Genomic DNA, 65,073 nt, shown 5'->3' with positions numbered 1-65,073 from the left:
TTAATACAAGTTATCTGTAAAAACTGTTCTTTTTGTTCATCAATGTGTGCTTTTTTTTGTTTATTAATTTAATTTTAGATTTAGTGAGGTTGATATCAAATATTTATGGCTAGTACTTTATAATTCATGTTTTTCAAGGTAGAATTGTAGGAATTAGCTAGGGAAAATAAGAAATTGGAGTTTGGGAACAATGCTTTTAATATATAAAAAAATTGAACTTTGGAGATTACTGTTTGAATTTTGAAATTGAAGTGTTATTGTATATTTCAATTTTGTACTTTCAATAATTCGATTTATAAGATAATTAGAAAGTTTATATTCACTGGAAAGTTGATAATTTTGTAGTTGTATTGTCATATTACTTACTATTTAAAAAAATAGTTTTAGTTTTTTGGTGATTCACTCGGTAAAAATATAATTGTTATATTATTAAAATTATGCTAAAGATCAGAATATTGGGCTAAAGATCAAGCTGCTATAGGAGAAAGAATTTGCATTTCATAGCTCGAAAATTCGGTAACTTAGGATCACATAGCTCATTAGTTCGGCAACTTAGGATCATGACATCAGGACAACATCATTAGACCATTACGAGTCATTCTTTATTACAAGTATATCTTTACTCACAAAGCTTCACAAAAACACGCATCAACACTCTAATTAACATATTTAAAGGAGGACAACAAGCATAATACTCAACTAATTTCCAAAAATTTATCCCAAAGCCACGAATAAAACATTTATGCATGAAAAATTCAACATGATTACCTTGATCACACAATTGAGATATGCTTGACAAATTAATTTTCAAACCACTTACCAACATCACATTCTCTATGGAGTGTGTTAGGGACTTGCCAACGTTTCAAATACCAATTACTTATCCCTTTTTGTTATCGCCAAATGTAAAACACCCTCCATGGTAGGCTACTAGTGAGAGGAATTGAGATTTATCACTAGTCATATGTCTTCAGCAGCCGCTATAGAGATACCATAGGTTGCTTCCTCTCACGTTTGCCTGCAAAAAGATCACTTGTTAGTTTTAGGAACCTTGATCTGCTTGGTTCCCTTTATCTTTCGTTGAGCTTCTAATAAGTCTTTTCTAACCCATCTTTGATTTACTTTCTTTACATTTTTTGCAATACTCCTTTTCTTGATATTACAGTTACCCATAAGGTGTCCATTTTTCCCTCAGAAGTTACAAATAAAATATTCAGGTATATCAACATGTTTTCTTTTATGAAAGTCTCTTTCAAAATGATTGGCATTGTGCCTTACATTTTTCGATTGGTAGTTGTACTAGACATATAGTCTAGGGATTTTTGGATAGATGATCATTTTTCATACATTTTTCGAGCAATAGTACAGTTAATTGTGATTCCAAGAAATCAACATAAGTGTTTAAATTGCTGTTCTTTTTCTCGAAATTTCCAATTCTCTTTTTACTTTTTCAAGTTCATCACTTACCTTAGCGTCATGAGGTAGCATTAGTGGAATTGAACAATTCTGGATCTTTGTCTTGATTCCTTTAACTCAGTTAGCTCATCAATTTTGAAAGTTTCAATATGTTTTTGAAGACCCGAATTTATAGCTTTCAGCACATTGTACGGCACAGTGTTGTTCACAAATTCGCTTGCGAGGGAATTTTCGTACCTTAATGCATTTAACTCAACATTTTTCTCTTCAATAGTTTTTTCATTTTCATCGTTCTTTTTCATCAGTTCTTTATGGTCCTTTAACAGATCCTTATATTCAAGTTCCAACCCAATCTTTTGCTTAGTTAAGCTTTTCACTTCTTTTTTCATGATTGAAAAATCATCATTCATTTATTGACAATCATCACATTTTCAAGCAAAGTAACAAGTTGTTTTTTGATATATAGAAGATGTATTGAAGGTTTTAGAGAAAGAAGACTTACCTCACTGTCTTCATTTTCATCTTGGGAGTTCGATTTTTTCGCCACTAGATACAAGTGAAAGTCGTCCGGCCTGGCACTGTGCTCTTCTCTGTGATGTCTGTACAACATTCATACATAATTTTGCTTCATGGCACTGTGCCTCTGACCATTCTTCATCAGAATTTGAATCTCCCCAAACGACAGTTATCATAGCCTTTTTAAATTCTTTATTTCTTGGATTGCTCCCTTCTTTCTTTAGGCTTCCCATCATCCCATAAGGGACATTCCTTTATCCTGTGATCGTACTCACCACAATTGAAACAACCGAAATTAGTAGCACTTTTCTTAAAGTTAGAGGTACTGCTCTTACCTTTGAAATTTTCATCTTCGGTTTTTTCACCATATACCCCTGACAATTTTTTTTTTGCACCGTATACCCTTTCAACTTTCAAAATTCATCATATACCCCTCACATTTCGAAAAATACATCAACTTACCCTTTTGACTAACAGTGTTAGACTTCCGTTAGTCATTAACCCCTAATCCCTCTAACTCTAATTAACTAACCTAAATTAAACCCTAATCCCCACCCCTTACCCCACTGCCACATCACCCACACCCCTTCCCCCCACTGCCACATCACCCCACCCCTTACCCACTGCCACATCACCCCCTCCACCCCCACCCCCACCCCTTACCCCACTGCCACACTGCCACAACCTCTGAAACCGACGCACCACCCTAGCACAACCTCTGAGAAACCGGCACACCACCCTCGCACACTCGCACCACCTCGGAAACCCTTTGCACCACCTCGAAAACCCTTCGCACCACCATCGCAACACCCCTTAAACCTCGCACCACCTCGGAAACCCTCGCACCACCCAACAAAACCCTTCGCACCACCCTAGAAACCCTTCGCACCACCTCAGAACCCTTCGCACCACCCCAGAAACCCTTCGCACCACCATCGCAACACCCCTTAAACCTCGCACCACCTCGGAAACCCTTCGCACCACCTAACAAAACCCTTTGCACCACCCCAGAAACCCTTCGCACCACCCAACAAAACCCTTCGCACCACCCAACAAAACCCTTCGCACCACCCTCGCAGCACCCCTACAACCTCTTACCTCCCCGATTACAATTATTTTCGCACCTCCCAGCCCGATTTCATCCCATAGCCATCAATTGACATAATACAACTTGACAGGGGGAGGGGGTTGTGCGATTTTACAGGGGGAGGGTGCGCGAGTTTGCGAGGGAGGTGATGGAGACGGCGGCGGAAGGGGGATGGGGTTGCGTTGTTGCAGGCGGCGGAAGGGGGAGGGGGTTGCGGCGCTACGGGTGGCGGAGAGGGAGGGTTCGGCGGTGGTGGGGAGGGGGACTGCAGTGGTGGAGTTGGGGGTGGGGTTGAGGGTGGGGGTAGGGTAGGGGATGGGGTTAGGGTTAGGGTTAGGGTATTAGGGTTAGGGTTAGAGTTAGATTTAGGTTAGTTAATTAGGATTAGAGGGTGATTAGGGGTTAATGACTAAGGAGTTTAACGCCGTTAGTCATTAAGGGTAACTGGATGTATTTTTTCAAAAGTGAGGGGTATATGGTGAATTTCAAAAGTCGAGAGGGTATATGGTGCAAAAAAAAATTTGTCAGGGGTATATGGTGAAAAAACCGTATAATCTTTTCTAAGATTGTTGTTTTTGTTCTTTTTGAGAAAATTTTTAAATCTCCTTTTAAAAACATCAATATCATCATTGCTATTACTATCTTCAATTTCCAATTCAATTCTCAAGGCTAGACCTTTATTTTTTTGGTTCATTAGTTTTAATATCTAAAACAAGTTCATGACTCATTAATGATCCAATAAATTGTTCTCAAAGTTTAGTCAAATCTTTAGCTTCTTGAATAGCGATTATTTTTTGGAACCATCGATTTGTTAAACTTCTTAACACCTTTCTCACTAAATCTTCAGAAGTATATGTTTTTCCTAGAGAACGCAATTCATTAGTGATTAATATAAATCGGGTGACCATTTCTGTAATAGATTCTTCCTTATTCATAGTAAACAATTCATATTGTTGCACATGAAGTAAATCTATTCGAGATTGTGTTACCTCATTCGTACCTTCGTGGGCCAATTCCAGCGTGTCCCATATTTCTTTTGTTGTAGTACAAGCCGAGATCTTTGAGTATTCCTCAGGTCCAATTCCATTTTGGAGAATACTCATAGCTTTGTAGTTATTTTCGGCCTTTGCATAGTCGAATGAATTGTAGTCATTTTCATCTTTGTCGACCATCTCTCCTTCAGCATCTTTCGTTTGAATAGGGATCTGTCCTTTCCTTATGATTTTCCAGTATTAATAGTCCGATCCTTGGATGTGAATTATCATCCTCGCCTTCCACCATCCATAGTCTTTTTCCGTTAAAAACCAAACACTTTATGTGTCTATCTCGAAAGTCATCTTGCATATTCATGATTTCATATTAACTCGGGGTATTTGGTTAGCATCAATAATCACACGAAGATCATCACAAGTCAAAAAGGAGGAGTGTCTGCTATTTGTCATTATATGGTGAATGATACTAATCCTGATTTATTTACTGTTGGATATCTTCAATGGGTGCGGTATTAAATTTTTGAGTTGCAAAACAATAATTGCCTTTCTTGTTTTTTATGCCAATCAACCTTAATTCCTTTAATTTGAATATAACAAAATTGTTAACATAATTATAATTTGAATGAATTAAGTGCAATTTTTACAACTAAGATGAGTAAACCACAACTTATTCAAAAATTTAGTACCACAAGTATACTCAACTCCATCTAGAGAGACTTGGAAGGATGAGGAGCTAGCTCATGTGGTAGAGCACTCTCCTCTGATCTCTGAGGTTAGGAGTTCGATCCTTACCCCCAGCATTATGATGAGGTATTTCCTTAGCATGTTTGCATGTGTTACCAGCCAATGTGCTGGTAGTTCCTACAAGGCTAGTAGCCTTTGTAGGGGTTAGCTCTTGGGCTGCCTTAATTTCCCAATCAAAAAAAAATCTAGAGAGACTTGGGTTCAGGACTTTAGGTTGTGTTTTTTTCTTTATTTTATTTTTTGAGAAAAAGGACTTCAGTTTCTTATGTACCTTAAAAATGTACACTTTTTATTACGCTGTTAAACAAGTTTAATAAGATTCTCGTAGCGTTAGGTTAATTTTAGCGGTGCAAATATCTAAACGTGAACTGCACTTTCATTGTATTTGTGTTTCGTCTCTTGACACTTAATTAAACTTCCAATGCGATGATCGAGCGCCAGCACTGAATTACCTGGAACTCTGGAACCGGAGCGTTAGGTTACCTGATCCCCTTTATTGTTTTTTTTTTTTTTTGCTCTACTTTCTTTCTCACTTTTTTTTTTCATTATCTTTTATTGCGAGAAGGATCTGACTTTTGCTGTGTGATGACATTTTTTTAAAAAAAAAAACTGGTACATCGGGTACTAGTGGAATCCATATCTCAGGAACGCCCACTAGGAACCTAAACTAGTGGAATCCCTATCTCAGGGAGAAACCACTAGGAACTAAAGTACAAAAAAAGAAAATAAAATAAAAAAGAGAAAACCTAGAACTAGCTTCACAAGAAAGCAGACAACAAGCTTCACAAAAAAGCTAATTACAAGATGTAAGTAGAACACAAATTCTACCGTAGCATCTGGATCTAGTTCCTTATAGGAACAAATAAGGCTTCGTGAAGAAGCAAGCAGCCACCGCTTAAGAGGTGATTCGAGGACGTCGGCCTAGGCAAGCCGTTGTCCGGGCGAAAATGAGAAGATCCGATGACGTACCACGAAACCACCAACCCGATTTGAGGCTATAGAAACCAAATTTTCTAGACGTACCACCGACGAACGGAAATAACCCATGGATCAGAGCTGGGGGAGAAAGATGGTGACGGATCGAGAGAAAAATCAAGATTTTGGGCCAGAGAGAACTGGGCAGCTAGAGGCGGTGGAGAGTCTAAGATAGAGGCGGTGGAGAGGCGGTGAAAAGGCAGGAGAATTATAGAGAGAAGGGAGTGCCCCTCTCTCTAGAATTAGTAGCTACTTGCTGAGTGATGACATGTTCTGATGCAAATACAGCATAATCGAGCTTCCATATATCAGCTGCGTGCTTTGTAATGAAAATACATTATATTTGCACAAAATATCTTATTTATTAGGCAAAATTGATCTCAACCCTACAAATTATGCGCGTGTGCATTCAACACCATAAATTTTGACTAGTAGTCAAAACATCCCAAGTAATTGGTATGGGTGCAGCGAGTGTCAGAAATGACGTTAGAGCTAACTTTTCTTGTTGACGAGGGGAATCCATGTTAATTCTTTATCCTATTTTTCTTTCATTTATCCTATTTTTTCATTGATTAGATGTCTAAGTTACGTGAACATGTGTAAGAAAAAGTTAGCTTCGGTGTCATATATGACACTCACTCCACCCATACCAATAGTTTGTAGTGTTTTGGCTACTAGTCAAAGTTGGTGGCGTTGGGTATACCCTCGTAGAGCTGGCAATGATTCGAGTCGAACTCGAGTTTGACTATACTCCAACTCGAAAACTCATACCCAAACTCGACTCGGCTTGAAAACTCGCGAGCTCCAAATTTTCAAGCTCGAACTCGGTTCCAACTACATATTTGCATTATTGGAATATTTTTATAAACAAGAAATATATAAATTTTTTTTGGCTCAAATTTTTTTTTTTGGCTCAAATTTTTTTAGGGAGGTATAACTCTAATAAATAAGTGTTGTAACTCTAATCCAATCGTGTGGTTGAGATTCATTTTCATTTCTTATGTAAGCAGCATTCTCATGTGATCTTGCTGCCCCAATATATATATACATCTATGCGTATATATGTATATATGTATACATGTATATACATATATATGTATACATATTTACATATATACATATATATATACATATATATATATATACATATATATATATACATATATATACACATATATATACATATATACACATATATATACATTTATACACATATATACATATATATACATATATACACATATATCTACATAAATATATATATATATATATATATATATATATATATATATATATATATATATATTATATATATATATATATATATATATATATATATATAATATATATATATATATATATATAATAATATATACACTAGAGGTGATCATTTTGGCCCGTCCCGCTTTAGGGTCGGGTTTTGGGCATAATTTTTCGTCCCGCGGGCCGGGGCCGGCCCGGTCGTTTTTTTGGCTTTAGGCAAGCTAAAAACGACTTTTTAGTCTATTTTTTGGCCCGCAAAAGCCCGCTAATTTAGGCCCGAATTAGCGGGCTTTGGATATAAAAATTCAGCCCGAATTTAGGCCCGGACCGGCCCGACCCTGCCCATGATCACCTCTAATTATATACATACACACACACACACAAATATATATATATACATACATATATATACATACATATATATACATATACATATATGTATATATATATATATATATATATATATATATATTTGTCGAGTATATCTCACATTCGAGTCGAGTATTGGGTTGCTCAACTCGACTCTTTACACGTCGAGTCGAGTTGAAGTTCGATCTCGAGGTGAGCTTTGACCGAGTCAAGTTCGAGTAGCTCGCGAGCTGTCTCGACTCATTGTTAGCATATAACCCGCGTCATAGTTTGTGGTGTTTAGACCAATTTCGCTTATTTATTACCATAGTAAATAAATTTCATTACCAAATCTGTGATATTTTTCACAAATTTTCACTCTCACTCGATCAATAGCACCTCATAAACTAGGTGCTAGCATTTAGTGAAGAAGTCGAATTGTATGCATTAACAGTTCGTACTCTTAACTGAACTTATCTTCTAGACATTTTTGAATCAATTGGACCTTAATTTACATAATGCTTACATCTGATTGAACTTGATGAAACCTTAAATACGCCTTACTTTCCTTCAAACATAAATTTAATAACGGAAAAATAAGACTTCGTGAATAAGAACAAATGATTGATTTCTAGCAAAACTAACGGAGGTCACTTGAAGATTAAATTAAGTAAATATCTGAACAATGAAAAATTAAAATCAATGTTACATCTATTTTCATTATATTGTAAAAAGATTTTGTATTTTATGCACTTACACTTGGAGAGAATGTCGTTCTTTCTATCACCAAGAGAAAAAATAACCCCTTCCCCCCTGGTTATTGTAAGGATTTTCTAATCTCTGATTGTAAGACTATATTACTTGATATTGGTATTTAAATTGACTGCATGTAACAACACAAAATATAAAAAAAATTAAGATAAGATATTTTTATGATTTTGATTAGGATCTCATTTCTTCTAGATAATCATTGATATTGATCCCAAAAACATCATTTCAAGGTATCTAACAAGACTACAAGAGTAACAACCTGAGCACAACTCTTGTCTCAGATGTTAAACAATTATACTTATTAAATTGTCCTTTCAACCTCCTATCTACATTATATGAGAAACCAAAGGAAGTGAAATCACGTCTTGATATCTTCCCCAATTAAATAGGCTAATGATATGAGAATCTAATAAAGTATAAGCTCGCAATCCATTAGAAAATAGTTAAAGCATCTAACAACCTGGCCTGAGCACAACTCTCAGATGTTCAACATTATATTTTTAATTGGGTCTTAATTTACTCCTATATAAATGCTCGATATATCCTGTAATTCTCATCATCATAACAATTGTATTCATCATTATATTAGCAATACTGCAATAGTAGAAACAAATTAAACCATATAATTTTCAACTAGCTAGCTACTTATAACCAAAAATGGCTAATCAGCTCAAAAAGTCTCTAGTATTCATGGCCATGGCAATGCTTGTGATGGCTTACTCAGTCTCAGCAGCTCGTCTCCTCGCCGACGTGCCTGCGAAGGTTGAGGGGACCGCACAAGTAGGTACTGTTAAAGTTGAGGGACATGAAGACTTGAGTGGTTGTGTGACTGCTGGTGATCCTCTTAACGTCAAAGCCTGTGGTAGCTTAACTAAACCCACTGAGACCACCCTCCAAACTCCTGATGGTAATTGGTGATCTTTCTGGTCAGACAACAAACGTATGAGTTATGATACTATACATATACTCCTCCTCTTGCTATTGCATCATTCTGCTTCTTTTTCTTTATTCTTTTGAAAATAATTCTTGTATTAACTAGGTGGGGGGGAGTATGTGTCTATTTACTTCAATTTGATTATTCATTCAGTTTAATTTGCTTTGTGTCTACATGTTCAACCTATTATATTTGGAGATCCCTTTATTTTTTATTGTTTTGTTTGGTTTTTGTTTTTCTTTATGTTGAGAGTACACATAATGGGGATTTTGGCCCATACAACATAACACGAGCTAGAAAAAGCACGTAAGAGCATTGTTGGTGCGCCATACAAGAGGCTAATTGTGCGCGCGTTTGAAGTGTGCATCTCTATAGATTTCCAATAACGATTTATAGGGCAGTCTTATATAATTCAGGGTTCCTGGGTGCTAAATAAAATAATGAGGCTTCAAAGAGTTAAAAATTTATGCGCGCATGAATCACTATAAAAAATTAACGAATAAAATTTTAATCATGAATAACTACCTAAACTAGTCCAATTATTAAATAACATTCGAAATTGATAATTGAATAATTCACAATGCCAAATCAGAAAATAGTAATATAATTAACATATATTCTAGATTATATAAAAAAAACAATAACAAAATTTCTAGAATGTAATTAGAAATTACCTTTAATTACTAAGAGAAGGAATAATGGGATTACCACATCCTTTTCTTGAAATATGAGATGAGAAGGAATAATTGAACCCTAACCATGGTTGGATCAAAGTCTCAAGGAAGAAGAATCGACCACCTCAAAACTTTCCTATGGCCTCCTAAACCTGCTACAAATTATCTTTCCCAAAATCTTCTCCAGTATACTTTAGCCACGATAGTAATCTTGATTTTTTTTTATCAACAATCAAACTCAATTAATCAACAAATTGAATATAAGATGAGAGTGCGATTGAACATGGATGATGGGGTTGGGTAATTCGAAAAAGAAAAAGAGATTTCGATTTCTTTTAGGTGAAAAAATCTAAGGTTTAATTTTGAGACTTGTATGGAGAAGGAGTAAAAATTTTTAGAAATAGGAAATGACAGAGTCAGAGGTATCATTAATAGGGTTTCGGAATTTGGAAGGGAAAAGCGTGGAATGTAGCATGCAATAAACGTGTGAAGTTGGATTTAGTTTTTTTTTTTTACTTTGGGCAGACAAAGAAAATAATTGGGCCCTTGTATGTTGGGGATTCTGTACAGTTCCTCACCCCTATCGTCCTGATTTTCTACACAGTAAGAGTTGTTTCTAAAAAGTGAAATATGTTAAACAGTGTCCAACAAATAATACATGTAGATTATATATAGTCTTGATACTTGATAGATGAGAGGTAATAAATAGGAAGAGTAAATGTTAGGAAATATTATGTAAAAAGGGAAAGTTTCCCATGCATAGAGGTCTTGGTTTATTTGGTTTCCTCTTTTGTAACTCATATATATACCACATATTGGCATCAATGACAAACTGAACTTTGACCTAATATCATTCTTCACATGGTACCAGAGCCGTGATATCAAGATCCAATTTTTTTTTTTTTTCACCAACATCCATGGCTGGTGATAATCCCGTAAAACCACCAGAGACATCTCCTCTCAAACATGACATAACCAACCCCTACTTCCTTGGCACTGGCGACAGGCCTGGGGATTTTATAACTCCCACGAGACTCCGCGCCGACAACTACGATGATTGGGCAGGCGATGTGCAGTTAGCTCTTGAGGCTCGTCGGAAATTTAGCTTTGTCGATGGCACCATCACTTCCGCTTCCGCGCCATACACCGACTCCGATTGGATTACCGTCAACGCTATGATTGTTTCATGGCTTCTCAACACCATAGATCCCGAAGTTAAAGGTACGTTGAGTAAATTCCGTGACGCACATAAATTATGGGCTCATTTAAAAACCCGGTTTGCCACCGTCAATGGTCCGCGCATTCATCAATTAAAATCAGCCATAGCAAAATGTGAACAAACAAACAACATGTCTATCTCTACATACTATGGCAAACTAAATGTTTTGTGGGAGGAGTTATTTAAACATGAGCCTTTAATCTCATGTCAATGTTGTAGTACCTGTACGGCAGGTCTTTTGCATGAACATCGTCGCGAAAATCAAAAGCTCCATGATTTCTTAATGGGGCTAAACTCAGAATATTACAGTAGATTAAGAACACAAATTTTGTCTACTGAACCATTGCCTACCTTGGATCGGGTGTATCAATTGGCTGTGCAAGACGAACGTGTTCGTCTCGCTAAAACACCTACTGTCGAGTCTTCATCTGATGTGCTTGGATTCTCGGTTAAGGTTGCTGCTGGCCGTGGCCGTGGTATGGCCGAGAAACCCACCTGCAGCCACTGCCATAAAGTTGGGCATGAAGCGGCTCGCTGTAGGTCCTTGTTGTTTTGTTCTCATTGCCAGAAGAATGGCCATGAGGTTGGCCAATGTTTTAAGCTCGTGGGTTATCCAGAAGGTTGGGAGGCAAATCGTGGCTCGGGTCGTGGCTCGGGTCGTGGTCGGGGCTCCGTTAAAGCTCATGCCACTACTGCCGTGGGTGCTCCTGTAATGAGCACTTCTTTATCCTCCACTCCTTCTACTGCATCCTCACTCTTCACTCCTGAACAATGGAAAGCCTTGGCTGGGCTTATTGGTACTACTAAGTTGTCTGATGATCGCTTGAGTGGTAAGTTTGATTCTAGTTCCTGGATTATTGATACCGGTGCTACTCACCATGTTACTGGTGAGAAATCTTGGATGTATGATTTAATTTCCATTGCTCCTTGTCCTGTTGGTCTTCCTAATGGGGCCTCTGTTCTGGCAACTCAAAAGGGGTCGGTCCGTTTGTCTTCCACTATTACTCTCACTGATGTTCTCTTCGTTCCTCAGTTCGGTTGTAGTTTACTTTATGTTACTCAGCTGACACATGATTTAAACTGCATTGTACAATTTAACTCTTCTATGTGTGCTATACAGGACCACACGAGGGAGCTGATTGGAACGGGTCGTAGACGAGATGGACTTTACTATTTCAACGGAGGTGACAAAGTGCATCTGGTTTCTGTTCATGGGGCTTCTTCTGATTTTGATCTCTGGCATCGCAGAATGGGTCATCCTTCGGAGAAAGTTGTAAAGTTACTTCCCCCTCTTTGTGGTCATAAGGGTAGTTTGAATAAAGCATGTGAAATATGTTTTCGTGCGAAACATTCTAGAGACAAGTTTCCTTTGAGTGATAGTAGGGCTACTAGAATATTTGAGAAAATTCATTGTAATTTGTGGGGTCCTTACAGACATGTATCTTCTTGTGGGGCTCGTTATTTTTTGACTATAGTTGATGATTTTTCTCGTGCTGTTTGGATTTATTTAATGGAGGATAAAACTGAGGTGTTTCGTATGTTTATGATGTTTGTGGCTATGGTTGATCGCCAATTTTCTCAAACAATTAAGGTGGTTCAAAGTGACAACGGCACTGAATTCAATTGTTTGCTTGATTTTTTTTCTGCTACTGGCATCTTTTTCCACACTTCTTGTACTGCTACTCCTCAACAAAATGGGCGTGTTGAGCGCAAGCATCAACACATTCTGAATGTTGGGCGTGCTTTAAGATTTCAAGCCAATCTTCCTATATATTTTTGGGGTGAAAGTGTGCTTGCTGCTGCTCATTTAATAAATAGAACTCCTTCCCCTCTCTTAGGTAACAAATCTCCTTATGACATTCTCTTTGGTTCCCCTCCTGCTTATGATGCTCTTCGAACCTTTGGTTGTCTTTGTTTTGCTCATAATCACAAAACTAAGGGTGATAAGTTTGCGAGTCGAAGTCGAAAATGTGTATTTGTGGGGTATCCTTTTGGCAAAAAGGGGTGGCGGTTGTTTGATCTTGATTCTAAGGAATTTTTTGTCTCTCGTGATGTTAAATTCTTTGAAGATGTGTATCCCTTTTTGACTCCGGATGATGTTAATATCGTTCCTGAAAATTTGGTGCCTATTGATGGATTGATTCATGATGACTTTTTGGATGATTATTCTCTTCAGCCTCCTTCCTCTACTATACACACGCCTGACAGCCCACCTCAACACACGTCTGACAGCCCACCTCAAATTCGCCCACCTCCTTCTCCTTCGCAAATGGCCCAAAGCCCAGAAATTGACCCCAGCTCACAAGCTGCACCTCGCCCAATTAACTCCCGCACCCTAGTGGACCCCAGTCCGCCTTTTTCTTCATTGGGCGCTGACCAGCCTTCCACCCAACAGGCCCAGTCCGGCTCTAATGGAACTAATCTTATTTCTGCTCCGCCTAGTCCTCACTCTCCCACCGCGCAGGGCCCAAGTCCAGCTCCAGACACTACTACTGCTCCTCCTATGAATTTGGGCCGTGGATTCAGGGATAAAATTCCCTCTGTTCGCTTGAAAGATTTTGTCACTCACTCTGTTGTTTCGAAAAGTCCATCTTCATCTGCATCCGCTCCGTCTGCTTCTTCAGGTACTCCTTATCCTATAGCTCACTATGTTAATTGTACAAATTTTTCACCCCGTTATCGCCAGTTTCTTGCTGCTGTTGTCACTAACACAGATCCCAAATCCTTCAAAGAGGCTATGAAGAGTGATGGATGGAAAGCATCTATGCAGGATGAGATTCGTGCTTTAGAAGAAAATGGCACATGGATTTTGACAGAATTACCCCCAGGGAAACGGGCTTTAGGGAGTCAATGGGTCTTTCGCACTAAATACTTGTCTAATGGTGCTATTGAACGACTCAAATCTCGCTTGGTTGTGTTGGGAAATCATCAGGAAGCTGGAATTGATTACACAGAAACTTTTGCTCCTGTGGCCAAAATGACAACTGTTCGTACTTTTCTAGCCATTGCTGCTTCCAAAAATTGGGAGCTTCATCAGATGGATGTTCACAATGCCTTTCTCCATGGTGATTTGGATGAAGAGGTCTATATGAAGCTTCCTCCTGGGTTTGAGAGTTCCAATCCCAATCTTGTGTGTAGATTGAAGAAATCCTTATATGGTTTGAAACAGGCTCCCCGTTGTTGGTTTGCCAAATTGGTTGCCGCTTTGCAACAGTATGGTTTTCTGCAGTCCTATTCTGACTACTCTCTGTTTACTTATACTAATCGCTCTGTCCAAATCAATGTACTGGTGTATGTTGATGATCTTATCATTTCAGGCAATGATTCTGCTGCTCTTGCTTCTTTCAAAGCATATTTGTGTGATTGCTTTAAAATGAAAGATTTGGGCTCTCTAAAATATTTTCTTGGCATAGAGGTCGCTCGTAGTGCTTCAGGTCTCTTTCTTTGCCAACGAAAATACACCTTGGATATTATTTCTGAAGCAGGCTTGCTGGGGGCTAAGCCCTGTGGATTTCCTATTGAGCAGCATCATCGTCTTGCTCAGGCTACCGGACCTCTTTTCTCTGATGCACCTGCTTATCGACGACTTGTGGGTCGTCTTATCTATTTGGCTGTCACTAGGCCTGATTTGGCATACTCAGTTCATGTTCTCTCTCAGTTTCTGCAGGAGCCTCGTGTTGAGCATTGGGAGGCCGCCTTGCGTGTGGTCCGATATTTGAAGGGTACTCCCGGCCAGGGTATCCTCCTTCGAGCTGATAGTGATCTCTCTCTGCAGGGTTGGTGTGATTCCGATTGGGCCGCTTGTCCTATCACTCGTCGTTCTCTATCAGGTTGGCTTGTTTTCTTAGGCAATTCTCCTATTTCTTGGAAGACTAAGAAACAGCATACTGTCTCTCGTTCATCTGCGGAAGCTGAGTATCGCTCTATGGCTTCCATTACTTGTGAACTCAAGTGGTTAAAGGCTTTGTTGTTGAGTTTGGGGGTAAATCATCCCAAGGCTATTCCTTTGTTCTGTGACAGTCAGTCTGCTCTTCACATAGCTCAGAACCCTGTATTTCATGAACGCACCAAGCATATTGAGGTTGATTGTCATTTCGTGCGTGATGCCATCAAAGAGGGTCTCATTTCTCCCTCTTATGTGCCTACTAAGGATCAACTTGCCGATATTTTCACTAAGGCTCTCGGCAAGTCTCAGTTTGATTTATTATTGTCCAAGTTGGGCATTCTCGATCCTACCCATGCTCCAACTTGAGGGGGGGTGTTAGGAAATATTATGTAAAAAGGGAAAGTTTCCCATGCATAGAGGTCTTGGTTTATTTGGTTTCCTCTTTTGTAACTCATATATATACCACATATTGGCATCAATGACAAACTGAACTTTGACCTAATATCATTCTTCACAGTAAAAAAAAAAAGCAGGAAAGAAAACCATTCAATTTTACAAATATATAGAACTTCTGAGTTCCAACCACAGGTGGTACCGTGGTAGTTATTGTTGCGTGTAATAATTAACCTACTTTTTGTTTTTATGGCATCAATGATATTAATCACCACATTTGTTTGTAATGTATTTGCTTGTCGATCTCCTGCAAACTTTAGCCTCCATGTAAACTCGACCATTCTCACAAGTATATCCACGGCCGCAATCTTTATTAGTGGAACATATACACAAGCCTTCACGAGCACATCCTACTTGCTTGTTAATAGTGCTTAATCCTTCTTTCAATCCTAAGATGTACTTAGTCCAATCGGATGAAAACAATTCCAAAGGATCATATCGCTCCTTAACCCTTAAAAATTTCCCTCCATCCTTATACTTGTTAATGACACCTTCAAATGCTACATTGCGATTTTTTCCCCAATGAGGCATCCCACCATACTTGAAGGCCGTAATTTGCTCGATTTCGTCGTATATATCAGAATGAAGCCGATGACCCGAGGCTTCTCTTGCTCTGTAATGGACTATATCGAATTGTATTCCGTCCTCGTCTTTTCCAAGATAAGCAGAGGAAGCTTTGACATACCTCATTAAGATACCAAAGTACGGCTCTACACCACATAATGATGTAGGCTCCATACTAACCAATTTTTTTATGTCTTGAATGAAATTGTTCACCTTATTCATAGGAAGACTCGACGCATCGTCGTCAACGAATATACCCTTTATTCTTGGATCCCATGCACAATAACCAGTACTAGCATTATTTGGGTGGCTAACAAGGCAAGTTCCTGAGCACTGCATTTTATTTTGATATCCAATAACTGGGTAGCCATTGAATTGGACACCTGCAAGTAAGTAAGCGTGTATTCAATTCACCTATAACACTAATATTCTCAATCAAATTGAATGGTGTGACTATCTTTTTTTTTTTTTTTGCTATCCATATGAGCCACGAAGGCAGTAGAAAGTACAAAGAAGAGGAGGGGGGATTCGAACCTGTAACCTATCGTTCACAGCACCTCAATCTTAATCACTAGGCCAAGACATCCTTGGTTGAATGGTGTGACTATCTAATTTTCGTTTAGAAAGAATATGGTACAACATTGCGACTACTCCATTATCTATGTATGCGTGTGTAGCAAAATAAATTTAACAAAAGTAAGGATCAATATCATAATGCCTTCATTTTAACTTGCAACACTTTTTATTTATAGGTATTCCAATGTAGTTGCAATATTACCGATTTTGGATAAACTTTCTAGGTATTTCTCTCCTCATCATATAGGTCTCTTTTTATTTCTCTATATCTCTCTCCTCACTTTGATTCATGTGGCTCTCCCTTATATATCCCATATTGCGACTTGGGAGTAAAACACTTAAGAGGAAGTACAAGTTAAACAATTACAAAAGTAAAAAGGGAGTTGAATAAAGAAAAAGGTATTATTTGTGAGATATAAAATATTCATTTGTTGCATTTAAAACGAAACACAGGAAGTATTACATTGATGTTATACCAAATTAGGCAATAATTGAGCAATTAAGAGTCAAATACGAGACAAGGTGCATTACCGTCATTTGTAAGTCCAAATGCCATTTCGTTGTAATTTGCCGTGATAGCCTTTGTACGGGTGCATTTTAAACCGGCACAACCATTTGATTCTTCAAAATCATCTGAATGGAGTAATATCAATGAGTAATAAGTGTAGTTCCTCACACTATATATATTTGTTATGTTGTCGAAGATTTCTTACTAAAAGAAGAAGAAAATGAGGCAAATCTCACAAAAGGACTAAACTAATCAACTATACGGAGAAAGTACTAAAACTTCAATAAGATTAGATATAAGGAAAAAGAAACTTCATATAACCCAAACATTCGTTCAGTTGCATATCTGTTGCAATGAAAGCGATTAAGCAAGCAACAAACACAAGAAAACAAATAAAGAACACACAAGATTTAACGAGGTTCGCTATCAATAATGCGATAGCTACGTGCTCAAGGCAGGGGAAAATGATTGTTTCACTATGAACGAGACGATTGCAATTATAATAGGCAAGATTCAATTGAATGAACTTCCAATTGAATCTCACTCTCTCTAATCTTCTCTATTAGCCCTAAATATGAATTAACATATTTATATGAAGTCTAGAATACAAGTCTTAAGTCGTCGAATAAACCGAGCGAAGTAAATCACCCTCGAGCTTCGCGAAAACAGAGTCGAGCTCGCGACTCGCGACTCCCTCGTGACCTGCGTCGCGCCTCGCGACGATGAGTCTGCCAAGACGTGATATGAAGGTTGCATCGCGCCCCGTGATGATGGTCGCGACTCGCGACCACTCTTCTCCTCCACAAGTCACATTCTCACAATATCCCTAACCCAACTAAAAACCTTCTTGTACTTACAAAATAACTAAAACAAAAGCTAAGAAATGACAATATATGATACCTATAAAAAAACACACAAAAAACCCTACCTATTTACAAATATATTGTGAGAATTATAGCCGACGATAAAGCAATACAAGATCACAGGATAAAAGATGGGATTGGTTAAATATATGCTAAAGATGTGTTACTTAATTTTAATTTGATGATTGAAATCAATATGATATCGATATAAGTATTTCCTTTGTTTCAAAATATTTGCAGCTGACATAGTACTTCTCTTAAGACGCTTTCCATTGCATATATGTAACCATTAATAACTTTAATTTATATAAGTAAAAATAATAAAAATTGGTATTTCGAAATATATGTCGAGACGAGCTATTATAACAAGATTTCATATGACTTTATTTTCCCTCACACAGAAATCACAAAGCACGATCAAAGAGAGCACACGAGAATAGTGAAAAGTCAAATCGTGTCAATTCAAGTATTTCGAAACGAAGGTTGTAGTAACTATATATATGTGGATCTCAAGTAATGAAGATTTTACCTATTTTCCGTGTAGATTCTAACAACTCTTGTGGCGCGGAACGGAAAAGGATATAATCATAAACGCCATCACCAAGTGTTGTAGCGGGCACCCGATCATCAACTCGGTATATTGCTTTGTGTGTTGGCTTGGTAACCACGTTATATCTGCAAACTCATGTTGGAGACCAAATTTCAGGGCTTGCACCTCAAGATCACCATCATCTCTCGTGATATAAGTTATGCTTCGCTTGAAGAGTGGCTCTAGTTTGAATGTTACCTTCAAGAAACAAAATAAGATTCATGAATGCATGTAGTCATAAGTTAATCGAACTTAGTTCCTAGCTACTTAAACAAAAAAAATTATAACATAATCACCAATAATTTTAACTTCTGATAGTTTACGATAATCCTTTGTTTGAAATAAGAAGAGAACATGTTTACTGCATCGGCAACATACACTACTAACTAATACTTCCCCCTGTATGTGAACACATAAATGCATGTGTACATACATATTATAAACGTTAGTTGGTCTTTAAGAGACCGTCGGTCTAAGGCTATGTTCAGTTCACCTTATTTTTGCTTATTTCAGATCTAATCAGATCAGATCAGAAAAAATAAGTTCAGATAAGTTCAGATCAGATCATGCTTATATTTAAAAATCATTATTACTATTAAATATTTTTCATTACATATTAGTAAAAATTATAATAGTTGAATATTAATAAAGTACTCATTGAGACGAATCAAACAAAATCCCACATGACTATATTTTTTCTTATATATTGAGAAAAATCTAAAAGATAAGATCTTGTAAATCATATCAGATCAGATCAGATCAGATCAGAAAAAATAAGTTCATATCAGATCAAAAATTTTCAGGTGAACTAAACATAGCCTAATTTTAACTTTAAAATAGGCATAACCCAACCCCAATATTAAAAGGAGAACATGTATGTTACCTTTTTTAATATAATGACTAGTTTAATCTATCTAGGGATCAGGTGAATCTATTTCGTGATTAGTTTAATCTATTCAGTAATGCGATTCTTTAATACATTTAGTGACTAATTTAATCCATTTAATTACTAGTTTAATCCGTTCGGTAAAACTACCGAGTTATTTTAAAAAAAAAAAAATCTGTTGTAGTTCGATAATCAAGAAAAAAAGGAAGGAAAAGAGAAGGGATGACTAGGATAGTGTTGAGTTAAAGTGAAATGGAATAGGTTTGTTAGAAAAATTCAATCTTGAATTCGTCTAATTTAATTTCATGTTAAAATTAAACCATCTATTCTAATAATTTAGCAACTGGATTGACACAGAGACTCGCACATTAACAACCGGAACTCAAAGCAAGTTCGTGGGGGCTAAAACTACTGGTAATATAAATTTCTATACTAAAGGTTGTCTGGACTCTGGTAGCATATAGTTCTATTTTTGGAATCTATGGAGCTTAAAAAAACAATTATTTTACTCATAGTAGTCATTGCATTATTGCATACCTGTGAAATGACTCCAAGTACACCAAGTGAAACCTTTGCTGCATCAAGATCTTCATCTCCTACAGTAAGTGTACGAACCTTAACATAATCGTCCTCTGGATTGCCTGGACTAACAATCTTAAGGCCGACGACGAAGTCATGAACTGCGCTCCCACGACCCCAAAGCGAGCTTCCATGAGCACCTGTGCCTAGCATCCCACCAACTGTTACCCCAGCCCAATAGGGTGAACTGGTAAGTGCTAGGTTCACTTTGGCAGCCTCGTCGATAAGTTGTTGAAGTGTCACCCCACTTTCCACTGTCATTGTTTCTTCTGTCATGTTGACATTTATGATCTTATTGAGATTCTTTGTGCTTATTAGCAATCCGTCTTCTCCATCTGGACACACTAATTTTGGGTAGCTATGACCATGTTTTGTTGCGACCTGCACATTATGAGTTGAGTTTTCTAAGGTCAACCAAAATGAACTATAGAATAATGCAATTGGAAATAGGAAGAGCCTATATCATTTCAAGACTTTTTTCACTACAACAGATATAGGCAATCGGGAATAGGTTCGAATGGAATATTGATGGTAGATAGGATCCTCCTTTTCCATAATGAATACTCCCTGCTTACATTGTTACTGACATTGAGTTTTCGTGGTCCGAAATTTACATTTTTGACGCTTTATATTTCTAACTAGTTGTTGGCACGGTTGATACCCACGAGTCCTCATATATAATCCGGTTTTTATATTATTATGAAATTACTTGAATTACATGTATCCATATCAGTGTATACATTCATATGACACGTAACAATCTCCAATGCTTCCATACATGTCTTGATAATATACTTAATTCCTCTGTTTCTTTTTTAAGTGTAACACTTTAACTTTTGCACTATTCACACATTTCACTTTAACCGTATTTTTTACTGATATATATAAAAAAAATCATATAAAATATTGTTGGATTTATTTCAATGCATAATATCATAATATAAATTTTTTATAACTTTTACAAAATATATACTCCCTCTGTTTCAAAATATAAGACACGCACGATTTTCGAGATCAAACTTTGACCCATTAATTACTCTCAATTTATGTGGATAAAAAATTTAAAAAATTAATCTTATTATAGTATTTTTCATTACAAATCCAACGATATAATTTTTATAATTTTTATTTATCATATTATGAGAAATACTTGTGGTCAAAGTAAATTTTTGTAAAGCGTGAATGCCTTATATTTTGAAACGGATGGAGTATATAATTAGAGATCGATATTAATAGTCAAAGTTGTATATTGACAAGTGTAAAAGCCAAATTATTGCAATTATATAGAAATGGAGATTTGTATATAGAAACATAGATGAACAATGATTTGTTTTGCTGTTTAATAAAAGAACAATAAAGTTGCTTAGTTGGAGGTTGAATGCACCTCTTTTTCGGAGATCTAAGATGTTAATACACTCATTTGATTTGTACCCTAAATCATATATTTTTAATTTTTTAATAAAAAAATATTATATTATCTTTGAACTTCTTTTTCCCTTATAAATTTACTGAATTACCCAGTAAATTAACTATTACAAAAAAAAAATCAAAATCAAACTCAAATATAGCATTAAAAAAAATTAACTTATATGTTAAAGGCAATCAAGTTATAATTGAACCACCAAAATAAGAAACATTAACTATAAGATTACATCAATCAAATATCTTATAATTAATTCACAAACACAATAAAGTGTTATATCAACACAAAATTAATCAATTAACAAAGTGAAATGATTTATCTAACACAAAAGACTATGTTAATACAGCGTATGAAATTCCAAAAATATATAATTCACTTATCGTTCATCAAATTTAATTTTTAAAACCTAAAAGAAAGATTAAGTAAAAAAAAGAAGAGTTAAGTGATAGAGGCTTAACCACAAAATTTAACCAAAAGAAATGTCTAATGTTTAAACTTTTACCCCTGATTATGCTCAAAAGGATAGAATTTATGTTCGAAAAAAAAAATCAGGCACGCATCGCGTGCATAAATTGCTAGTAAAAAAATATAGATGAGCAGTTATGCAGTTTTTGTAATTAAAGAACGATGAAGTTTCTCATTTAGAGGTCGAATGCACCTGTATACCGGGGATCTAAGGTGTTAATGTACACATTTAATATGAATATTAAATCATAAACTTCTTAATTCATGTTTTTTAAATAGAAATATTATCTTGTCTTTAAATATATTTTTTCCACAAAAAACAAATATGGGATTGTTAATTTTTTCGTGTTTAAAATTAGAAGATGCGGATTCAAATCTTATTAACACACATATTTTATTATTTAACTAGTTATTATGCCCGGGCTATGCTCCGGGTAAGAAATTAAAAATTTCATCTATTAATATAATATTTTATGATAATAACACTAAATATAACTTAGTCCAGTGGTTAAGACTTTAGTATATGTATTAAGGTCTTGGGATCGAACCCTATACTATGCAATTTCTAAAAAAAATTTATTGTACATGAATTACATTAACTAAAACCCCCTAAGGAGAACACCACTTGACACAGTTTCTTGTTTATGCACGTCTTTTAATATATATTTGTTTCTTTTGATTGGGGGAGTATATCTGACAGCATGCAGGTCAATTATATGCCTTGGGTTTTAGAATATATAGATATTGTTTATATATAATGAAATAATCCTTTTAAAATAGATATAGATCTCTATTATATAAGGGAAGGGGGGAGTTATGGTGTCTCCCAGCAAATTTACTTAATTACCCTTTGGTAAATCAACTACTCATACCAAAATAAAAATGAAAGAAAATCAAACTGAAATATAGCATAAAAATTAACAACATTATATCAATCAAATATTTGATCAATCAATACACAATCAAGTAGTAAACCAAAAAGGAAAATACAATCAATCAACAAAGTGAAATGATTTAATTAAAATAGAATACTTTGTTGATAAAAATATAAGAAATACTTAATAAATCTGAATAATATTCTTTTATCGCTCATCAGTTTTAATTTTAAAAATCTTAAAGAAAGTAGAAATAAAGTAGATAATAAAAGACGGGTTTGGTTAAGTGATATAGGCTTAATCAACAAAATTAGCTAGCCTAAACAACATGTCTTATGTTCAAATTTTACCTTTTTTTATGCCCCAAAAAAATTATAAATTATGTTCAAAAAAGTGAGGCACCCATCACGTACATAAATTGCTAGTTAGATCATAAGGAAAGAATTTGCAAAATATAACTCTAAAATTATGGTGTATGTGTATGAGTGTATCGCTTAATTTGTTGGTCTACACTTTTAGCTATTTGATTTTATCAATTTAACATTCTAGACCTCTGAATATAATGATAGAAATGTGTTATGGAACACAACTAAATAAGAAAGCCTCGAAAATACCTTAATCTTCCTCTTGTTCGTTGTTGCATCTTTGACGTATGAAATGAGTTGATCCTCGTTTTCCGGGTATACGACGTTAGCTGCCCGGCAAATGCTTCTATCCGGGAATGAGCCATAGCCATTTGTAATGGTGCAGTCAGAGTTTCCAGAAGAGCATTTGATGGGTTCTTCTGGAGGATTACAAGTAACAACATCACTCCAATATAGGATAAAATAGCTTACAAGAATTAGCCAAAACGGCCTTAAGAGGGTATAACTTTTGTCATAAGTAGCAAAATTCAGTATCATTTTTGAGAAAGCTAAAGGAAAGGATGATCGTTTAATAAGTTTTACGCAATAAAGTACAGGAAGGTCTGTGAAGACATTGTTGAGATGAACGTTTGCTTTATAAGCAATCTAGCAATTATTAATCTATACTATACAAATACATTAAAAAGAGTGTGAAAGAAAGCCTATGTGTCACGTGGCACTCTTCTAAAATTTCTAACGGAAACGTTTTATGTCTATGTGTAATTGTGTACTCCTCACTTTAAAAAATGCGTAAGTGCAAGGTATCAAAAACATGACCTTTGAAATAAAAAGTAAGAGTTTAACCATCAATACACTATGACTTTATTGTCTAATAAAATATGATGAAGTTTTGTAATAATTATAATTAACTAAAAAAGACTTAAACAAGTATATACATTTCTAACATTCTTATTACGCTTACAAGAAAATATTGATGGTTTCAATTTCTTAATGAACAAAAAATACGAAAAGCAGCAAAATAAATTATGAAATTTAAAAATAATAACATATTTGTTTATTATAACTAACTCGAGGCATCGTCCGAAAAAAAAAAAAAAAAAATAATTTGCTACTATAATTTTACTTGAAGCACATATGTACGTAAGTGATAAGCCGTAACCTCCGAGGAAATAATGGAGTGCGGACGTAATGCACAGTTAGTAGAGGGTATGACTTTTCTTAACCTATTTAAGCAATCTTTATCATTAGTGCAATACCGGTTTACTTAAAGTTGTACGTCTAATTATATAGTTCAAAGTCAATTATGTATCAAAAAAATATAGCTACTTAAAGTCAACAAGAACAACTCAATAATGTACATAATATCAAAATTGATACCAAACACATCTGCCAGGTACACATTCTTGCATTTGTTACCAAAAAACGTTTTTAAATTATAAAAGAATTCTCTCGTTATCCAAATCTATGTTAGATGGTATCAATCAATTTAGCACCCTCTGTCATTTGGAATATGTTCAAGGACCATTGAATTTTTTATTTTAATATTTTTTCTTGGTACCAGAGGCCTTCTTGCATTTTATTTCAAAGTCAAAGAAAAAACTCCACGTTTATCTGTTATTATATGTCGGTATACAGAACATTTGCTTGGTAACGAGTTTTGGAATTGATACCAAATAGAAGGTTTTAAAACTGGGAAAAAAAGAACTTAAATTTTTTTTTGAGGGGAAAATAAGCTTATATTGTTACTTAAACATGTTGTAGATGGTAACATGTTAGGTGCAAGTATATATGAGTAGTATTTTTCCCGTATTGAAAAAAATAAGCAAAAAGCTTTCAGCTTATAACCCAAGCGCGCTACTCCTCCTATTACCAATTGATTTTAGAATGGAACCTTATTGTGGGCTTTGGTTTATGGGCTTATGGGTTTCTCTCCCTTGTGTTCTCCCCAATCCATTATAACAAGTGGTATCAGCACCAGGTTCGATCTTATCGCACGATCTGATAGAGGCACGGTCTGTGTTAGGTCTTATGGCATTAAGGCCGGTCTGTGAGTGTCGGCGCCTTGCCTTAGAGCTGAGCTCTGTAGGTTCTAGGTGTGAATCTGTTTAAGGGGGTGTGTATAGACTCACACTTGGGGGAGATTCTTAGGTGCAAGTGTGAATCGTATTTGTCCCACATTGAAAAAAGTAAGCAAAGAGCTTTCAGCTTATAACCCAAGCGCGCTACTCCTATTGCCACTTGGTTTTAGGATGGAACCTCGTTGTGGGCTCTGGTTTATGGGCTTCTGGGTTTTTCTCCCTTGTGTTCTCCCCAATCCATTATAACAAGTGGTATTAGCAACAAGTTCGAACATTGAAAAAAGTAAGCAAAGAGCTTTCAGCTTATAATTCAAGCGCGATACTCCTATTGCTAATTGATTTTAGAATGGAACCTCGTTGTGGGCTTTGGTTTATGGGTTTCTTGGGTACTATTGAATTTTTTTAAAAAAATAAAGTAGAATAAAATATTATATTCCTGCATAGTTGCATTTGGTACACCAATTTGAAAAGTACTAGAAAGTGGAAACAAACAATGTGTTCGACATATATCTAACCCTGAGAAAGTATTTGCGCATACCCGGTATGGGCCAACAGTGTCCATACCGAGGTATGTTAGTAATTTTGCCAGAAAAAGACAAAAAAAGTTGGCCCTGATCATGTAGGAGAGAAATCAGATCAACTAGTATATGAATCAGATCAACTACAATGTGAATCAGATCAACTACAATGTGAATCAGATCATGGATATATGTAAGTAAAAAGCAAAAAAAAAAAAAAAAAAAAAAAAGGAAAAACAAAAGAAAAAAAGAAAAGTTGTATTTATTTACAACTTTGCCCCGGTATTTACAAATACCGGGTATGCGCTTATCAACGCTCATCTAACCCTCCCCCGAATTGTATGAAATATCTAGAGCAAGACTTATACTATCGTAATATGATGGCGACAGGCTGGTCGTGAACTATCTGATCATACTAAGACCTTTAAAGTAATTTCAGTTCATCTGCTACCCAAAAAAAAAAAAATTAGGAACGTAAACTGGTATAGATTATAATTAACTTATCTGATATCCGTGACGTGAAAAGATCACTGTCCTAAAGTTGAATTTCCCCCGTAACAATACACGGACTAACATCAATCAACCTCCAAGGATACACGGTTTATGCGTTTTCGGTGTTGGCAGAAAAGCACATTGAGAAAATTCTTGAATATTGCCCAGAATATTAGAGGAGAAAGGGAACATAGAAGAAGAAGAAGAGATTGTGTGTTTTTTCTGTATTTTGAATGAAACCAAAACGCTAGCATTTCTAGAGAGGGGAAACCATAAGGAGAACAGAAAAAGGTTGAAATCGTGGGAAAAACGGTCACTTAGTGGGGAGAATCATGGCAGCGGTTATGGCCAAAAATTAGGAAAACCCGAAAACATTAAGGGAGATATTAGGGGGGGAAAAGGTAACTTAAGACGGAATAAAATGATCATTAATTCTGAGAAAATATTGACCCAAATAAATAGTTAAGTTTATTCCCCATGACTCATGGCCCGGACCGGGCGGCGTGCGGTAACTCTAATTACCACATACCCATTAAAAAATCCCATTACTACACAACTCAAAAGGTAGAGGAAGAGTAATGGTTATAAACATTACACTTCCCTTCTGTAAAATATGCCTTGAATTGATTACGCTTAGAAGATGTTCGTCGAAATGCGCAAGAGACGCAAACCTGTGTCTCGCCCGGGCAGGTCGGGCGCGGGAGCAAATCTGGGAGAACATTGTTTCGCCCGGTCGGGCGCGCATATACGTCTGGGAGAACTGGGGACCGCCCGGTCGGGCGGATTTCGCCCGGGCGGGTCGGAGAATTATGCGGAAATCGCGTTTTGAGCCGTTTTGTATAAATAGGTTATTTTTACCTATCTTTTACACTACGAAAAACACTTTGTTCTCTCTGTAATCTGGTTTCTTCTCATAGTAAAATATTCTCTCTCTCTCTGCCGTGGATGTAGCCAAATTGGTGAACCACGTAAATCTATTGTCTGATTTTATTGCTTTTGCATTCAATATTTGTTTCTCTCTTACGTCCGTTATAACACCTTCATTCTTTTAATATGGAACAAATGACTTTTTATATTCTTTTGAAGGAAACTTTGAGTTTCTAAGAAATACTTTTATAAACTCCAACATGTGTTCGACGTTTACTGTGGAATTTGTTTACGCCTATCCAAGCTCAAAGTCAACTAAGCAACGTATTGCACAATGGATGGCTTTAAATAAATTAAAGTATTATATAATAACATTAAAGACTTGTATTTATGTATGTCAATGATTACAACACTTAATTATTGATAGGTAAGTGACTTACTTCAAAAGAAAATTGTGGTTGTGTACGGGCATCCCCTTCCCTTCCCCCCGGTAGTTGGGCTTCCCTTTCCCTTCCCCCCATAGCTATGTTAGTGTTGGTTTTTGTTTTTGAGATGTTTTTCTCTGTCTCTATAATTAGTTGTCTAGTTGGTGGTAGTCGGGTAGTCCGAATTGCTCAAGTTCTAGGTAGTTGTTGGTTTTGGCTTAAAAAAAATAATTGCCAGTTGATTAAGGGATGGTGGTATAAGGTTGTAGTAGTTATATTTGTAGTTTTCTTGAAATGTTTGAAGGAACGGGTACATCACATGGATGAGAATTGTGAGTTTGGTCGAGGCGATGTTCGTTATTCATGGTTGGACGTTCAGTTTTCCGGTTTCTCAAACCGGTGGTGTGTTCGGGAGCGCGCTCATCATGTTTAGCTCTCCTTTTCGCTCGGCAATGATCTTAACGATATTTGCCTTGAAAAAACAAAATCTGCAGGAGAAACACGAGGTACTCTCGTGAGAGAGTCCTGAGTCACCTAGGAATGTGACTCTTTCACAGTTCATGAGCCCAGAATCCCACGCGTCAGACGTTCGTTGGGATTGCTCATGCGGCGAGGTGCAAATCTTGCCTTTGGTTCGTTGTCCAGATCGTGATCGATATTTGCTTCTCCTATCACATCCATTAGTCATCCGAGTTTTGCTTCCACCAGTGCATTCATCGACTAGCGGCGCAATCTTTCTTTGGCGACTCTTAATCAGCTTTGCTTCTTTATGTTTCTTAGGATATGTAAGAGCTCATAAAGCTCTTTTAGATTTCCTTTTGTTTTCGTGTGATTGTACTAGTTATATGTTGTACTTTGTTATCTAATCAATGCACGTTTTCTTGATGTCAAAAAAAAAAAAAAAAAAAAATTGTAACGAATAAAGATTTTCCTACAAAATACTCCCTCCGTCTCTTTTTATTTGCTACATTTTGCCATTTAGAGCTGTCTCAATTTATTTGCTACATTTGCCAACATTACTACAAATGATAATAAAACAAAAGATCCAAAAGTTCAGCCCAAAAAATTAGCCCACTTAATCAATTCCCTAAACCTACCCAACCCACCTAACTCTATTTATTACCCCACTCCTCCATTTAACCCTACCCCAACCCCCTATAACTACTCCCTCCAAAACCCTAATCTCAAACTTCCGTCATTTTCTTCTCTCTCCTTCTGACTCTCTCTCTCCTTCTGACTGTCACTTTCCTCTCTCTTCTTCTTCTTCAAACCCTCAGATCTAGGGTTTTTTACTCCAAAATTGTTGAAAAAAACAGTAGATTAATTATCTACTCTTTTCTGCGATCATTATAAACCTAGATTTTGTCATTTTGGAGTGATTTCAGAAACGAGTCCCCTGTTTCTTCGGTATTTTTGAGTGATTTTGGGTATTTCATGGATGAGTTAACTCCGAAATCAAAGAAACGGCTCTTTGATTTGATGGACGAGTTAGATGCGGAGGCTAAAAATTCTAGGGTTGCAAAAAAATCGTTGGATTTTGGTTCGTTTTGTTGGTCTTGTGGCGCGCCTTCAAGAAAACCACCAGATCTTGAATTTGGTGGTGTATTTGAGGGCAAAAAACCTGAAAAATTGGAAGAACCACCTCCGGAAGGCTTTAAATCATGGCGAGCTTACCTCTCTTGGTATAAAAACCATCTCGAAATGGTTTCGGAGAGTCCCCTTTCAAATTTTGACTCAGATCGGTCCACTCCTTAACTTAAATCTTTGTTTTTAAAATTTTAGGAAGTTTTTTTAACTTGCTTTGCCTGTGGGGTTGCGTTTGATTAGATTGCATGTTTAGGTTTTTGTGTTTTTTTCATGTTTTAGCCTCGATTTGTTTATACGCATGTTGTTTATGCCTCGATCTGTTTATAAACTTGTTTATTTTGCCTTGATTTGTTTAATTTCTGTTTATTTTGCCTTGATTTGTTTAATTTCTGTTTATTTTGCCTTGAGTTGTTCTGTTTATATGATATTTTGCCTTCATCTGTATATTATTTGATTTACCTTCATTAGTGCTGTTTATATGATATTTTCATTGATCTGTTAAAACAGTTAATTTAAGCCTTGAGTTGTTCTGTTTATATGATATTTTCACTTGATCTGTTAATTTAAGCCTTGATTTGTTCTGTTTATATGATATTTTCACTTGATCTGTTAAAACATGTTCATTTAAGCCTTGAGTTGTTCTGTTTATATGATATTTTGCCTTGATCTTATATATATATGTTGATTTTAGCCTTCATTAGTGCTGTTTATATGATATTTTCACTTGATCTGTTAAAACATGTTCATTTAAGCCTTGAGTTGTTCTGTTTATATGATATTTTGCCTTGATCTGTATATATATGTTCATTTTAGCCTTCATTAGGTCTGTTTATATGATATTTTCACTTGATCTGTTAGAACATGTTCATTTTAGCCTTGAGTTGTTCTGTTTATATGATATTTTGCCTTGATTTGTTAAAACATGTTGATTTTAGCCTTGAATTGTTCTGTTTATATGATATTTGCCTTGATTTGTTAAAACATGTTGATTTTAGCCTTGAATTGTTCTGTTTATATGATATTTTGCCTTGATTTGTTAAAACATGTTGATTTTAGCCTTCATTACTCTGTTTAGTTGATATTTTGCCTTGATTTGTTAAAACATGTTGATTTAAGCCTTCATTAGGTCTGTTTAGTTGATATTTTGCCTTGATTTGTTAAAACATGTTGATTTTAAGCCTTCATTAGGTCTGTTTAGTTGATATTTTGCCTTGATTTGTTAAACATGTTGATTAAGCTTTAGTTGATATTTGCCTTGATTTGTTAACAGTCTGTTTAGTTGATATTTTGCCTTGATTTGTTAAAACATGTTCTTTTAGCCTTCATTAGGTCTGTTTAGTTGATATTTTGCCTTGATTTGTTAAAACATGTTCATTTATAGCCTTAATTGTTCTCTTTATATGATATTTGCCTTGATTTGTTAACATTTACCCTTGATTGTTTATATGATATTTAGCCTTGATTTGTTAAAACATGTTCATTTAATCCTTGATTGTTCTGTTTTATGATATTTGCCTTGATTGTTAAAACATGTTATTTTTCCTTGATTGTTCTGTTTTATGATATTTGCCTTGATTTGTTAAAACATGTTCATTTATCCTTGATTGTTCTGTTTTATGATATTTAGCCTTGTTTGTTAAAACATGTTCATTTTTCCTTGATTGTTCTGTTTTATGATATTAGCCTTGATTTGTTAAAACATGTTCATTTAATCCTTGATTGTTCTGTTTTATGATATTTAGCCTTGCTTGTTTTTAAAACATGTTCTTTAATCCTTGTATTGTTCTGTTTTATTGATATTTGCCTTGATTTGTTAAAACATGTTCATTTTCCTTGAATTGTTCTGTTTTATGATATTTAGCCTTGATTTGTTAAAACATGTTCATTTAATCCTTGAATTGTTCTGTTTTTATGATATTTAGCCTTGATTTGTTAAAACATGTTCATTGAAGCCATAACTTGTTCTGTTTATATGATAGTTTGCCTTGATTTGTTAAAACTTGTGCATTTGACCCTTGATTAGTTCTGTTTATATGATATTTTGTTATATATATGTTCTGTTGCCTTTATTTGTGTGTGTGTTGGTGTGATCCTCTATGATGAAATAGGATGTTACATCCAAATAGTTACTCCATTTTGCATTTAATCAGTGGTAAAATGAATAGAATTGTAGTATAAAGAATTGATGAGGCATTTGTGTTATATTTTGGTTTTTGTTTGGCTGTCCAATTTAGTTTTAATGACATATACAAAGTTTACATGAGAGGTGCACTATGTTCCTCAATGATGAATGAGGTCAGATGATTTATCAAGGACATTATGCCTTTTAAGACCAGTATACTCATGTTGCCACCAATTTTTTGTGCTCTTCTTTTCAACTTTTCCTCTGTTTTAATAGCATGTGTTGAGTAATATGGATGAGTGGGGACTCCCTGAGAGGAACTTAAATCATGCCTTGATCTGTGTTTTATTGAAATTGGCCTTCATTATCATTTTGTCTTAAATATGATCGAGAAAAAAATGAAATCTAATTGAAGTTTTTGTGAAACAATGTTCAATTTGATTTTCTTTTTTTCTCGATCATTTGTTTGATACAATGATACCCTGTTTTTTGTTGTTAACCTCACATGAACTTTTATTTTTACTAACTGTTTTTTGCACTACAGTTTTTGTAAACCTAACTAAACTTGAACTTTTATTTTTACTAACTGTTTTTTTATGGATGATATATCAAGTGTTTTATTTTTTTAACTTAACATAACCCAACATGTTTACATATTATAAATGTAAGATTTAGTACAAAATGTTTTTAACTACATATACAAAATGTTTAACAACCTATATATGTTGTATTTTACTTACAAAATGTTCTTGCACTCTAATGCCCAAAAAATTGGCCTTCAAATGCCCATTGCTTGCTGTTTTTGCTTTAATTATCCCAAACCATCATCTGAATCTTCATCCCCATAGTTTGCTTCTTCTTGATCATCTTCAAGATGACCTTCTTCTGCCCATTTTCTGCTCTCTTCTACTAATTGTGGGCTAATGACAATACTTGTTGGTAACTCACCCCTCCTCTCAAGTGATTTCTTCCCCATATGTGGTATGTGGTAATTGTTGTTACCCTTAACTATTAGAGTCTCCTTCATCACTTGTTGTAGAGTTAACCAAATGTGATTGCATAGCTTAGGATCATAGTTGTCAAATGCCTTGTTCACTGCCTTCACCAACTGTTTCACACTCCTAGGTGCTATTTGATCTTTTAAGGTTTGAATTGCATTAAAAAAACCAAGATCTAACACATTCATATCTGGTGACTGTGCTGGCTGATTGATTAATCTGATATCAAAACCATCTTTTTGTGCTTCCAACATGAACTGCTCATCAGTACTTGCTATGTGTGGCCTTGCATTGTCTTGGACAATCCATATTTGCTTGCATCATTATCTGGCCACTTGTTTCTTATAGATGGCAGTATGTGATTTATGAGTTTCTCCCTTATGACATCTTTTGTGATGCTTAATTGAGCTTTGGTTTCAATCACCCCGCATCTCTGTTACAACTTGACCTCTTTGCTGCCACCTCTTCTATGAATGGGAAGATTCCTATCTTCCCATCAAAAGACCTCTCCACTTAGTGCTATGTGTGGCCTTGCTAGTGCAGCTATGAACATCACTTTGACAATGAACCTCTTGCTTTTGCATCTTCTGTATGGCTCTGTTTCACCAGGAGCTAGGTAGTACCTTTGAGAAATTTTGCTCATGCAAAACCATTTTCATCCACATGCACCAAATTATACATGTTGCTGAATTTTGGTATTGTTTGGATAGTGTTTGGTATGATAGAACCCAAACACCACAAAACCCTTGCAATTTTATGTGCTGGAGTCAGGTGTGGTTTTATGGCATTAGTGTGTTTTTTGATTGCTCCCCTTTTCACCAATCTGTGCAATGTAGACCTGTGTATCCTAGGGATGCTGCTGTTGCTCTTATAGTAGTCCTCTTTCTTAGAGGAATTGCCATTAACCTTTGAGGATCTAATTGAATTTTTTTTCTTCCTACCCTCCCTGTTTTTCTGTGATTCACATCTATTCTTGCATCTTCTTGAAGTTGTTGTCTTAACTTCTTCCATATTCTTCCAATTGTCCACCTTGAAGTATTCAATTCAATGGCAATTTTTTTGATAGCCCCTTAGGTATAGTGAATATGCCATTAAATTTTGTGTAAGCTACTTGTTGTAGCCTGTTTGCAACATGACATCTTGAGTTGTTGTGCAAAAAATGTGTGCTGTTGACCACTATTTTGGCTGTTGCTGTTCTTCATGTTCTTCATGTTCTTCATGTTCTTCAGTCTTCCTCTGATCCACTATCTGTCCATTCATATTCTGAGATGTGTACATCTGAATCATCATCTAACCATTCAGCCACCCTCTTCTTCATCATTCCTGTTCCATTGCTGAGAAGTTATTTTCTTCTTCTTCACTTGATGTTGCTGGTGCTCTGTTAAGATCAAAGGCCTCTTGTTGTGGTTGAACTTGTAAGTCTGGTAATGGTTGTGGTTCTGGTTGTTCTGGTTCTGGTTCTGGTTCGTTCTGGCAGTGGGTCATTCAGATCAAAAGTTGGGTAAGTTGGTGGTGAATTAAGAGCTGATGGGGATGGTGTTGAAGTGTTATCAGTAGAACTGTCTAGGGGGGCCATAGCTAAGCTATGGATGCCAGACATGTTCAAGCTGAGAAAGCTTCCACACTTTCCTCAAGTGAAGCTATGAAATCAGAAATGGCTTCTAAAAACTCTATGATGATTTTGCTCTGAGAGTTAATCTACCCAAACCCCCCCCCCAAGGAAATGGCTACTGTGGGTGTTTTTATGGTGGTTTAAGCTGCTGGTTGGTGTCTTTGATGGTGGTGGTGGCTGCTGCTGCTTGGTCTGTTTGGTTATGTTGATGGAAGTGGTGAAAATAATAAAGCAAGTGTAAAAGTGGTTGTGTATATATAGTCCAAGTTTGTTAGGATTTTTTTCATGTTTTTAGGGGGAAAATTCAATTCCCCCTTAAGTTCGAATTTTTTGGTATAATTTCAATACCTCTTATGTAATCTACCTTTAAAATTTTGGAGGGAAAATTTTTGTTCCCTTTGGTTGTATAATTGTAACAGAATATTTTAGTTGTATTGGTTGTATAAAAATTTTGGAGGGAAATGAATTCCCTCTTTCTATGTAATTGGCGCCTTCCTTAAAAAAAATGTGGGCCAACTCTTTTTTTTGCCTTCTAATCTGATTTTTCACAACTTAATTAACCACAATTATTTTTCTTCAAAACAACCACTGCACACCACTGTACACCCACTGTACAGTGGTCCCCCCCCTTTTCCTTGGTCTTTGTGATAAAGTGTTTGTAGCAAATAAAAAGAGACAGAGGGAGTATCCTTTTAAGTTTTAAATGATTTGTTTATTCTATATCACATTTCACAAAGGATAGAATAATAAGAAGCATTCATGATCAAGAAATGTAACAATTGTTAGTGGGCTTATTTAATACTTCCTCTGTTTCAAAATACAAGTCATTTACGTTTTACGAAAATTTGTTTTGACCAAAAATATATCTTAAATACGTTAAATAAAAATTATAAAAATTATACCGTTGGATTCGTCTTGAAAAATACTATAATAATATTATTTTTTAAATTTTTTTATCAATATAAATTGAGAGTAATTAACGGTCAAAGTTCGACCTCGAATATCGTGCGTGCCTAATATTGTGAAACGGAGGGAGTACTTCTTAAAGTCAAGACATAAAATAGACAAATATTTTTTTGGATTTTTTAACTGAAATAATACAAACTTTGGCCCGTTCTCTCGCAATAATACAAACTTTTGATTATTATTTAATAATACAAACCTTAGGCCAAAATACCTCCAGTAGGTTATGTCCGGTTCCTAACTTGTTGGTGCAGGTAAAATCATACGTGGCACTCCCTAGGACACGTGTTACTTGCTTATTGGTTGATTTCTTAAATTTGAAAAACAAAAAAAAAAGTTCTTTTTCTTTCTCCCTCACCCACCCCTGACCCTGTCCAGCCTTCTCTCTTTGTCCCCCCAGCACCACCACAGAATCCCCTCCCCCATCTCGAAACGGATCCCCTTACACCACATACGTCACCCTGTTTTCTCAAACCCTAATATTTGTTTCTCCCCCCAACACCCATTTCGTTATTTTCGGATAATTTCGCACCTTTCGCAACCCTCCGAAACGCCGGGTGAGTGGAATTACTCAATTTAGGTGGAGGTCGTCTTGAATTTGTTATTGAGTTCGGTGATTTCGCTCACTGGTTTGCGGTCCTTATGGGGTGGGTTTGCGGTGGCTGCAAGTTGGGTGGAGCGGGTTTTGGGTGGTTATGGTGGGGTTTGGGATCTTGGCTGGTGGTGGTGAGAGGGTGGTTTTGGGGTGGGTTTGCGATGGATGCGAGTTGGTCAGAGCGGTTTGTGGTTGTGGGTTGGGTTCTGGGGTTCTAGGGAGATTTTTTGGTGGTGGGATGGTGGCAGGATGTTGGTTGGTGCGTGGTGGCAGCGACTTTGGTTCTGTTCGGGGGGAGGTTCAAGGCTGGGAGGGTGGTTTTCTGGTGGGGGAGGGGGTGGGATTGGAGGTGGGGCAAAGCAGTGGTGGTTTCAGTTGGTGGGGGAGGGGTGGTGAGGGTGGTTTCATCCGTGGGGGTGGGGGTAGAGGTGAGGGTGGAGGGAGGGGGTGGGTTTCAGATTTTCAGTTAGTTGGCTAGAGGGGAAGAGGAAGAAATTTTGGAGTTAAAAAATAATAATTACATGTTTTACATGTTAACGATCAACTTATTTTTTAAAAATAATCAAAAGTTTGTATTATTGATAGAGAATGGCTAAAATTTTGTATTATTCTTATTAAAAATCCATATTTTTGTACGTTCGCTAGAAAAGTGAAAACAAGCATTTAGCAGTTGAAATATCAAACAAGCCAAATTTATTAATCACATCCTCGGCCTAAAGAAAACTGAAGTTTTTTAGTTTGGAAATCAAGATGAACTATAGATATTGAAGAACAAATTAAAAGAGAGGAACGAGAGGGAGTGAAAATAGTAAATGGTAAAAGCATAGCAAGGAAAAGAAAACCAACAATGGAATTTACTAGTCAAAGGTCTAATCCAATGAAGGTTTTATCTTTAAAAAAAACACAGATATAACATTGTTTCTTGCCAAGTTTGATAAGGTTATTTTTCATGAAAGAAAAAATTGGTAATTAAAGACAACTTTTCCTTCTCTGAATGAAAGAGTAGAAAAGCAAAACAATAACAAAAGAGAAATGAAAAACGAGAGGATGATGCAAAAATCCACACATTTGGTGATAAGTAGACCTAGCAAAATTGATTCGACCTGAATGATCCTATTCAGACCAAATGTGGCAACTTGCAATTAACCCTGAAACATGAATGACTGGAACCTTCAGTCATATCCGAACTTTATCCTACCCGAATGGTCAGACCAAGCCAACCTAAACTATACCGCCGACTATGATTCTCCACTATAAAGTTGAACCAAACTATAAAGTTTTGTTATTTTATAACTGCGTTATTTACCTCGGCTCGATATTATCTTTACTTTGTATATTTGTAAGTATTGATTTAAAATATCAATTTTTTTTGCAATTAGTTAATTTGTTAATTATTTATTTGATTTAAATATTTCCTCGACCAGAAACATACCCGGACCGTACCGAACTTGATACGACAAGAACCCGACATAAAAATAATAAGACCCAAAAACAGACACGACTTGAATTGGCTCGACTCCACACCCATGTCGTACCCGACCTGAATGCTCCTTTTCCACCTATGGTAATAATCAATCGGTCTAACTATCTACTAATAAAATGACATCTAGCGTAAGGTTTTTATTGTTTTAATATGGGTGTCGAGTTATTATAATTATTGATAGCAACAGGTCAAACTTGGATCGAGTTATGCATAACTTGGCTCCAACTCTACAAGACATTGAGTTTTAAATTCATCTCCGAATCCGACTTCGAAAATTGAATCCTGATCTGACTTAAAATCATATCATATCATCCGACTACGACTTTGATTCGATCCTCCCCCCCCCCCCTTTTTTTAATAGAAAACCTTATATAATACAACAATCTAGCCATTACTACTTTTTTAACAATCATAGAAAAACTTATAAAATAATGTAATCATTACTATTTTTTATCAATCATTTTTTTGATATAAAAAATATTATATAATACAATTGCCTCAAAATCGAAATCCAACTATACATACATGAGATATCAATAAATATTATAAAATAAGACTAATTACCTCAAAGTCAGAGTCAGATTAAGATGTTGACTTTTATTGAGGGATCCTACCCAACCCTTCTCCAACTTGAAGTCGTACTTTTTAGACGGAGTGAAATTCGGGTTTTTTTCATAGTCAAATGATTTATTTTTTTGGATCGGATCGGACTATGGTCAGATTCGAACTAGGTTATCGTCCTTGGTATCATATAGTATTTGTTTCTCTAAGAAGAACTTTTATGTAATGTACACTATGTTTTTTTGCCTGTACCATATAGTATTTGTTTCTCTAAAAAGAACCTTTATGTAATGTACACTATGTTTTTTTGCCTATAAATAAAAGGTACAAATTAAGGAGTTTGCTGGTAGCTTGATGGTGTTGTAATTCTCTTAGACTACTTTTTTTTTTTTTGATGGCCTCTTAGACTCTAATCTTCTTGCGCTCTTGGGCCGTCAAACTGGGCTTCTTAGCTCGCCTGCTAAATTCCAGCCCAATATCAGTTGCAGCCTTGCAGGTATAAAAAGCATCAGGCTGACCTCGAAATTGTTCTTTAACCGTATGTTTCCACGTTTAAAAGCACGGGGGTAGGAGAACCAAGTCCAAATATTGGTTTTAGCCCAAATTTTCAGGGCGGACAAGCCCAATTTTAGGTGGGCCAGGCTAAGTTATTTTGCTTCAGCCATAGTTTTTGTAGCTGAAAGTAACTTTTAGTCTGATTTAGGAACTCGAAAAAATCAAATGTGTAGGACCTGATTGTTACTTACTAGTATTTTTTCCCCGCTATGCTTGCGTATCATATAACGTTTCTCAATTAGGCTCCGTTTGGTAGGGCGTAAAACATTTTCAGTGTAAAATGATTTTCATGGAAAACAATTTACAATGAAAAACACAATTCCAAAATTAGTTTTCCGTTGTTTGGTTCGATGTAAGAAAAATGATGAAATGAAGGAAAATGAAAGGGAAAGTAAGGAGGTAGTGAGAGGAGTGTACAAGAGAGATAAGGAAAATAGTTTTCCCTTCATTTTGAAAGGAAAATGGTTTTCCATCATTGTGAGAGTAATTTTACCCCAAGGGAAAATGATTTTACACTCTTTTGCCAACCAAACAATGTAAAACTGAAAATAGAGGAAAACAGTTTTCCGGGAAAACGTTTTACGCCCTACCAAACGGAGCCTTAGTTATTTACTATTGTTATAAAATTTTGATTCGATCAAACATTTAAAATTATTTTTAATTTTTTTTACTATATTTTTTCTTAAATCAATGTTTCTTTGATTATTTCTTTGGTTATTTGTTCATCATTTATCAAATATAGTATTGAGAGAAGGAATTATAAAGCAGAATAAAGCTTGTGTAAATAAAGTGGAAAATTTTTGTATCAGGTTCAATCATTGAATTTTAATAAAGTGGAGGAGTTTGATTTATTTAATAGAGATTACCAAATAATAATCAATATTTAGGTTTTAAAATATTATCAGTATAATTATTATAATGAAATTGAAATTTTTATTTTTTATTTTAATTGTGTCAATGAAGTTATCGATCTTGTCAATTAAGAGTATATCAGACTTTCTAATAAAGTGGAATAATTGTAAAGGGGACACAATCTTAATAAATAAAGTGATTTTTGTAGTCGTTGGCTTTTGTGTTAGAATAAGTTCCTTATCCAACATCTTGAGGCACCAATTAGTAAGATCCTTCAAAAAATGTACCAATAGTATTTGGGCTATTACAAGTCACATTTAATATATTTTTGTGCGATTTAATCCACTTCCAATGTATATCTTTGTATCAGGTTTCAAACCTTTTTTACTAGGTATTATAAAGTAATTGTCTTTTAAATTTGATTAAGTGTTTGCTTTATTCGCCTTATTTTTACTTATTTTCGGAAAAAAATAAGTAAAAGTTCAATAAGGAAAGTTAGGAGAAAATAAGAAAAGTTTAGTAAAAAGAAGAGAAGTTCATAAAAATATGAAAAGTTAGGTGAAGAGAATAGACCCTAAATATATGTCATATTGTAAGCGTATCTAACTTATGAACTAGTTTATACCTTCAACTCCAAAATCTAGTCTCCTTATTAGGATAATTGGGGTGAAATCTTAAATTTGCATAAGATTCTTTTAATAACATTTTTTTCTTATCTCAACATGCAATCAATATATGAATATTCCGTTCAATTTCGTTGTATTATTGAACATTGAATATCAAATTGTACAATTCGATTTGTGTGGACTTGGTTCATAGTAAAATTAGTGTACACCAGGCTCACACACATGAAGCGGGTTAGATTAATATAATACACAGAAACGCATTATATCACAAACATGTACACTGTACAAGAGAAAAAAAAAACACTATATATCACAAGAAAATACACTATAAAACAAAGAAGCATTATGCAGGGCTCTTGCAAAAAAAAAAAAAAAACTATAGCACAGAGAAAGACTCTATACCACATACAAACACACTATATCGAAACTGACAATATTATTCTAATCTTCTATAATAGATTGAATTGTACAATCAACTATATTACACAGAAACACATTATATCACAAACAAATACACTAGAAAGAAATACACTATATCACGAATTTAACACACTATGGCACAAAGAAATGTTATCACAGATAAACATACCATAACACATAGAAACACACTATACCACACACAAACAAACTATATCGAAACTGACAATATGATCCTGATCTTCTATAACAGGTTCAATTGTACAATCAAATATATCACAAAAACTATATAAAAAAAAAAGAGTAAGACCTTGAAGCGAGAGAAAATGAAGCAGTTATGAGAGAGAAACTAAAAAGGACAAGGAAAGCTGAGTAGAGAGAAAGAAAAAATAGTAGAAGTTGTAATCATTACAACGTACATAATATATATTGGGTGTACACTAATTAGTGTGCATTGGGTTCATACGATTTTTTTTTTTACAAATTCTAAGCATTAGTCCAAGAATTCTAGAGACTAAGCTCTCCCTTCTCTCTATAATTCTCCAATGCCCCTCTATCTCCTTCTCATCCCCTCCAACACCCGAATCCTTGTCGCCTCTCTCTCACAGCCTCACCCCCTTCCCGCCTCTTTCTGTCGACCAGTTCACCTCCTCGAAACTTAGCTAACTCTTCCTCATATTTTGCCGCATTCATGAGGCTTCATGAATCTTAATTAATTAGTAATTTTCCACCATCAACGCCAATGTTGTGGTGAGAAATAGTCTTCCCGGCTGTCGCTCGTTCAATTTCCGAAAGGAAAGTTTTGATCCTTCTTGTCATCAACCGAGTTGGCTCGAGACAACAACTTTCCGACATCATCATCACATAATCCTCTTGCCACCATGAGGTAGCCGGTTGGTGGACCCCCTATGTTAGTCTGCAGCTTAAGCTAGTGCTTCATCTTACCAACTTACTCGACTTCAATCGTCATTGCATGGTTGTCGCGACCCCTAGTTAGCTTCTTTAAGAAGCTTGTATGTACAACTTCTTTGAGAAGCTTAATTTTATGTGAAGCTTCCTTAGGAAGCTTGTATGTACAACTTCCTTGAGAAGCGAGCTAGATCTATTTTTTTTACCTTGGTTTTCTTATATTTTTTCTGGAATATTTGTCATAACAGACCTTTTATATACTATTTTTTTCATAAAAAAAAAATTATAAATTTTCTAGCAACTTAATACCTTACTTTTTTTATTGGGAGAAACAATCTTACCCTACTTTCTATTGTTGCAGCCGTTTTCAAAGTTGAGTGACTTGAATCCCCCTTGTACTTTTACTACACGTGTGTTGGATTTGTACGCTCTTTCTTTTGTTGGGAGAAAATAGAAAAGGAAGACTGGAATAGGAAAAACCTGACGTACATGCGCAAAATAAGTGGTGTATAAAATAGGGTAAGGTCGTGTCTCGCAAAATAATAAATTTTTAGGTCTCAAAGTTGATAAAAAATTATAAAATGTTACTTTCTGGCAAAATGGCATATAAAAAATATGTTTCAACAAATTGTCCTTTTTTTTTCCTTTCAACATGTATACTTTAACTTTTAAAAATGGTCTTTCCCTATATTATATACAGATTAGGGGCTCGGGGAAAAGAAGGAAAACGCTAAATTCTACAATTGTCTCTTTGGCATTCCATATTACAACCCTTTTAATCTTTTATTACCTAACGTACACGGTCACACCATATTGGTTTTTCCATGCCTATTGCCTTGTGCCTACACTAATCTGAGTTATACTAGAAAATCCAAGCATCTTCTTTTTAATTAAACTGTGGGGTGAGAAATCTATGCTTGAGTAACGTGACCTAAATTTCGAGCAAATTAGTAGCCATATAACATTTGTTTCACATGCATTATAATGTTAGAATTGAAGCGATGTTAGGTTATGCCGCCACATGTGAGGTAATATTGACTAATTCATAAAGCTGTTCATCACACTGTAAAAAAGTTAGAAGTTTCTATAACAACACTAGTACACTACATGAGGATGACAATTTGGTGAGAATATTGTTCCCATTTGTAAATAAATGTGACATTTTAACTTTTGAATTATTTGATTATATGTTAAGGAGCGTTTGGTTCATATAGTGATATGGGTTTGGAATCAGAAATGAAACCAAAGTAATATAGTTTTGGAACTTGATACCTAATACTACATGTTTGGTTTTATTTGGGAATGAAATTTTTTCTTCTATTTAATACCTAGAGGTATTGGTATGAGTCAAACCCACCTCCCCCCATTGGGTTTCTAAACCTCATACCTTAAAGGTTTGAGGTATGTGTTTTAAATCTATCAAATTATTAAACAAACATTAGGTATGAATTTTGTTCATTCAAAACCAATATCTCATACCAGAAAACCCAAACGCTCCCTAATTATTATCACAGTTTCACTATTTTGGTTTAAAAAAACAAATGGTATTACTTGAAAGGTTGTTGGATTAGTCTTAATTAATGTATATTTTTTAAATATCAAAAATTTTATATCTTACTAGTAGATAATTAAATATATTAGTGATCAAAATTGTGCTAGACAAGCATGAAAGTCGAAGTATTATGTAGAAATAGGAAATTAGTCTACTACACTAGCGAAAACAAATAATATTTGTTCTATTAGAAAAGGTTCCTATATATATTCAAACAATAGTGTAGCAGATGTCTACTAATTGAAAGTGTCACTGATCATCCACTCAAGTAAAATAAGGAAAAAAAATTCCACCCGAGTATTACGTAGAAAAAGCAAAAATAGATCTCCACTCTTGTTGGAAATGTCCTAATATATTAGGGAAAAAATTGTCGTTATTATACTTATCAGTTATAATTTTTTTATTATCAATATCCTAGTCGTATTAAGAGCTCTCAAGTTCTACCAAGTATAACTAAATAAAGATACATTATATTCGTCCTTATTTTCCTCTTGCCAAAAAAAAAAAAAACAATAAGCCCATTCTAAAAAAATCTTAAAAAGTCATTTGATTTTGCTACAATTCAATAAATTAGAGGTGTACAAAGCAATATCTACCTCTTTGTCCTAAATGTCAATCATTACATCACCTCCCTAAACCAACACTCCTAAAGTCATTATGCATTTATGTTAGTACATCACTAAGCAACATAACCCTCTTTATATTATATATTACCTCTTTTCACCTATCGTATCATATACCGAATCTGAAATTTAACCTATGTTTAAATAGGCGAAATATAACCTAAGACAATCCTTTTAAAACTATCCATTACCCAAAAACATTTAAAAAAAAATTATTAACAAGGGGTCCATCAAATTAACAATAACATACTTTCTTCTTAAAAAAAACCCCATTTTTATTATATAATGAGTTTCCATTCCAATGTAAAATTTTCCCGCAAAGCATAGTTATCTCCTCTATGCTCTATCTATCCAGCCCTAATTTTCCCGGGAAAAATTAACAGCCACTCGACAAACTTGCTGGTGAAATTTCTCTTTTGTTTTCTCTTACCAACTCTAACTCTTCCTCACATGGTGTAGATCTCTTCATTATCATCTTCCATTTTTCTCTTTTTTTTCTTTCTTTCTTCCTTCTTATAAAAACTTCTTCAACTCACCCATAAATTCAATTCAATCAACAACGAAAGAAAAAAAAAACCCATCAAATCTAAATCTACATCTTCAATTTCTACTCTTTCTCTCTCCTAAGAAAAATCAACATCAATGGAGGACGATTCAGATCGTTCTTCATCTAAACCATTTCTCATCAACCACCCATCAAAAATTGCTCGTCCTTCTCTCTCCTTTGACCAGATTGACGTGGGTCCCACAACCCCATCTCGCATAATCGACCGTATGATCAATTCTAATCACAACCCTTCTCCTTCACGAACAATCTTAAGTGATCGATTCATTCCATCAAGAACTTCATCTAATTTCTCTCTCTTCAATTTGACTTCTTCTTCACCATCTTCTTCGTCTTCTTCAACTTCTTCTCCGCAGAATAGTAAGCAGCCCGATGGGGCCCGGGAAGATTCTTCCAGTGCGTATACTTCTCTTCTTCGGGCCGCACTATTCGGGCCTGATTCCGGGTCATTTTTCCCGGGTACGCCTGAAAAAGGGGCGCCTAATCGGAACATTTTCCGGTTTAAGACCGAAACGAAACGGGCATTGCCGTCATTGATGCCGTTTGGGCCCGATGATTCGTTGCCCGGTGTTAGTTATAGCCCGGTTAAGACACCCAGGAAAATCCCCAGGTCACCTTATAAGGTATAATGTTTTTTTGGTGTTTGGAGTTTAATGTGGAATGATTTTGATTTGATTGGTGTTTTTTTTTGTAGTCTTGGGTGCTGCATTGACTTAAATTTTGTTTCTTGTGAGTGGGATTTTAGTGGGTATGATCTAATTTTGTTTACTTTTGAGGAATGTTATGGATTTAGGGACTTAGATTGTGATGATCAAAGATGGTTTGTGTATTGTTATGTTGGAGTTTATTTGGATTTATATTGATTGAAGTGATTGAAATCTTGTTAATTGGGTATGGGAATCTTGTCCGATTGTTTCACATTAGTGATGTTTTAGGAAATGAGGCAGTTGATGTTTAAGATATTGTAGATTTGATGTTTGTTTTCTACTCTTTTAGGAGGTCGGATTTGATGACGGGGATTTGTTTCTTGAAACTGGCAGATATGTGGGGATTATATTTTGATCAAGAAGATGTTTTTGTAATGTTGGATTTTGTTGATGTGCTTGTATTAGGTACTGGATGCACCAGCTTTGCAGGATGATTTTTATTTGAACTTGGTGGATTGGTCTCCGAACAATGTACTTGCTGTGGGATTAGGCAATTGTGTTTACTTATGGAATGCTTGCAGTAGCAAAGTAAGTTCTTAAAGTTTCATCTATTGTGGGGAAACTTCTGTTTGTTTGTAGATTATAATATGCTTTTTGTGTGGTTATGTAGTCTTGACATACATTGTGATTCCTTTTTGAGGCTTTTTGTTGATGCTTGGTCGATTGTTGAACGCTTTGCTTGCATGGAGTGTTCTAATGATATCGTTTGTTGCCTTGATTGGAATAAAATGTATCTGCAGGTAACTAAGTTATGTGATTTGGGAATTGATGACAGCGTATGTTCGGTAGGATGGGCTCAGCGTGGGACACATCTAGCTGTTGGTACAAACAATGGCAAAGTTCAGGTAATTAATGCTTTCCATAACTGAATATTGTTTTCTTTGAAATTACGTGTATCAGAAGTTGAAATGAGGACAATTTAGATTGCTATGTGTAACGAATCAGTAGCATTAATATGTGATGTCGCTGATATCAGATTTGGGATGCTTCTCGATGCAAAAGCATTCGGACTATGGAGGGCCATCGGTTCCGTGTTGGTGCGCTAGCATGGAGTTCAAGTGTGCTGTCTTCTGGTAGCCGAGATAAGAATATATTACAAAGAGATATACGTGCTCAGGATGATTATGTCAGTAAATTAACTGGACACAAGTCCGAGGTTGGTATTAAGTGCTTCACAGCTAAATCATTCTTTTTTGTTGGTTACTGCCAAAATATTATTCTTTGAACTCTTTCGGAGAGTATGACTTTTTTCCCAAGTTAAATGATGTGCTGTATATCTTTTTTGGTTCCTGTACTGAAACTGATAAACACTATTTAATTGTCTAGGTTTGTGGACTTAAGTGGTCATATGATAACCGTGAGCTAGCATCAGGCGGGAATGACAATAGAGTGAGTCTGCTTCCCTGTTGGTTTGGTTTCTTAATGCTGGCAGTTCAGAAAATTGAATTACTTATTAAACGTTCTTTTCTCAGCTTTTCGTGTGGAACCAACATTCAACTCAGCCTGTATTGAAGTATTCTGAACATACAGCAGCAGTTAAAGCAATTGCTTGGTCTCCACATCTTCATGGGCTTCTTGCATCTGGCGGTGGTACCGCTGATCGATGCATCCGTTTTTGGAATACAACCACTGATTCCCAGCTGGGATGCATGGACACTGGCAGTCAGGTTAGCTTTTTGTTTTGCGTTTTCTTTGCTCTTCTATAAATTTGGTACCTTTACGCTTTTTTGTAAAGTAACTGTGTGGGATATGGGTAGCTCAAGTTTTTAAAATTACCATTTAAGTGTTTTGAGTAGTATTAGCAGTTTTCCGGAGGGGCAGTGGTCTAATTGAAGACAGTACATTTAAGACAAATTCAAGCAATTAATGCTGCAATTCACGTTTGAGAGGGTGGTTTTTGGAAAATTTATTTATGTGTAAATGTGAAAAGGGGGATATTTCAGCTGTGAACATTTCTAAAACTTATTGATGAAAGTTATTCGACTCTAATATCCGGTCTCAGTTGCCAAAAATAAAGTGGGTTAGGAGCTACAACATGAGAAGGCCTATTTGGTTTTCCGAGTATTAGAAGTGTTGGCTATTATACGAGTGCCAGAGTTTGCACAACAAAGCACTTGTACGCCAACTTCATTCCAATTCTCCCTCTTATTTATTATGGTACATATGAAGGATGGAGATGTTGTAATGTTTGTGTTATGAAGTCAATATCATTGGCTGTCGAAGAGTGTCAAAACACTATGGATTGGTGCTGGCAAGTGGTAGTGAAGCTTTTGGAACATGCATGGATTGGTCGTACTAAGTTTCTCATAAAATTTCCTTTGTGCATATATGTGTGTGCTATTTCTCTTGGGGAGAGAGTTGCTACCTGCTAGGGTTGGGAGAGTGATGGCTTTTAGGTTTAGGGGAGCTCAGTTTTTTCTTCTAATTCTAGCAACCTAATTAGTACCTGATGATAAGCTACCAAAATCAGGTAACATCCTAGCAGTAGCTCGTTGAGAAGACTCGACACTGCTCTATGTTTCTACAATGTTTTTTGTTTGGAAACAAAGATCTTTGTGTCTCTGAATAATAAAGTATCTCTATCTATTAGCAAAGTTTACGTAGTTGTCGTATGTTTGCATGTAGTTCAGGTTGCAAGCTAAAATAGAAATTGTTAATTGCAAGCTCAAAAAGTTTAGTATTAATGCCTTTCTTAATATGAAAATTTATTTGTCTAAAAGGTTCAAATTCAAAATCACACGATACTCTTTGTAGTCCATAGAAAGTTTCTGGCTTTGGATTTTCCCATAGATTAAGAATAGTGGAAGGAGAAAGGTAAGAAAAAGTGTGGAGATGAAGAGAGAAGAAGCAAGAAAAGTATGAGGATGGAGAAAGACATCCATTTAAGAAATATGTCGCTTTTTTTTTCCTGCAAGGGGGGGGGGGGGGAAGTGAGAAAATCAAGAAACTCTATCGACATCATTTAACACCAAATCTCTTTTGCTTTTATGTTTTGTTAAAATGGAATTTTGCCTATACTTTAAGAACCAGAAGAATCTTCTAGAATTCACGAACTGAAATAAGATGTCTTTAGCAATTTAAATTGATATGTTCCCTTCTTGATAAGGGTCATGTTTGGAATTTGCATTATAGAGAAGGATGGGTTTGTTTCGGATATATATCCCATAGTCTGGTGCAGTTGGGATTTCTCACACTGACCTAACATTTTGGCCACAGGTCATTTCTCATACTGACCTAACATATTAGCCACAGGTCATTTCTCACACTGACCTAATATATTAGCCATTCCCTGAGGAAACCTCGAAGAGGTTTATTCTCGTCAATTGGGAGGAATACTAATGGTGTTACTCATTAAATTTCCAGATTCATATCTTTAATCTCTACCATGTTTGCCCTCTCTTCCGTTCTATCACTCTCGTCATCACCAACCCCACCTAGAACCCCTTGTCTTGAGCAGCTTCCCGGATGGCTCTTCTCATGACTCCTGAGGAGCCTTATTCTTTCTACCTCTATGATAACCCCGGTCCCATAACCACCAAAACAGGGCAACCACACTAATTTTAAATATTCTCCTCCATCTCTTGGTCCTTGAACCAAAGGGAAAAAATTAAAATAAACAAGAGTGGGAGGAAGGCGGAGTGGAAACAAACTAAGAAGTAAAATCTCGAATATCCTTCCTTCATATCTTATTGAACTTTAAATCTTATAGTAACAAGGAGAAAGGGAGAGAACGGGTTATGGTCTTAAATTTAGGATGCAGTCACGACTGCGATAAAGGTGCAAAACCACTTTGCTGGCAATGCAAATGATGTGCAGCTGTTGTGGTCCTACCATAGCTGTCTCGTAAACTCAAAAGCCTTTATAATGCTGTCTGAAATTCTGAATACGTCTTTGAAGCCGAGTAGAGCGAGTAAGTTCCAGCAGAGAAAGTAATGCTTTGGAATCACCAAGCAACAAATTGTGGTTGTCCATTTGCATTCCGGTCAACTCAAGATGAGAAAAATGAGAAGGAAAGAGTTGTTCACGGGGGAAATGGCTCAAATTTTAGAAGCCCTAATATGGTTATAGTACCCATTAACCTGAAATTGTAGATAAGCTTCTCTAGTACCTATGAATATAATGTGTTCACCACCTATGGATCTAGCAATGGTTAGAGGTGTCCCCGAAGAGCAGTTTGATGGTGGTGATGGTCACGCGAGGTTCAAGAGGCAAAAGAGGTTCAGTGGTGGGTAATGATAGATGAGATGCTAGAGAGAGAATTGAGTGAAAGGAGCTAGGTGGTGGTGATTTATGAAGCAAGGAAATATCTGCAACTCAGGTTTTTCTTGTTTTTCATGTTAATGAAGCTAGAAAATCTTCGGAAGATGAAACTATCTAGCTTTTCAAATATTTTCATTGTTAAAACCTCGTCCTTTCCGTGCTACATAGGTGGCGATGCTGAGAGGTGAGGGAGAGAGAGAAGAGGTATATCAGGTCATGGTGATGATGAGAAGGAGAGATCTAAAGAGAGTGGAGAGAGAATCGCAATGTAGAGGGAAAAGAATCTAATCACTTGTCTTGGTAATATAATAAATAGTACTTTTAGTACTTCTGTCCAATTGAATGACAATTTTCCACTCAAAGGTTACCTCGGAAAGTGGCTAAAATGTCAACTGCATGGTAATTGGTAATAAGGGATAATCTGCCTTTTATAATTCATATGCTTTAGAATTATGTTCTGGAGTTGTCTATGTCTCTCTTTTTGCTCCTTTCTGCCCCCTTCCTCCTATAATGTTGACATTCCTATTTCTTCTGTTCTCTAGTGTTTAGCTCGTAAAATAATTTATTCAGTTTATTAGTGTTGAGAAGGATACAAAGATTGCTTACATTGAAACTTAAGGTTCTGAACTTGGCTCTTGTTTGATTAAATCTTGAAATTTGTATATTCTCTCTAATGATCATCTTATGTGTAGAGTAGAAATGTGCTATAGACAAAAAAATTGTCTAGATGTTTTACAATGCTTCCAGTCTGTATACTGAGTTATAAAAGTGCAATATATGGTTATTTTGCCAAATATTACATATCCACTAGGTTAGTCCATGACTTATAACCTTGTCAAAGAATAGTTGTAAATAGTTACCTTTTCAAACAGTTGACATTTAATGTTGCTCTTATTGGTTCTTTTGGGCCAAAAGCCCAAAACCACAATTTTGAGCCAGAACCACCTGAATGTTTTCAGATTTAGGAGAATATTGTCAAGTATTACCTATTCAATAGCTCATGTCGTCACTTGTATCTTTTTTCTAAAAAAATTTCAAAGTGCTACTTTTTCAATACTTCACATTTACTATTCCTACCACTTTCCGGATTTCCGTGGTTTTTTTTTTTTTTGGGACAAAACCCCAATAAAGTGTTTGAAAAGGCAATGGTTTACAATTTTTTTTCAAGAAGGAAATAGTTTACCAATGATTGATTGAATAGGTAGTAATTGGCAAATTTTCTTTATTGCTCTCATGTATGTTAAATGCTTTCAATATTGCGCAATGTGCATTGCATGACAGCAGTTTCGAGAGATTGATTTCATTTTCTCTGCAGGTTTGCAATCTTGTGTGGTCTAAAAATGTCAATGAACTTGTCAGCACTCATGGTTACTCCCAAAACCAGATAATTGTTTGGAGATATCCTAGCATGTCAAAGGTACAAATTTAAGCCTATGGCCAATACCCTTTTATTTGATTTTGGTCACTATTTACTCACAATCTTTTTTGCTACTGCAGTTGGCAACTCTCACAGGACATACTTACAGGGTTCTCTATCTTGCAATTTCACCAGATGGGCAGGTGATTTTCCACTACATATCACTCTTGTTTTTGCTTAAACACCCTTTTTTTCTCCTCAGGAGTAAGGCTCCATTTAGGTAAGGTGTAAAATGTTTTCCATGAAAATGGGTTTTCCTTTTCCTCTCCTTTTCTGTTATTTGGTTTGGTAAGAGGTGTAAAACACATCAAGGGGAGAGCTCTTGTATAGGTGAAAATCTTTTTTCTTTCCAAAAGAAGGAAAAACACATTTTCCTCCCTCCTCCTTAGCAGCCTTTTACTCTCCTCTTATACATCCTCTCCCTTCCCTGTCCATTTTTCTTTTTTCCATTTCTACATCGAACCAAACAAAGGAAAATTAGCTTTGCAATTGAATTTTCCATTATAAAATGTTTTACATGAAAAATCATTTTACATTAAATATTTTACGTCCACGGAGCCCAAGTGTTGCACTCTTCTTATGATTATTTCATGGATGTACAAATGTTCATTTGGCAGTCTCTCCCGTTTTTTCTTAATTATATATTGATGATGTCTCGTGCTTTCAGACCATTGTAACTGGAGCAGGAGATGAAACACTCAGATTTTGGAATGTCTTCCCTTCTTCCAAGTCTCAGGTCAGTTATCTTCTTCATGTCAAATGCTTGAGATAATATGCTTTAATTATCATTAAAAATTGCAGTTTTTTTCCTGCTGATACATAAAGAACAGATACTGTGAGACTGCAGTGTATTTTCTTGTATATTTGTCGGTGTGATTTATGTGCTCAAGTTGTTATTTGTTTTAACATTTGTAACGCTAATGTGCGAACTCCTGAGAATTGTTAGGCTAAAACCACTATCAGTTTCTGAGAAAAGCTGTTTAAGAAGGAAAAACTAGGGTATAGTGATAACATCTCATGTTTGGGCATTCTAGTCTCCTCTCCTTCCTCTATTCTTTCTCTTGTCATGCTTTCCCTCTTCCCTTATCTCCTCTGTTTCAGCCTAATATCTCCTTTGAATGGTTGAACTCCTACTTTTTACATCATGAAATTGAACGTGGGTAAAGCCTGCAGAGTGTTTCCAAAGTGCATATCAGCAAATACGTAACAGTTTCATTTCCTTTCTGGATTCTGATGTTGTGGGAGAAGAAAAACTTCAGCTTCTTTCTGGGGGTTGGTGATCTTTGTTCATTTTGACTTGGGGATTTTGGTGGTGAGTAATGTCAGCTTCTTTATGGGATTTGATGGTCTTTGTTCATTTAAACTTGGGAGTTCGATGGTCGTATGTAACCACGAAAGTTTATGTCTGGGATGTTAGGGGGTTATTCCTAGCCTCACATCTAGAACTGGTTATAGTTAAATGTGAGGTGCCTTCTGTAATTTTTTTTGCGAAACTATCTCCAAACTCTTGACAATTTTCTTATAATGGAGTGATATTTCATGGTGACTTAAGGATTTGGGGGTCGGTTAAATGTAATATTTGTTGGACAAGCTCATAATACATTGGATTTATTTGCTAGTCCTTCCTCAATGCATCTGCAAATAATCAGATGATATTTGGAAATGATTAGATGGTACTCCGCTCATCTACGCACTTTCCTTCTTGGACAATGTTTTGTTAATTTACAAACAATTTTTACCACTCTTATAAGTGGGCCCTCCACACCTTTCGTCCAATCAAACCTGGATGTGTTTATTTCTAGTTCATTTTTTTATTTTGTCTCATACTTTTACTCTTCCTCTCTCATTCTTTTACTATTTTCTTTTTCCTTATGGCGAAAAGCAAAGTGTATAGTGAAGTAGAAGAATCCCTTGGTAAGATCAAAGAAAGAACTTTCTCTTCCTCCGTATAAGATTCTTCTAAAAATTCTGAACCTAATCTTTTCAAAAAAGAACATACTACCCTTTCCTAAGAGTCGAGGATTATTCATAGCTATTACAAAGTTCGACCCAATGCTTTATTTCCGTCCTAGTTGATTATTCATTTGTAACAAAGGTGGTATGTGGTATCTGTGTTTTCCGGGGTTATTTATGAGTAAGAGTTATATGTATGGGATTCAACGGTATTTGAACATCGTATGGTGTGCATGAGGTTGTAGATTTTAGTGGCATATAACGTGATTTTGGTAATCATGGTTGCGGGTTGTGGGTGGTGGTGATGTTTGGACGTCATAGTTGTAGATGGTGTTGCTGGCAGTGAGTGGAGTGGCCATCTGTCTGTACGTAGATGTTTCTACTGTTTGTTGTTGCAATGTCTTAATGAAACCTCATGCTGTACATTCAGAACACGGACAGTGAGCTTGGATTCTTAACACTCGGAAGAGCTCAAATTCGGTGACATCTACATCCATTGCTAGTTTTTAGTGGAAAGCTTAAACAATGTATTAATCAGCAACAAGAGATCGCTCATCTCTTGAAGGCTCCATATACGGCTGTGCGGAATAGAAAAATGACGGCGATTTGTCTTCTTCAGGCAAGCCCTACAACTTTTGGTCTGCTGAAGCCTCACTTGCTAACTTGTATCTGAACTCGAAGATTGTGGAGCTCAACGATTTTGTCACTATGATAGATGGAAATTGCTCATATATGTTTGATTATATGTATAGAATGGGAGTTACACCCTTGCTAACTCCCTTGTTATACTGATAAAATATATAATATATCTCCATAGGTGCCCAAAGATGGCAGACCATGGTGTTAAACGTCCAACCTTTTGTAAATAAGATGATCCATCATACTCTTTATTATTTGTCACAAATAGCTATATCTGTGCTCATTGCACAGGCCTTCCTCTCTGTTACGTTTTTTTCCCATATGAAGTATTTCATTACTCTCATCTAAATTAGTGGTCGAAGGTTAAAGAATGTATTGACGATACTTGAGCAACTTTTATCCGAGGCTATGTTCTCTTCATCTTAATAAAGTTGTTCTTGTTTGAATTTTTGAGATTCAATATGTTGTAGTGTGTATCTTTCTAAATTTGATTCAATTCAATCTAAATCCTGATTAGAATCTTTCTAGTTGGCTTTGTGCCTAAAATGTTTTAGTATCTGGATTTTTGGTGAAAAGATTAATAATGAAACATTAGATTTTGGTGAAAAGATTTAATCTGTAATATCTCTAGAGTTTGAGCCCAAATTTCGATCCAAAAATTAGGCTCAGTTCGACACCTTGACTGAAACACATGACTTTTTTCAACACCTTGACTGGAACACAGTGATTTTTTTCGATAAAAGTTCGTCTTGATCCATACATGATCAAGTTGGAGTTGAATCCACATGAATTAGATTTAACCGATTAAAGTACGTAATTAAGTTAAGATGAAACTTTCAAGAAAGAGACGGTCCTTGCGTTAATCCAAAAATAAGACCATTCTAAGAAAACAATTCAAAGGTAAACTTACTCTCGTCAATTTTTTTAAATATATCGTCATTAATCGGGAGCCTCTTAAACTCCCAAAACAACGAACGTGTTTGTACAAAAGCCATAATTGCCATAATTGTAGTGATAACGAGCTAGAGTTATTTGACAAAGGCTATGTTTAGTTCACCTGAAATTTTCTGATCTGAACTTATCTGATCTGATCTGAACTTATTATTTCTGATCTGATCTGATCTGATCTGAACTTATTTTTTCTGATTACACGATCTTATCTTTTAGATTTTTCTCAATATATAAGAAAAAATATAGTCATGTGGGGTCTTGTTTGATTCGTCTCAGTGAGTACTTTATTAATATTCAATTATTATAATTTTACTAATATGTAATGAAAGATATAATGATTTTTAAATATAAGCATGATCTGAACTGATCTGATCTGAACTTATTTTTTCTGATCTGATCTGATCTGATCTGATTAGATCTGAAATAAGCAAAAATAAGGTAAACTGAACATAACCAAAGTCCCGAAGGCTCCTTTGTAGTTTGTCCCACCAAATTCTTGGTAGACATACATACACATATAACATAATAACACTATATTAAATTTACCTAGTATAAAAATTCTAATTATATACAAAATCAATCATGAATAATCAAATTTTCAATGTTCTAGCGAGTCCCAGGTGGCGGGATCGAAACGTCTCCAGGAAGTTGTTGCTCTTGTTGCTGTTCTTGTGATAGTGAAGGAGTCCAAGGAATCAAACTTGTAGGTGGAAAGCAACATCTACATGGTTTCGTGCAAGGAACTAACATCTCCCATTTTGAGCTACTTGCTTCTTCTTCTTCTTCTTTATCCTGCTCATCATTTATCATCATCATCCTCTTCTTATTTTTCGACGTCGGATCCACGGCGTCGTTCAATGGGCCCCAGCACTCTACTTTGTTAAATTCAGGAATGCTTGAATGGAAGTATACCCATACTGAAGCTTCTTGTAATTCCGGGTAGTTGTTGAACAAATTTTCGTCACCATGTACAAATGCATTCAATACCTGTCCATTTTAACAAGTCATATTGTTTAACTACATGTTTACAGCGAGTTTGTCTTGTAAGAAACCGCCTACTTTTAAATTAACATCAGACAATGGCAAGCCGAATATTAAAAAGAAAATTAATCCAAGAGTGACGTGATTAATTTCTTTCGGTGACTAGTTTAATCTATTTTTAAAAAAAAAATTTGGTTTAGAATAATCTTTACTTTTCTTGATGAACTTAAAACTTCTGTTGACTTTGCATTTTTGGATAAAATTGGTGTCATCATTATGTATGAACCATATCAATACACCTCAAACTATTTGCCAACTTGCTAGGAATGCCAAACTTCTTGTATACTTACTTATCACTAACGATGATGTCCACTTTCGTTTTATGAGGTTTAGTGAAATGACATTTGTGTCTCATAGTTTCAATAATTTCAATTTCGTGTCCTAAGGTTTTAGGAAAAAATTCACCTTTTCGTACGGTGCCATGAAGTCACGTCACTACTGAGTACTCGCTATTTCCTTTTTTGTGCATGACGTTTTATAAAATAAAAAGTATTTTGGTGCTATGTGATTTCACAAGTTCCATAAAACAATTCTATAGAGATTGAAATTGATATTAAGATAAATAAAAGAATATCTTAAAATAGAAAGTAATTGATATAAATAATTTTTCCTTCTAAACTCAAACAATTATCTTTTTTCTGTATGAGGAAAATCGAACGATTATCTAAAAGACTAAAACCATAAAAGATCGTATTATACTACTCACTTTGTCTTAAATTATTTGCCCCATTTGGATCTTCATGGTCTTAAGGTGAACATCTGATCTTCATCATCTTTTATTGTGTGTTCACAAAAATTAGTAAAAGCTGTTCTTTTGAAAATACGTATTATAATGAATATAACAAGATTTCAGATGATAGTATTTATATTGTCTTTATGAATTATGAATCGAGAATGTGGACAGAATAAATAATTGATAGTGAGAGAATATTGGATGGTAAGGGAAAATCCCCTCCCAAAGTGCCTTAATGGGGATCGAATCCCCAACTTTAAAATTAAAAAGTTATTTTCTTACCACTAAACCAAGCTTAATTAGCTTAGTTAAAGTTTATATCTACTTAATGAAAGTATTTTTTCATGAAACATTGGAGGTATTAGTGATGGCTATTGGTGCGGGCTGGGATTTTCACGGCCCAAGACCGGACCGTGATGGGGGGAGATGGTCCGCGGGTTGAAAATTCTTGGCCCACACCGGTCTGTTACCGGTTTTCACGATTCGAGAAGCAGTTCTGGTGGTTCGTGGGCCAAGTGGGCTGGACCGGGTTAGTGGGTCGACATGAGAAATTTTTAGTTTTTTTTCAAAATTATTTAATCATTGAAATTATTCATTATTGTTACATAAAACATTTAAAATAAATTAGAATATATACAATTATTAATATTAATGAAAAATTTCATTATTTTTGAATTTGATTGAATTATAATATAATTATGCAATTTGATTAAATTATATACAATCTGATTAAAATATACACAATTTGGTTGAATATTTACTTGGATTGGGCTGGTCCGGTTCATGGGCCGAATTGAACCGATTTCACGGTCCGGACTGGGTGGTTTTAGTAACGAACTTTAGTGGGTCGGGTTCAAGAAACCTGGCCCACGACCCACCCACCAATTTGAAGGTTCGAGTTGAATTGAATTGGGCTTCTAGCGAGCCCGATCCACACGGCCCACAAGATGAACTGGGCTGAATTAGCCCGCATGATTGACCATATCTAGGGGGTAGGAGGACATCTTAATGGAACTTTACTCGTCAAATAAAAGAAGAATGTAGGTCCATTTCCAACCCCACAAAGAAAAGAGATGAGAAAATAGCTCATTGCAAAACGTAGTTTGAAGATAGCCCACAAAAAAAGTAATAAAAAATCATATGTCAAGTTGAGGGAGTGGGGTAGGCTATAGATATGAAAAAAATGAAAAGACTTGGAGGGAATAATGTTTCCAATTTGTCAAAATTTGTAAATTTCAAAATATCAAATATTTATAAATTATACTCATGTAATTAAAGATATCTATACTAATATATTAAAAGGCGTTCCTAAGAACGTATATGTGTCACGTGTCACCCTCCCTCGTCCAATAACATTCTATCCACGTAAGAAGAAGAATTGTTTATGTAAAGGCTTGAACCCACAACCTCAAGTATGAAAGTAAGAAATCCAACCATTACTCCACCATACCATTATTGATTTTGTAATCAAAATTAATGATGACATATGAATGAAAAACGTTTGAAATACATATAATGAATAAAATAACTTTTTTAAATGAGTATGAGAATACTTATTTAACTACTAATAAATTGTAGCAAAGAAAAAATCCGGGGCATCACCCGGGTCTAAACACTAGTTAATAATAAAAGACGTACATTTTCAATCCACGTGATGCTAGCATGTGGCTATTCTATTAACTATTAAAATTCATGTTTCCTTTTTCTCCTCTTTTTTGGATTTATTTCTAACCTGCATTTTTAACAAAATAATAAACTAATAATACATTCTTCAAAATACAGGTGGGATTTTTTTTCCCATCAACCACATTGGTAAACCTAAAAGAGGGCGCAATTTGGTAATCTTATGTAATGTGGGCCTCACACCAATACATTACGCGCACTAGTGAACTAGTTCTCCATTATGTCAATTTTGTTTATACCTTCATCTTGAAAATAGTAGGACTATGAGCTAAAAGAATTTAGAAAAAATGTAAGATAGCAAGAAAGTACCACAGGGAGCTCCTTGCGGAAGATGTAGTATCGCAAAGGAGCACACAAGTCCAAGAGAAAATGTCCTCCACTTATGTGACAATGAACATGCAAAGACATCTTTCCTTTCACTTTCTTCCATTCTGCCACTACTTCATCTCTATACACTTTGTTATACCACCCTTGTAACTGCATATATCAATAGCAATACCCAAAAATCATAGGAAATAATTTAGCACTTGGATTTCAAAAAAAAAATTGAAATTTATAATTATAAGGAAATTTTCACAAGAATAATCTTAATTATTGACAGTTTAATTATTGACGGTTATCTCATAATAACTAGTACTTGGGCCCGGGCGTTGCTCCGGGTTGGTATTGTTTTACAAATTTGATATGTATTTTTTCTCATTCCCATTAAAATATATTAAGAAAAACTCAACATTTAAAAGGTATAAATATAATAATGTGGACACTTAAAACATGATTAAAAGTTGGTTGAGATGGTATTTGTATCATATATAATTGAAAGAGGTCATGGGTTCATATCTTGTTACAAGCTAATTTTACTTTTGTTATTGACATGACTTATCACTTGTGTACACATTGAACAATTTTAGTGGAGTAATAGATGTGTGTATACATTGTCACGCACGCCTTTTAATACTGTCTACTTTTAAACTAAAATTAGGCAATAGCAAGCCTAATATTAAAAAGAGAATATGTCCAATAGTAATTAGGTTAATTTTTTTCGATGACTAGTTTAGTCCATTTAGTGACTAGGTCTACTTTTATATTAAAATTATGCCGTCTTTTTTAATCATTTTTGTAACATCAATTATGGGTTATTTAGAATAATTCCAACTATAAAGATTGACACTTTTTATTTTTCCAATCTTTTTACTTCCTCTCATTTGGGCTACACTCATAAACAATGAGAGATAAGGATGAGGAGCTAGCTCATGTGGTAGAGCACTCCCCTCTGATCTCTGAGGTTAGAGGTTCGATCCTTACCCCCAGCATTATGTTGGGGTATTTCCTTAGCATGCTTTGCATGCTTTACACTGGTAGTTCCTACAAGGCTGGTAGCATTGGTAGGAGTTAGTCCTTGGGCTGACTTAATTTCCCAATCAAAAAAAATAAAAAAAATAAACAATGAGAGATAATCCACTTCACAAGACTAAGTAGGTTCTATTTTAAAACCATATGGCAATAAGGAGAGTAACCATTTAAATTGTAAAGTGAACTCTTCTTCTTTCTTTTATCAATGAAAGACAATCACATGTGTTATGCGCTATACACTAATACCCCATAACTTGAACACTCCCATCACATGTGAGGTCCATTTTCTTCAATTGGCCTAAAGTAAATAATATTAATGGTCCCAACTGTAGATCAGAATCAGACTCTGACACCATGTTAAATATAGCCCGGACCGCACCCATAACAATAAGAGAGAATAAACTTCACAAGATTACGAAGATTTCATCTTAAAATCATATGGCAATATGCTATACATCATAGTTTCAACAATTATCCCCTCTACCTGCCTAACTGACTAGAACTTAACGCGTCATCATTTAACAATTTCAATTGTCTCTTATTATCATCGGATTGATCTGAGTAGGCACGGCCTTAAAAGTTGGGATTATTATTTAACAACACATAGTTAAGATTATCATGAGAGGATCTACCACAGTTGGAAGTATTCCTGTGAATACTTTTTGCTAATTCTAATTCATCACTATGTTTAATTACTCAATTACTTTGTATAGTGCAGAAATACATTAAATAGGTATGACTTTTAGGTGGAAACTTAGATCTACTAAAGAATTAAGATACCTAAGTAAAAGACATATCTGAAATTACCTGGGAATTGTTAATAGTTTGAGAAACAGCCAAAGTAATCTTGGAAGTAATATCACTATGAGTCAGAGTATAAGTTCTGGGCAACTTTGGTGGGTGTTTCTCTTCATCAACTCCTAAAAACAATACCTTCAATTTTGATGCTTCAAATATTGCTGGACCAAATAATCTCATCACCTGTCATAAAAAAAAATCCATCCATCAACCATATTATTTAAACTACGCCACGAGGTCTGGAACTATTAATCATAGTCCCGGACCTCGTTCAAATTATACTATCGACGTGACAATTAATTTCGAACCCACAAAATTAAAAGAGAGGGAGAATATTAATTACAGGGGAAAAAGATTTGGTTTTCTTGGGAGGAAATCTGCTCCATCTGGTGGAAAAAAGTGAGGATTTATCTTGATGAAATGAAGATTTCAGCTTTGATGGCAGCACCATCGAGGTAGTCAAAGTGCTCATTACACAAAACTTAATTAAAGTATTAAAATTAGTTAACAAAATCCTAGAGAATTATTAATTAAGAAAGTAGTATATTAATTGAAGTTCCAATATTTTAGGAGTGGAAAAGAAGATTCTATATGTAAGAAAGAAAGAAAGAAAGAGTAAAGATAATAGTTTGAGTAGTTGGGTTGCTTTGCTTAGCCGTCTAAAATGAATAATTTTTGAAGAAAGTGAAACATTGAAGGGATTGTTTGGTTACAACTTTTGTTGAAAAAAAAGGAGAGAATTATTGGGTGTGTGTGTGAAGAGAAAGGAAAGGCGTGTAAGAGTATAGATTAACGCAGTTGTGGAGTTTAGGCTATGTCCTCCTAAAAAATGGAGGAAATTGCTTCAAGTTACTAACTGCTTCTTCAATCTTGATGGTGAGATTTATATGACACGTGTTTGTGTTGGTTGTAACTCAAATAATGTCTTTGACATGGCAACTTTTGGGCCTAATATATTGCCATCACATTAATTTACAAATGTACTGTTTTCGTAGCTTATATAGATAAAAAAAAAATATTATTTTACAAATGTTTTACTTTTTCTTGAAATGATACTTCCTCTGTTCCTCTTTTTTTTAATTCCTACATTTTACTGTTTAGACATGTTTCTTTTTAGTTGTTGCTACATTTGCCAGTTATTTCTACTTTTAGTATGTGATACGTACTCCCTTTGTTTCATTTTAATCTACAAACTTACACTTTTCACGCATGTCAATGCAAAACTTTGAGGTCATATATCTTTAGTTTTATATTTGTAAAATTATAAAAAGTACATATTAATAAAATGAGTCTGTTTTTGGAGAGACGGTCTCACGTTAGTGTTAGCGTGAGACCGCTGATGTCATGCTGACATCACGCGCGTGCATTAAACCAATAGTAGAATTAGTTAAACGCTTGCATCTATTAGTTATGCTAGCCTTAAATTGATTCTGGATGAATTAGTTAAGTGTTGAAGTATATTAGTTAGTCGCTGGAGTATATTAGTTAATCGCTGGAGTATATTAGTTAAACGCTGAAGTATATTAGTTAAGCGCTAAAGTATATTAGTTAAGCGCTGAAATATATTAGTTATATAATAAAAATCAAATTATAATGCATTTTATTAGTCATAACTTTAATATCACGCATAAATAATTATGTCTTTCTCAAAAAAACCAATGCACTAATTCTATCATAAACCCTCCAAAACAAAGCCATCATGCTCTTCTTCAATAAGTCAGACAACAAAGAATTGCAACAAACCAAACTAGGGCAAAAATCGCCATTTTTAACACACAAAAATACATTAGCAGCTTCAATCAAGAAACCCTTTTTCTTACAAACATTGATCACTATATCAAAGAAGAAGAACCAAAATTGAGAAAGAAAACAAATATTGATGAATACCCAATTGAGAATGTGACCAGTTGAAGAAACCCAGAAGTTTAGTTGGATCAAAAAATTGATTATGATGAAGAACAAATTGAATAATATATGCGTTTATGTTGTAACCTAAGAGAACACTCAAGAAGGGGGGGGTTGAATTGAGTGACGAAATCTAATCGATTTTCGCAAAAATCCTTTCACAGCTCAGTGCCAGGCTCTGAGCTGAACACTCGAAAATTGCTAATTTGCGTTTTTGCGAATAATAAACTTAAAAGATATTAGATTTGACACAAGATATAACGTGGTTCAATCTCACCTCTGAGATCTACGTCCACAAGAAACAAAAACTCTTTTATTTCTTTGAATCCTATAATATCAAACTCTTGATACAATACGATTCCCCTCACTACTAACCCTAGTAATGACTCCCAACACTTAACTCTAAGTGTTGGCACTCTCAATGATGTAAAAGTTACAGAAAAGAACGATCCTCAAAGATGTGCTTCTTAGTCAAGCAAATAGAGGACAATTACAATTGTGAAATAGTAACTTAAACCTAACAGCTCAGTGTTACGCTCAGTGCCAAGGAAATAGTTTTCAGCTTTTTTACTTAGACTCGATTTTGCTCTCTGAAAACGTGAGATCTAAAAGTGAATTATGAATCCCTTTTATAGAACATGGGTTGGACGAATATCCTTCCAAAGGATATCTTTCAATTCCTTAATTCAAGGGATTTAATTCTCTTTTAGAAAATCAATCTTTATCTTTTTCATCTTTATCTTTATTCTTAAAAAGATATGTTTTCCATAATAGATTTTCTTTTCAACTCAAAAATTATTTTCCAAAATAAAATCTGATTTTATATAACTTGTTTTTAGGAAATTCCAGTTTTATAAAATCTCTTGAAAAACACGTTTTTAGAAAACACGTTTTAAATAAAATTATTTTATAAAAAATTTTTTAACACGTTTTAAGGAAACTTGATTTCTGTAAAAATCTTTTTTCTAAAATTCTTTTTTTTGTAAAACACTTTTAAGGAAATACAATTTTTATAAAATATTTTCTAAAGCTTACGTTTTATCAAAACACGGTTTTTATCAAAATCTTATTTTTATTAAAATCTTTTCCTTAACTCGGTTTTATCAAAAACTTATTTTCCTAATCCCTTTTGATTTCTGATTTTAAAAACTTATTTCCTTTTTATATAGAACTATAATTTTAATATAATCATTTACTTTCTTAACTCAAAGAAGATAATAATTATATTAACTTTATATTTCTATATTGAGCACATTGCATATTACTAAGCATATTACATTTGAATCTAAAGTTACTATTCTAAGAAATTATAAACTCGTACTTCATTCTTGATTCTTCTTTTCTTCAAAGTCTTCGTTTATCAATTTCTTACTTCTTCATGCATCTGTTGTAACTGTTACATACTTTCATGCTATAACATATTATATTAATTTTCATCATCAAAACATAACATGTGCATAAAACATAACATGTACATGCACAACAGTTTAGCTATTTAGTGATGTTTGAAGAACCCATTAAAATTTTTCAGTTGTTGTGTTTGAGAAGTGTTGAAATTTTTTCAACATTTTCGCCATTGGAGAAATTCAAGGTGGTGAAATTGCTGGAGATAATCTGAATTTTGTGCGTTTTCTGTGTAAAAAACAATAATAACTAAATACCCAGATATCATAACTATTTATTAGAAAACGGTAACTATTAGCCAGAATCACAATTATCAACCATAAAACCATAAATGAAGGCCGAGGCTAAGACTTGAAGGAAAAACAGACTCGTCTCACATTAGTGTTAACGTGAGACGGTCTTTTATAAGACTTTGCGTAATAAAATATATACTAAAACGAATCTAACAAGATCCAACATGACTATGTTTTCATTCACGTATAAATCACAAACGAGGGTCAAAGTGCAATTTGTGAATAGTGTAAAATGTCAAAGTGTAACAATTGAAATGAAACAGAGGGAGTACATATTATTGACCTTTATACTCTTATTTTTGTCTTTATAATACAAAAAGACAACTACTTTATGTTTTGTTGCTCTACTTTTCAATGGTCCCCACATCTTTCCTTGATCTGTGTACTAAAGTATACTCCCTCCGTCCCTAAATAGAGTGCCCATTTCTCCAATGCACGTTTTGTATCATTAATATCTTTAATAATATTAGTAAAAATTATAAAAGTTTGATTTTTTAATGTATGTAATGAGACGAATCAAACAAGACCCCACATGACTATGTTTTTTCTTAGATATTAGACATATTTTTTGAGGGCTTTCTTTACCTTTGAATAGTGTCCAAAAAAGAAATGGGCACTTTATCAAGAGACGGAGGGAGTATGTAGCAACTAAAATAAACGAAGTGAGTTATGTTTGATCGACTAATTTTAACTCTATTTCCTTGCTACTCACTATGTAAAGAAAATGTATTCAAGTGAAATTTTGTTCAATTCGTCTCAATATATACTTTCAGAATACCAATATTTTTTATTGCAAATGTTAATGATCAAAGAAACACATTAGATTACGTGAAAAAGTGGATGTAACAATTATTTAAGAATGTAAGAAGTATTAATTTCGTAACTTATCACATAATTACGCATCAATTAACGTAATTAATGCTTTTTATTACTTAATAATTTCATTTTTATTATTTCCCTTTATAATCATGGCGACATATTGATTGCTAAAAGGTTATGGGGATTTGTACGATATTAGATATATTGATTGCTAAAAAACAAAATTTACAAAAAAAAACATAAAATCTCATCTTGTGCCTTTCAAAAAAAATCTCATCTTGTATATTATACTTAAAAGTAATAAAATTACTTCATTCGTTTTTTTTTACATATTACACTTCTACTTTTTAATATGCCAAAAATTTGAGGACATATATCAATAATTTGTATTTGTAAATCTTACAAAAAGTACATATTTAAAAATACATATTAAAACGAATCTAACAAGATTTCACATGATTATATTTGTGTTAACGTATAAATCACAAACGATGGTCAAAGTGATATTTATAAATAGTGTAAAATGTCAAAATGTAATCTGTAAAAAATATCGAAGAAGTATACAAATAGCCCTTAAAAAACAGATATGGATTATGGAAGGAATAATTATTAGGGTCCAAGTATGTAATATGTGATCGTAGTTTGCTTCCCTTGTCCCACGATCCAAGAATCCACCATTATAAACGTTTGCATAATTGGGGATGCAGACACGGTACGCTTGCCTGGCCCAGATCACGTTTCCAAACTATGTCAAGTCGTAATTTGTCTTCATACAAGCCAACTGGCCAATGACGAGCCATAATACAGAACCCAAAAAAGCAATTAATAATTAATAATTATAGACAGATATGCTGAAATAAGCATAACGAAGCTAAGCTTGACCTAGTGGTAAGGAAATAATCGTCCAACTTCAATATCGGAGGCTTGATCCCCCCAGTAGGGTCACTTTGTGAGAGGATTTACCCTAACCATCCCCCACTTCCAAAGTGTCTATCCGCAAACCCAAGCCGAATTAACTTGCAAGAGGTTCAGGTCTAGCCGGAACCTTCATCTTACCAAGGGGTTCCAGCGGGGGTGAAAAAATATATATCTACGTACATGTTGGACTAGTATGTAAGACTAATATTTGAATTTATTCAAAAATAAAGTTAGACATTGGACTCTGTTCTTTTAGTCACAATTTCGGTTCAATTCAGTTTAATTGACCTTGTTTTAGTTTAGTTCAATTCAATTTAGTTCAGCTTGGTTCTATTTAGCTCTTTCAATTTAGTTTGTTTCATTTTCGTTCCGTTCAATTCATTCCAAAAGGACATGGTTTTAGTCTTATAGAAGTATGTATGTGGTATATATCACCATATCCACCTCTACATGGTACAATGTTGATCAAAAAGCATATTTTAGGAAATATTTTAACCAACTATTAACATATTTGTAATCTCAATATCACCAACTTTTTGTAAACACTAGTTGTTGCTCCGCGCGCCTTCGCGCACGGCGCCCCAAAACAGTAACATTGTTATATTCGCAATCGGTTAGGTGAAGGTAGCGTAATGTGTGTTTTTTCACGATATGAAACAAATAAGTGAAATATAGGATGTGTAGAGAATGTGTTTTAAAACGAAGCATTTCTATAGATGGTTTGAAGTCTAGAAATATTCTTTAAATCTACTTAACCTACATGAGCTTGCGGTGTTCCATCAGCTTGCAAAAAATGCATACACATGTACTAATTATATACAAATTTCCATA

At 35.0% G+C, this 65,073-nt stretch overlaps 3 protein-coding genes across 3 annotated transcripts; 1 reads left to right on the top strand and 2 right to left on the bottom strand.

Moving 5' to 3' along the window:
- Positions 1 to 15,357: 15,357 nt before the first annotated feature.
- On the bottom strand, positions 15,358 to 24,143 carry LOC104892369 (probable L-gulonolactone oxidase 4). The gene is given in 6 exon segments (XM_010678287.4): positions 15,358 to 16,225; positions 16,950 to 17,051; positions 18,319 to 18,439; positions 18,442 to 18,576; positions 19,802 to 20,224; positions 23,221 to 24,143. Coding segments are annotated over 6 exon segments (1,812 nt in total). The 5' UTR covers positions 23,509 to 24,143; the 3' UTR covers positions 15,358 to 15,482.
- An 18,972-nt stretch (positions 24,144 to 43,115) lies between these two features.
- On the top strand, positions 43,116 to 52,807 carry LOC104892368 (B-type cell cycle switch protein ccs52A). Its single transcript, XM_010678286.4, has 10 exons — positions 43,116 to 43,994; positions 44,484 to 44,606; positions 44,819 to 44,923; positions 45,055 to 45,234; positions 45,405 to 45,467; positions 45,551 to 45,745; positions 49,654 to 49,755; positions 49,836 to 49,898; positions 50,423 to 50,491; positions 52,139 to 52,807. The coding sequence occupies exons 1-10, from the start codon at positions 43,449 to 43,451 to the stop codon at positions 52,190 to 52,192; spliced, it is 1,500 nt and encodes a 499-aa protein (XP_010676588.1). The 5' UTR covers positions 43,116 to 43,448; the 3' UTR covers positions 52,193 to 52,807.
- A 915-nt stretch (positions 52,808 to 53,722) lies between these two features.
- Positions 53,723 to 59,761, bottom strand: LOC104892367 (protein STAY-GREEN homolog, chloroplastic). Its single transcript, XM_010678285.4, has 4 exons — positions 59,247 to 59,761; positions 58,913 to 59,086; positions 57,065 to 57,232; positions 53,723 to 54,285 (listed from the first exon to the last, which is right to left on the bottom strand). The coding sequence occupies exons 1-4, from the start codon at positions 59,373 to 59,375 to the stop codon at positions 53,905 to 53,907; spliced, it is 852 nt and encodes a 283-aa protein (XP_010676587.1). The 5' UTR covers positions 59,376 to 59,761; the 3' UTR covers positions 53,723 to 53,904.
- Between the last annotated feature and the right edge of the window lie 5,312 nt (positions 59,762 to 65,073).

This window comes from Beta vulgaris, chromosome 5 (genome assembly GCF_026745355.1).
Source record: "Beta vulgaris subsp. vulgaris cultivar EL10 chromosome 5, EL10.2, whole genome shotgun sequence".
Taxonomy (NCBI): Eukaryota; Viridiplantae; Streptophyta; class Magnoliopsida; order Caryophyllales; family Amaranthaceae; genus Beta; species Beta vulgaris.
This window is presented reverse-complemented; position numbering and strand designations above follow the sequence as displayed.

Excerpts from the sequence above, each read along its gene's own strand:
- LOC104892368 (XM_010678286.4), top strand. The coding sequence starts at position 43,449 with ATGGAGGACGATTCAGATCGTTCTTCATCTAAACCATTTCTCATCAAC. Across the intron at positions 45,746-49,653 it reads GCATGGACACTGGCAGTCAG|GTTTGCAATCTTGTGTGGTC; the intron begins GTTAGCTTTTTG and ends TTTTCTCTGCAG. Across the intron at positions 50,492-52,138 it reads TCCCTTCTTCCAAGTCTCAG|AACACGGACAGTGAGCTTGG; the intron begins GTCAGTTATCTT and ends CTGTACATTCAG.
- LOC104892367 (XM_010678285.4), bottom strand. The coding sequence starts at position 59,375 with ATGAGCACTTTGACTACCTCGATGGTGCTGCCATCAAAGCTGAAATCT. Across the intron at positions 57,233-58,912 it reads AAACTATTAACAATTCCCAG|TTACAAGGGTGGTATAACAA; the intron begins GTAATTTCAGAT and ends TGATATATGCAG. Across the intron at positions 54,286-57,064 it reads TCCGCAAGGAGCTCCCTGTG|GTATTGAATGCATTTGTACA; the intron begins GTACTTTCTTGC and ends TAAAATGGACAG.